Consider the following 72,089-nt stretch of genomic DNA (forward strand, 5'->3'; position numbering starts at 1 on the left):
GCCAAAAGTTCCCAGTGTTAAACACTGACGCATTTGATTTCTTTCTGAGATGCTGTGGCTTGTAGACTTAGAATAGGCTCTATGCACAGCAGCCATATTATCACTTTTTTCATAGGTGTTACCAATGATACTAATGAAGGCTCTGTTCCATTTAGTGTAGCACAGTGGTTTCCCACAACCCCCATAACTCTGAGAGTGTACAAATGTACATACATTTGTACACTCTCAGAGTTACACAACTGCAAGGGGCCATTTGGAAGCCCATGAGGGTCCCTGGACCCCAACTGTAGACCCACTGGTGTAACAGAGTACCTTGAAAAGCTGTATATCAATTCTACATTTACACTGATCAAATTAGTGTAACAAACTTTGCAGGTTTGTCCGACTTAATACATGATTAGATTTTATGCTGAAACGCCATGCTTGGCTTGCATTATACGTCCTACATTTGAAGCAAATGGTGTCTCAAATGAAGGAATAGTAACCCCCTTCCTCTCCAACCAGACATACAAGGAGCACCTGGAGGGCCAGAAGCACAAGAAGAAGGAAGCGGCTCTCAAGGTGTCTCAGAGCAGCAGTAGCAGCAGCAGCAGTGGAGGAACCAGCAGCTCTGCCCGCGGCGTCCAGACCCAGCTCCGCTGTGAGCTGTGTGACGTCTCCTGCACCGGAGCCGACGCTTACGCCGCTCATATCCGTGGGGCCAAGCATCAGAAGGTAATGTATTTATTTTATGCTACCATGTATTACCATCATGTGTCACTTGCTCGCATAGATCAGTTCTTTTTGACCAGCGACACCATTTTACCGATGGATTAGGCTTAACCACGTAAGCACTAATTTGTACTTTGGGATACAAGCTCACAGCTTGTCTTATGAAGTTTTATACATTGACTATTTTTCAAAATTTGAGAACTTTGATAAACATGTTTTTTAAGTCTTTAAACCTTTGCCTATAATGGCATGCCAAAAATGGGTAAGCCAGGATTAATGTGGTTAACTACATTAATCTACAATCTTTCAACGTGTCGCACTGAGATTGTAGATATTTGTAAAGGGGTAAAAAAGGAGTGGGCGTGTGTATTCAATATACACACGCCCACATACAGGCAGGCTTACTGGACGTTGTGTACTTGTCTCTATACTGTGTATATTTGGCACAGATGTATGCATATATGACCGGTACGCAAGTTCTATGCTTGGTTCAGGTGTTTGGAAGGACAAAAAAAACAGAACATATTTGCATATCTGGTTTAATAAAGACATAAGCCAATCCTTTTACAGCTTCATAAGTCACTAGAGTTTCGGGGGGCTACGCCCCCCTCAACCCCAGCCGCGCACGGGGCCCAGCGTGGGTGCGTGTATATTGGGGTACCCAAATCGCCGGAGTAAAAGTGTCCAAAAGGAAAAAAAAAAAAAAAAAAAAAATTGGAAAAAATGTTAATAGTGATTGTTACTTTGGTGGTCCGTGGACCCCCTGGTCGTCCGCCGACCCCTGTGAGTGTTGGGACCCCCGGGGACCCCCCTGGAACATGGCGGACCCCTTCGGCAGTTTTTTTTTTTTTCATGCACGGTTTGCTTGTTTCTGTCGCTTGTTTTTTAAAACCTGGCAGCAAACTTGGCAACCCGACTGACATCACTGACCTATCCTTGGTATTTGTACTTCCGGGTTGCATAATGATGACATCACTGTCGAGTCCTGTGGTGTCATGAACCTAGGCAGGTTTGTTTACCACATTACCCTGGGCAGCGTGCTGTGCTGTGGCCGACTGGCCGTGGCTGTTTGTTTTTGTGTTTGGGATGAACATGGCACGTGAAGGACGGACATATTGTGATCGAGACATGAGTGAAGTGAAAGTAACGGCCTGGGTGGAACAAAGGAGGTACGTAAGAAGGGGGGGGGGGTTGAAGCAAAGGAGCTGTGTGTGTGGTGTTGTGGAGGACATGGGCAGAGTGCAATGGCGGCCGCTCGTGTTGTTTCGGCGAAACCCGTCGCCGTGCGGTGTCGGTGGTGTGCACGGTAAACGGTACGAAGCTGCCTCCCCTTCCGTTTTGTCCGACATTTGGTGAGTAGAAGTAATTATGTTGCGCGGTGGAAAAGGTGTAGTGAGCAATGAGATGTCCCCTACGCGACGCGTAAATTCAGCGCGGCCGCCGTGGCGAGTCAGTTGGCGACATGTGGTCTGGCGGTGCGTTGTTTATTCGATAACAGAGCTGTGGGGTGTCGCACCGAGGGTGCGGAAGTCGCTCGCCATTTATATAGTTAGATAAGGGGAACTTTAGCTTTGACGTGTTTTGGCAATTAAAGCAAAGATGTCAACATGTGTGTTCCCAAATATGATATTTATGATGAGAGCATTGGCCGTACTGACGCACGCTGGAATGATTACCAACGTTTGTCTGTGACTGTGTTGTGGTATTAAATCATGCTGCAGTGTTTTTAGATCTTACCACAATACTGATATTCAGCATGATGTACAATTTATTTTTTTAAATTTCAATTGAAAAGAAAAGGGGCAATCCTTCTTGAAGGTAAAGCCTTTATTGAATAGCTATAATTTCATTTTAGAAAAAAAAACATGTGTCCACCTACAGAACTCGGCCTTTATGAATTGAATACGCAGGACCACAATGGAAACAAGCCCTCAGGGATTTTTGTGTTATCCTTTTAGCATTATTGTGTAGGCCTTACTGTGCCTCTGTACTTTTTGCAAACTGCTGATAAAGAATTCAATCAATCAAAGCCACACAGCAATTTGCATGATGCTCAAGCAATGGCTGAACATGGCTTTGCTATCATGCTGCCTAGGATGGCAAATAAACAGTGATATGTTGGATGGATGGATAGGCTTTTAGTTTAGTGGTGTTAGTTAACAAAATTCAGTGGCGTAAACATACATGTCGTTACAATACACAATGTCATTTAGAACATTGGTTCTCAAAGTGGGGTCCGGGGACCCCCAGGGGTACTTGAGGGGGTTCCAGGGGGTCCCCAGCTAAATGATGGACAGGAACCAAATGGGCCCTTATGGGTCTGTAACTCTGAGAGTGTACAAATGGAACCAAATGGACCCTAACGGGTCCATTTGGTTCCATTTGTACATTACATTAACATTGATTTTACAATATGAATTGGGGTCCCAGAGACATACATGCTATTAAATGGGGGTCCGTAGCCTAATGCATGTCACACTGGGGGTCCTTGAAATTAAAATGGTTGAAAATCACTGCTAGAGAGCCGTAAAAATCTTCTATTATGGGGGTCCCTGGCTTATCTTTTCAAATGGGGGTCCGCGGGCTAATAAGAGTCTATTTGGGGGTCCTTGGCACGAAAAAGTTTGAGAACCACTGATTTAGAAAAGGCTTTGGACAGCTGCTTTTTACAACAAACCCTCAAACGTGTTGCTCTGCTCCGTTCCCCAGGTGGTGAAGCTTCACACCAAGCTGGGGAAACCCATCCCTTCCACGGAGCCCAGCGTGGTCACCCAGACCTCCTCCTCCACCACGGCCGCCCCCAGTAAGACCCCCTCCTCTGGCCTGGGCAGCTCCAGCACCACCTCTTCGTCCCTGTCCATGGGCACCTCCTCCTTCAATGCTTCTGCCTCCCACCCACAACTCCTCCTACCTGAAGCCGGTCAACATAGTGAGCGGTGGCGGGGGGGGCGCTCGCCAACAGTCTGTCGTCTGCAAACTCCACCGCCCCCGTCAAGAAGGCCTCCGCCCCCAAGATCAACTCTGTCGGTCAGAAGGTCCCCTTTGAATTTTGACGTCTCCTGGCGGTATTTGACAATGACTTCATTCTTCACCTTGTTGCCATTAGGCTCTGTACTGTGTTTTTGCTGTATTCCTGTTTGATTAGTATAGCTCTGCATTTAACCAGTTCAACCACATGAATCCGAGCGTCCCTATTCGGGGCTTGTCGTAATAGGCAAACATTCAGTGAAAACAAAAAATCGTCTCACTACACGTCACGAGGCATTGTGTGAGCTTGTAGATCGGCAGAGATTGATGAGTGATAGAAAAGGACGGGGCCAATTACAGACCCCTTGCACACCCATCTAAGTATATAGGGTTTAAGTCATTGAACCCCTATATGTACTTATCACACAATGAATAAAGAAAACGACTTCCATTTTCACTTTAAAAATGATGAAAATATTTTTTTTTTTTTACAATTTGCACCTATAATGACGTGCCCAAAATAGGGACACCAGGTTGAAAGTGGTTCAAACACTCATCACTAATAAAGAGTGAAGCTGGTTTCACAGAGCGTGCTTTGCACTCAAAGGCTACATGCCAATGTCTGGATAAGTCTCTGCCAACTTGTGTAGTGATGGACGGCGACCAGGCGTGCGTTTCCAAACCTAACATTTCTTGAAGTTCTGTGCCTTGTAGAATAACAAGTGTATAACCTAGTTTAACCATGCAGTCAAATGGCCAATAGTTCACTCCTGGCCCTTGCAAATGGAAACGGTCATTGTTTTCCTTTTTTTTTAAATTATTATTATTGTGATTTATTGCATTTGTATGCTGTCCATTAGTCAAAGCATCTGTGGACTAGTGACTCCTCAGTAAAATGTAAAATGGAACGTCACAGTTTTAAGTAAACCAATACTAAGAATCTTTGAATGGGATTGTGTGTTAATAGTGATGTTTTGTTTGTTTTTGCATGATCAAAATTTTGATTTGCAAATTCTTATCGGTTAATCAATTCATATTTTGTGTGTATTTACGATTAGAGGTTGGGTGTTCACTAATGTCTATGGTAAGTTTACGGTAACTTTTGATTGAAAAATAAGGCCCTGCTACAAATAATAACTTCTCTAGCTGTGGTCTTTTGGAGCAGTAAGGATGAAGTCATTAGTAGACACAATTTCGGGTTTTATCGTATTTGTTGGCTGTTCACTTCATCCAATGCCATCTGCAAACTCACAACACCTTGCATCGCCTATTTTCGCCACTAAATAGGCAATTTATGAAATATTTGCAGATATTAGTGAATGGGATTGGGTGAAGTGACATTTAAATGGATATGGATAATTGTACCTGACTTTCAAACCATGTGCCTCTTGTAATGATTGTGTGTGTGTGTGTGTGTCACAGGTGGATGCTGCGCTGGGGTCAGAGGAGATGGTGGAGACCCTGACGGAGAGGAAACTGGACCTGGAGGAGAAAGTCTGGGAGCTGAGAGAGACGGTCACTGACCTGGTCAGTGCACCTGTGTTCTTCACCCCGACTTGCATGCAATCAGTGTTTCATAGCCCATTAAGACCTGACGCCCATTTTACAGACGCCCTCTCAGTGGTTCTCAAACCTTTTCATGTCAAGGACCCCCAAATTGTTGTACAAGCTTGCAGCGTGGCACGAAGTGACACGTTGTGAGCTTGTAGATCTGCTATTTACAAAAGATTTGTACCGGTATACATTTTTAAAACTTAAAATGGGACATTCTACATAAGGAATACTTTTACTTTTGGTATTTTAAAGGAATAGTTTAGCCAATAATTTGATGACCGGCAGCGGTTCCGTATGGAGACACAAAGGAGATTCTTTGTATCTCCATACAGAACCGCTGCTGGTGAGTAATCGATAGAAAACGTCATTTTGGGCGTGAACTATCCCTTAAGTACATTTTGATGCCACTACTTTTGTAGTTTTACCCAAGTACATTTTGAATACCAGACTTTAGCTTGTAACAGTTTTCCTACATTGTAGTATTGATAATTTTACTTAAGTAAAAAGATTTGAGTACTCCTTCCACCACTGCATTTGGCTTTGTTCTACGCCTTACAATGTATATACTACCACACATGACGGTCGGTCCCCTCTTCTGTCCTCCCAACAGGAGGCCATTAATGACATGAACGACGAGCTCCAGGAGAACGGCAGGGAGACTGAGATGGAGCTGAGAGAGCAGCTGGACATGAGCGGGGGAAAGGTCCGCGAGGCCCACAAGAGAGAGTTGAGGCTGCCCAGGAGACCATGGCCGATTACCAGCAGACCATCAACAAGTACAGAGAGCTCACTGCCAGCCTGCAGGTGCATAGATCACTACACACATACACGTTGTACTACTATACTTACTTACCGCAACATTTTAGGATGGATTTTCGTTTTAAATGCATTTTTTCCCCCATGAGTTTTTTTGCCGTTTGTAACCCTGAACCTAACTCTAAATCCTAATTCTGACCCCAACCTGAATCTTTTCCTAATTGTAACCTTGGCTCTAAAAGTCTTTGTTAAGAAATTCTCTTGTGGTGTCCAGGAAAATGGCCTTCACAAGGTCAATTTCTACTATACTTATGGGGACACGTGGCCCTCAAGTATATTCATAAACACACACACACAGACACACACACACACACACACACACACACACACACACACACACACACACACACAGGAATGAGAAGTGAGCTGCTATGATTATCAGTAGGTCGTCAGTAAATGCACATTGCTCACTGCTGTCTGTGTGTGCTTTTCCCTGTGCACCAGGAGACCAACAGAGAGCTGACCAACCAGCAGAATGCCAACGCTGAGCAGGTCCTGCTGCATCCTCCTGCAGAGATGTTTGATTTCAAGATAAAGTTTGCAGAGACCAAAGCTTATGCCAAGGTACGGCTGAGACGAATGTCAGAATGCTAGGAATCTGATTGGGAGTTGATGGGGATTTGAATCAATCCAATGACAATAAAATGTCTAAAGTGACACTTTGGTACCACTACCACAAAACTCAAGCCAAGCCATACTGGAAAGAAATGGATTGGAAAAGGTTGTATCCAGTTTAACTGAGCACTAGGCTTACGTGATCATAATTCTTGTTAATGGCATCAATGGACATTTAGTTTAAAAGTTTTACATTAATAAAAGTTTAAGAAGAGTAATGAATAGTAACCGCTCATATCATAAAATTAGGATAATCATTTCTGCATCCTAAAATTATTACGATATTTATCAATTCCGATTCCTTCATTTTCATGGGTACCTGGCAGTTTGGATATGGTTCCTAACTTCTATACCCAACCTTGACTGTGTGTCTTCCAGGCCATCGAGATGGAACTGAGGAAGATGGAGGTGGGCCAGGCTAACCGCCAGGTGTCCCTCCTCACCGCCGTCATGCCTGAGTCCTTCCTCCGCCATGGAGGAGACCACGACTGTATTCTGGTGCTGCTGCTCATTCCAAGGCTCATCTGCAAGGTGTGTGTGATCTGCAAAAAAACGAAAAAAAATTGTCTGACCAATGCCACATGGGTTCGATCCTGATTTTGGAGAGTCCTAGACCACTAATGTTTGACCGATCTTTTGTAAAAAAAAAGTATTTTAATGTATTTAACAACATAAGCCCTGTTCATACATTTTCAGAAATAGCCTATCTACAAGCTCACAATGTGTCGTGAGCTTGTAGATCGACTATTTTTGTTATCGTTTTGAAAACGTTTGTTAATGTTCACTTAAAATGACATGCCCAAATAGGTAATAGGGATACTCTGTTGAAAGTGGTAAAACATTGGGACACATCGGCTGCATAATTACAATACTGATCGTCGACAAATAAGTAAAACAATGGCCATATATCAGCCAACCGATGTATCGCTCAGGCTCTGCTTACCACCTGTTCCCAACATGTCCGTGTGTCATTTCCCCTGCAGGCGGAGTTGATCAGCAAGCAGGCCCAGGAGAAGTTTGACCTGAACGGTGACCCCCTGCAGGGAACCGCGATGAGGGGATCCCGTGGAGAGCAGCTCAGCTTCGCCTCAGGATTGGTCTACTCCCTGGGCCTGCTGCAGGCCACTCTGCACAAATATGAACAGTGAGTGACTATCGCACATGAGAGACTAAATTGGGAATGTTGTCATTGGAGAATACCCACCATGCTAAAACTTTATAACAAGATTCCAAATAAATTAAAAGATTCTGGTAATGCTCCATGTTGCTATCCAGAACTGAACACCTTTATTCCCAATGTATTGAACATCTTCAATAAAAATTCAGTCCAATGAGAGACAACCTTTCTCGCTCGTATTTCGTTTATAAGTTTTGTCCTCTGTTAACTACTTAAGCCCTACATACTTACCGTCATACCGTATGACGAATAGTGAAACTAGCAATTCTACAAGCTCACAACAATCTGCTATTTTTGCTGCAAGGGAAAGTGCGACATTGTATCATATTGGTCCCTGAATCTGAACAAAGCAAACGCACTACTGGTTTGAAAACACACTTAATGCATTACTTTTGAGCGTCCTGTGTATCACAAAAACCTTAACGTTATCGGTCTCTCCACTCTCGCCACTTCTAACATTATCTGTCCTTCCATTGTCATGTCCTCCTCTCATCCAGGGCTATGAGTGGCTGCAGTGTGGAGGTGTTTAAGAGGATGGGCACTCTGTACTCTGAAATGAGCGTCCACGAGCGCTCTCTGGACTACTTCATCGACCTGCTGCACAAAGACCAGCTGGATGAGACCATTCAAGTGGAGCCACTCACCAAGGCCATCAAATACTACCAGGTAACAACAATACAGGACCTCTAGGCTGCCATCTAGCATTTAAAACATGCACACATTTGTGTGTGTGTGTGTGTGTGTGTGTCTCTCTCCATGGAAAAACTGTGCATGTGCCCGATCTGCATTAATACGCATTCAACGTATTCATGCTTGTTACTTGTCTGTAAGTAACTCACTACTGTTGTGTCCTCCAGCATCTGTACAGCATCCACCTGGCGGAGCTCACAGAGGACTGCACCGTGCAGCTGGCTGACCACATCAAGGTATTTCAACGCCTTGTGATTTTGTCTTTATTTATTTTTTTGTTGGTGTTTGCTGGGTTACATGTCGCCTTTCCGACGTTAACGAACCCTATACCTAACCCTAACCCTAACCGCACGCGGAAGCCACTAGTCGGAGTGGCGAGATGTCGGAATGGAAGGCGGTTACCGTTTGCTGCTGTCTGCTGCACCTTTAATGCGGTCACACCCTTGCCCGTTAAAGCCGAAAGCAAGCTACGTACACTGCAACTGTGAAGACAAACGGATCTAACAAAATAAGACTAAGGAAGTTTATTTTGTAATTTGGTGTTTTTTTTTTTAATTCTGTTGTGATTTGGCACTATAGTCAAATTTAACAAATTGTCTCAAGACAGTTTACATATAGAGCAGGGACCCAACGTTTCCCCCCCAGATAGCATTTGGCAACAGTGGCAAGGAAAAAACCCTCCTTTTGACCACTTAAACCCTATACTTAGTTGACTGGATTCCCAAGAACTCTATTCTAGATCCACTCCTGTTTTCGCTCTACACTGAAATACATTGTCATCAAATGTTTGCCCCAGAATAGGGTTCATGTGGTTATTGGGAAGAAACCTTGGGCAGAACCAGGCTCTAGAGGGTGGGCGCCCCTGAGATACAGGGGAATGGAGAGAGAGAATAAGTGCCTGGTGTGCATGGATTCAAGTTCTCGCCACGACTGATTTCAGTCATTTGTATTCCATAGAAGCCAGCATGTCTTCTATGGCATCATGTTGCGCACCTACGCTCTCAATGCGCCTGCGACTGTTTCACAAATCACACATTACGACTTGGTCATACAAACCTTTTTCAGTCGTGAGATTGTATTTTGCTTTAATCCATGGGTGTGTCTCAGTTCATCCAGAGTGGCCTGGACTGTGTGGCAGTGGCGTCGGCTCGCCTGCGGGCCTTCCTGACCGCCGGTCAGGAGAGCTCCAGCCTCTGCATCCTGCTGAAGGACCTGGACACCTCCTGCTCCGACATCAGACAGTTCTGCAAGAAGATCCGTCGCCGCATGCCCGGAACGGACGTGATGGGAGCACCCGCCGCTGTCATGTTTGGACCACAGGTACACATACACCCATTCTACTGTCTGTACGGGTCAGTGATTCTCAAACCTTTGAATTTCAAGGACCCCCCCCCCTAATTTTTATGTGCACTAGGCCACAGACCCCCATTTGATGCAATTCATCTCTGGGGTCAATTCTTCATCTCTGGGAACCCCAATCCACCCTGTAAAATATGTTTTCAATTAAAAAAAAAGCTACTTTTTGATATAATCTTTCACTGATATATTTTTCACAATGACCATTCCACATACAGGTAAATGTTGTTTGACAACTTCTCTTAGAGTGTTTGCCCCTGACAACCGGGAATGTATTTCTTTATGTACTTTTACAGTTAATAACAGGATTCCCACGGTCATGAATTTCCTGGATATATTTTGAAATGAGAAAAACTGTCTGCCAGGCCTGGAAAATGTTTGGAATTCATCAAATGTTTTGGAAGATGTTTGGATATACATAGTTTTTGGCTATTGATTTTGTTCATAAAAAACATGTCTAACATTTCATGAAATATGTAACATGGTAAAATGCAGTGCTGCGTGAGAGCTGCCTATTATACAGAACATCACGTAACAAAAATAATACATCTACAAGCTAAGAACAAACGTTGTTAGCTTGTAGATCTGTTCTGTCATGTGACGCCTTTGCTCGAGGTCTGTCTTGGGGCATTGATGGAGTAAGAGCCTCATTATTGCCACCATACGATTGATATAGGCCTGGAAATAGGGTGAAAAAGTTATGGAAAAGTTTTGAAAATGACCAGGTAAAAATGTGTGGGAACCCTGACCATTGCTTTAAAATATTACTGTCTATCCCTGTGTTTCCCCTCCTTTTTTTTACTTCCACTTAGATGGTTGAAAAAATTCTGAAGGACAGACCTGGCGGAGAGAGGATCCTTACCGAGTATGCTCGGACAAAAAGCCTAACGGATACCAGAAGACGCGACATGGTGAAGATATTGGTTGCACACATGGCAAGTGAACATGGGTATGTTGTCATCTAAAAAATATGCACCCAATACACAATTTTGGTTGTACTTGGTGCAGGCCAAAATCCTCCTTTTTGCAGAAGGCAGCGTCACAGCAATACTTTTGTTTGGATCTCATACGTGTGTGTGTGTGTGTGTGTGTACTGTAGGACGAGTCCTTCAAGGCGTGTTAAAGAGGACTATGCACAGGGCATCACTGCCTTATTCCCATACCTGGCCGATCCCCAGGGAAATTTGGGCTATGTAAGTACATAAAACACCAGTCTAACGCACATTTACACATGCTCATTAAAACCAAATGACACTTTCCCCCCCTCTTTTCTTCTTGTGTTTTAGGAACAGTATTACAATCCAGTAGATGGGAGTGGGTTTCTGGCATGGCGAGTGAAATCACTTCAAAAAGAAGCATCAGAGGGACAAGAAAAGAGCAGAAATGTTCAGCCACTGACGGGTGTGTGATTTTGATTGTAGCTAGAATTTAAGGCTGAAGTCACATGTTCACACACACACACACACACACACACACACACACACACACACACACACACACACACACACACACACACACACACACACACACACACACACACACACACACACACACACACACACACACACACACACACACACACACACACACACACACACACACACACACACACACAGGAAGAACCAGTGCAACATGTCATGTTTCCCCCAGTCCACTGTCTAGCAACTGTGAAGATGGATCCTTATAGTAAATGCATATCACTGGAAAGTATTGCAGCAGTATATGTGGTTTCTACACTGTTACAGGTGGTCCAAATGCTGGCGACAGAGCTCCCGTCTGTGAGGAAAACCAGCTAACCACAGAAACCCAGTGTCGTGAGGCCATTGTATATGTGGCTGTATGTATGTATGTATGTATGTATGTGGCTCTTCAACTGCCTTGCATTAACCCACTAAGACCTGAGGAAGCGTCTGTGTCACTTTTTCATTTGAGCTAAAAAGCATTATTTTACACTTTGACTATTCAAAAATAGCAGATATATATCCCCTCCCCTCCTCTCCTCTCCCCTTCTCTCCTTCTCTCCATATCTACAAGCTCACTGTGAGTTTAATGTTTGGAAAATAGCAGATCTACAAGCTCACTGTAAACTTGTTGCCTTATTTTAAATAGCCGATCGACAAGCTCACTTGTCAGCTTGTAGATAACTTGTGAGCTTGTAGATCTGCTATTGTCACTATATTTATATAGTGACAAATATATATTTGTGTCTAAAATACAGTATTTTTGCTTGACATTTTCAGCAAATATTGTATTTCTTTTTTTTTACAGCTCCTGCTGCGGACCCAGGTGACAGACACACCATCCCAGGCCTACTGCAAGGTGTGTAACTATCTAATGTTGGCTTATTGACATTGTCTTGGGGTCAAATACTAGGTTGTGGGGGTCTGTGGTTTAATGCATAGGCAAAAAAATGGAAGCTCTTTGACATTACAATAGTTTGAGAACCACTGGTATTCAGGTGACAAGTATATGTTGCTTACATTTTCTATAGTTGTCAGCTAATAATAATAATAATAATACATTTTATTTATAACGCACTTTACATTCTCACGGATGTCAGAGTGCTACAGATTAAAAACAGAGCATAAAAACAGCATAGGCAACAAAACAATTACAATAGACCCAACCAGGCTAAACTAAAGGGCCAACTTTTAGAAATTATAACTCAATACGAAAAACAAACAAAGTCCATGAAAAATTAGAAAAATGCTTTTTTTAAAAGGTAGGTTTTTAGTCAATTTTTAAAAGCATCAGTGGACTGTGGCGCTCTCAGGTGGTCTGGGAGGGCATTCCACAGACATGGGGCTGTGTGGCAGAAGGCCCGGTCGCCCATGGTGCGGAGGTTGGTGTCAGGCACGACAAGAAGGTTGGTGTTGTTGGAGCGGAGGCTTCGGGTGGCAGGTTTTGGGGTGAGGAGTTCTTTGAGGTAGGGGGGGGGGGGGGGGGGGGGGGCGTTGCCGTAAATGCACTGATGGGTGAGAAGGGAAATCTTGTATTCGGTCCTGAAGGAGATGGGGAGCCAGTGAAGTGAGCGGAGGGTGGGTGTGATATGGTCATATTTTCGCACTCTCATCAGGACCCTATCAGCCCGGTTTTGGATGTATTGGAGCCTTTGGAGGCTCTTGTTAGGGATCCCGATGAGTAGTGCATTGCAGTAATCCAGCCTGGAGGAGATAAAGGCGTGGACGAGTCAGCTGACTGAAAGGTGATAATAGGGGGGTGATTAGAGGTGTGGTTATCCATATGTGGCCAATATTTCAGCACAATATGACAGTTTTCAAGATGGATCTTGGCACTGTTTCTTTGCTATTGTCCAGTTTATAGAAAGCTATATGCTGATAGCCATCATTGCTTTGTGTTTGTTTAGTAACAGGGAACAGCCTGTCTCTGCAGGTCCTTTTTAAACAGAAAATTAAGGGTGTGTTGGCAATTTCATCCAACCATAATCAACAACTTGATTGTATAGGATGTGTCCTGTATGAGTTCTCTCTCCTGATTGGATGAAATTGGTCTCTCAAAATCACAATTTAGTTTTAAAGGCAGTTACTGTATTCACCCAGAAGCAGTATAATAGCAGTCGCACCCCTACTTAAGTAAGACTGTGTTTGCATACTGGTACAGTGGTGTAGTTAACTGGTATAGTTGCTGTGTTTTCACGTCGTGGATGCAATGTATTATTTAGTATATTCGTTTCCATTTGAAAGTATGCTTTAATAAGTACCTGGCATACAAACATGCTCACTTCTGTGTGCCTACGTGTCTTTGGGTCATTCCAGGGCCAGTGTTTAAAGGAGGAGTTCACCCAAAAAATTACTTATTTTCTATCAATTGCACACCCTATGAAGCCTTGAATCCATGGATTATTTTTTGTTTTTGTCGCATTCCTAAGCCAATAATTTGATTCCCGTCTCCTACCAGCTAATGTATCCGGTAGGAGACACAAAGTAGATTATTTGTGTCTCCTACCGGAAATACACACGGTCATCAAATTATTGTCTTAGGAATGCCACAAAAACAAAAATAAATCCATGAAATCAAGGCATAAATCACAGTATTATTCATATTGTAGCATTGTTTTGTCTTTTTTCATAACTATTGATTGTGAAGCATTTGTTTGAAAAGAACACTAACACTTGTTTCCCTGTTTTTCAGAAGCCGTCCAGCACTGACATGTTTTTTTGCCTTTAACCTTTTTCTACTTTTCAGGAATGTTCTTTGTGAATAATTGTCATATTTCTAAGATAATTGCATTCCATTTATGTTGTGGCTCGTGAACCGGTAGTACCCAATTTCTATAACACAATATTGGCCATCCCTGAATTTAATAACAACTCACACATGAAATAATCAATTCTAACAAATGCATAACAAACTATTTTGGATTGTATACTGCCTTTTCATGACCCACTACCTTATATTTACATGTGCATGTTGTAAATGTTTAACTCACCATTTGTTTTTAGGGCTGTAAGACTGTAACACTTATTAGGACTAAATTATTTTTTAATTCATTTTGACAAAAAATGTAATTTTATTCAAACAGCCAATATACACTTATTAAAATAGGACTTAATTTCCTAATTAAACTAATAAATGTAATCCCAAAATAATTATGGAAAATGTTACACATTGATTCATTGATAAATACAAAATTAGATATCTACAAAATACACTTTGAGATAATTAACTTAATCAATATAGTTGCAGCCCTACAATTTGTACCTATTTTTTCAGAATGTTACATGTTGTTTAATAATATATTAATATATTTACCAGGAGCTTGCTTGATCCCCTTTTTTAACAAATGGGTCGGTGCAAGAATTTTTTTCCCCGTGCACTCCTAAATTGGCTGAAATAGGAGGCGGGTTTTTTGCTTCACCCTGGAAAATATTGAATTTACTTAAAAGTTAGAATATCATTTTGGATAATAACAGTAATAGTAGTAATAATAATCATTATAGCATCAACAATATATCTGTCAATAATAAACTGTTTACAGGCATTGTAATAGTTACCATACTATATAATTGTATAATTATCAATAATAACTATAATTAACCTATATATAGAATCATAAAATATAACCATACTATTATTACATATATAATCATAATAACAACAACTATAATAACAATAATTGATAGGACATTATACCAAATATATTGATGGTGTTGCTTACAGTAAAGGTACCAATAATACAATTGTGTTAATAAATACTTTAAACTATATCTGCTCTGCTTTGTCTCTACTTATTATTCTTTTTACCATGTGGTTGAAAAGTGAATCTATATGTTTGGTAATGTATTTAGTCGCATGTATTTAACATTTACAATGAATACAGATGTGTTGTTTTTTTTCTTTTGGAATTACTATTCATAATCAGAAGGGTTCTTCACTACTAAAGCTGAACAAAAAGTGAAACTTTGGAATGTAACATCTCTTAATACCTAAGCCCATACACATATGAACATAATACACAAAAGTTTTTTGTTTAACTGACAAAAAAATGTATTTGACCAACTTATCCACTTAACGGTTTGATCCATGCAAGAGTCAAAGCTTGTAATTGAAAGTGTTGTCAGACTATAATCTCTGCCTGCTGGACAAAATGGACTTCAATCCCTCTACTGTGTGTAAAACTGTGAAGCAATCTACATGGACATTAGAGCTTAACCAAAACTCCTGCCTGGTGATGACAAGTCTGTCACAATGTAGGCTAAACAATAGTTTTTCATTGTGGTATTGACGCCATTCAGTAACATTGATGTGCCTGATATGCTGGGGAGTATCTATTTTACAATATACAAAATGGTATGGCTTCAACCCAGCTACTAGCCAGGTCGACATGTATCGTAATGGTTCCACATGTATTATATGGTGAGACATTCCCAAGTACATTACAAGGTATTTAATATCTATTATCAGGCTGGGGGAAAATAGGTGCTGAATCTTATACTCACAAAACATGACATCATAATATAAGGAAAACGTGAAATGTCTTCTGAGTATTTACAACTTGTTTGCAAATAGCAGATATGCCATTTACTCTATATACACAGGGTATTGTCTCCTCTCAATATCTCAGATCAGAACAATAAGGTAAAAAAAAAGGCAAGTTTGCTTTAACAATAATTTATTTTGAGATCTTCAACACCACTGGAGACTGGACTGTGAACTATGTGACGATGGATTCCTTGGACCCCCATGGCCGCAACCCAGAACTCTGCGTCGGCGCAACCACACTTTGCAATTGCCCTGAATTGTGAAAATTCTAGTTCAGTCTTATGCTAGATGTGCTCCTGTTTCTGCTCAACATTGTAACAGGGCCTTTTATTTATATGGTATATATTTTACCACGAATGTTCGTATTTTACCACGAATGTTCCATTTTCGTATGAAAATCTTGTACATATTGTGTGTCTTGTGACGATTGGGTCCAATATTTAGTTCAGTAACCATGGAGCTAAGGAATGGTTCAGAAGCTGTGTTCACGTTCACAAAATGAATATTGGAATTGGTCTATTTGTTCTATTTGATGCCTCTTTGTTATGCATCTTTTGGGAGGCCAAATACAGGCTTATATTTTTGTAACTGTCATTATTCGACTGTTCTCTTGGGATAAAAAAAACTAAAACAAAACAAAACAATTAAACGTCAACGGTATAGTTTGAATTAACGGCTTGCTCCTCCGGATGCGAAACGTAACGTCTGGGGGGTGACAGACCTTTACACCCACCCTTTGTTATTGTGGTCCAAGTGAAGACGATGATTACTTTTAATTGAAAGTCATGTGTAATAATTAAAAGTAACTTCCCCTACACTGTCTATGAATTGACCTTCCTTCTCTCCGTGTCTTCCGGGTTGCAGTTGGAGGTTCTTCACCTGCTGTCTCCAGAACAGAAGGCTGAGCTGCTACTGAGGCCTGAGATTGCAGGCCTGGACAACGGGACCCTCAGCCTGATCTTTCACAGCTTGATGACCGGTGGTCCTGGGCCCACCCCCACCTCCACCCCCGGATACACATACACCTCACATAGCCCCTACTCACCACCACCACCACCACCACCACAGAATAGCTTCAGAGAGGTTGCATAGCTTTAAATATTATACATTTCTTTCATCCAATTAAACTTTTACCAGATTGTTGATGGTAATCTTCATAACCTTAAACAATATTATTTTGTTCTTTTTGAAACACTTGCAGGTGGTGAATGGGTTGATGGGAGCTTTCAGACCTGTTGGGAGCCTCGTCAGTGAGTTTGTGTCTCTCACACGTGAGGTACATACAGCGTACATACATATACTATATGCATATATGAGAAGCCAATTACTTGTTTTTATATGACTAGTTTATTATGGTTATGCATATTACATCTGCTAACCTGACATGACCCTGACATTCCTATCTATCTGTTGCTCTCCAGAGAAATGTATCCGAGATCGGAAGCATGACTCTGACCCAGACCCTGCTGAACTGGACCCTAGCTGAGCTGGCTGGCATGTACACGCCACATAATACGTCCATAGCCCAACCAATGGAAGAGTTTGATGTGACAAATGTGGAGGATTGGTTCAACCATGTTGTACCGCCACTATTACAGAGATTCTTACCCCATGGGCAACTCCCTGACCAAATCAAGTATGCCTTCCACCAAGTGTTGTAAGTACAATTCATATTCTTTCATACAGTGAGTAGATGCATGTACAGTCCAGCGTCCATGTCTTTCCAATTATGTTGTGCAGGCTAGTCTTGACCAAAGTCACAGATTTTCCTGGATGAGCCGAACTAGTTTAATTAAGAGTGCCGGTGGTGTTAGTGGACTTCTGTTTCCTTTCACATTCAACACAACACAACACAAAATAATGGAAATCAACAAAAGGGCAACGTTTATTTATGGATTAACTCAAAACGTTTCTTTGAATATTACATGCGAGATAGCAAATATTGAGTGAGTAATAACTGGAATTGTTGATTGTAACCTTAAACAAGTGACCTAAGCAAGGCAGGACACAAAGATTACAAAAGGAAAGACAAACACAAGCCCTTTACTAAGATGTGAACACAGGGTAGGTGGCTGAACAAAGTTAAAATTATTAAAGGGAACTTAAATACAAACCGACACAAGGAATTTGTCACTTTGTGATAGTGAACCTAACAAGACAAAGGTCAACAATGTCCTGCTTTTGGAGTGATAACAAAGGTCAGCCTCTGGGCACCCTCTGGTGGCCATCCAGAAATATTGCAGGTTATGTCCTTTGTAAGTCCCTTGTTTCGTCCACTGTCCATTATCTATGAATATGATGCTGATTATTGTGCTTGCTTGTTGAACAGCTATTTGGACATGGGCAATGACACCACTGAGGTCCAGGACACTTGCAGCATCACCCTTGAAGAAAGATCATGTGGCGTGAGAAGGCTTTATTAATTGTTTCTGAATTTCTTTAATTTAAATGTATTACACAAAGGATTCCAAATTCTATTCTAGATGTCGTCGGATAGGAAAGTCATGCCTGTACATCCATTATCCTTCTCCCCATCTCTTCTACCAGCTTACCAACGCAGTGGAAAATGTGGCCCGTTTCATGCACTGTGCTGCCCGTAGCAACCTCACTATGTCAGAGTCGATGATACCCAGGAGAACCTGGAGGACCCAGACTTCATCAGGATGTGGTTCCAGATCAAACTGCTGCCTCTGCTGCCTACAGTTCCCATAAGCCTCCTCGACTGCCTCAGCTTTAAGAACTTCACCTGTCCTGTTTACCAAGCCCTGTGAGTTGTCCCGTTTATAAAGGGAATGCTATCTTCTCTAGAACATAACTGTTTCCCAAACATTTTCAGCTTGAGACCTTAAAGACCTGAGTCATCATATGCGTCTCATGGATCCTGATCACAACCACAGCCCAGTGATGTACGAACACTTCATCCATTCCTTCTTGCTACATCACAACACGTCCGGTAAGTGAACCAAGTAGCCATAGCTAGAGACAAGCTCAGAGGACCATTTGTCTGCAGATGTACAGGAATTTCTGTTGCTTTCAGGGTACATTTTTGAGTAAAACATTACTCTATTCTAATACTATACTATTATAGCCTACACTGACTTGTGTATTTATCTTCAGATCCTCAGTGTGTCTCCTCATCCAGCCATAGTGCAGAATGGCTGGAGGAGAACTTTGGATTCTTCTCCATGTTCGCCCCCATCACAGACTTCTATCACCTCAACCGTGACTTCTCTGGAGTGAGTGTGGATAATCTGAAAATTTTTACTGAAAACATTGATTTGATTGTTTGTACTTGACACTACAATTTCAGTAACTTAATAACCTTTCAACCTGGCGTATATTTTGGGCATGTCATCACAGGATTGCAAGATTTTCAAAAACGTAATAGCTGATTTGCGAGTGTGACATTATAATTCGATTACGTATAAAATAGGGCTTCAGTGGTTAAATCTCATATCCTGCCCTCTCCCATTATGTCCTGTCTGTCTGTCTCTTGTCTTAAACGTGTCCAGATTCTACACCTCCTGACTCCGAAGCAGACTGCAGAGATGCTGCTGGTGCCTACTCCTCCAGAGAAAGATCCATGCAGTGTTTGACCATCTGACACAGTCTCAAGGAGACTTTCCTGAGTTCCTGCACCACCTGGTTCTGCTCGCTAGAGAGGTAACCTCATCTGTAGAGCGTCTTATGACAGCTTAAAAAACGTACAGCAAAATATAATAGTAATTATAATTATTATTATTATTATTATAATGCATGGACATTTATCCACCCTGTGATGTCTACCAAGTCATGTGAGTGTGTTGTGATGATGTTAAATGGCTTACATTTTAAAGGGGCTACACCATGAATGTAAAAAAATATATATTATATATATATATTGCCCGCCAACAACCCCGTGGTCAACAATTGGTATTTTCTTGTGCGCCTGGCGTATTTCATCCAATTAAATGATAACTTCATGAAGACATTTGGAAAGTCTGTTTCCAATGTATTTTGCATTGTATTCTTGCATGTGAGGCTGTTGTCCTTTTACCATAATATTTAATATTGTCTGACCACATTACCACCAAGATAAAAGTCTTGTAAATGTATTGCATGAATGAACAGGTATCGCAAATAAAGTGATTCCAGTTGAATTTCTGATCTGGTGTCCCGTCTAATATGTCTCTATCCACAACGTCAGGCCTATGTCAGTGAGTCGTTCATCCCAGAAGAGAAAGTCCAGGAGCTGGGGCCTGCGTCACGCAACGCCACTACTGATGACATCAGCATGTGGAACATCACACAGATTGACACACTGTGTTCTTTAATGGACTCTTCAGATGGGGAGTGGGATTCAGCTCTGGTAAGTATACAAATGATCTTTCATTGATTGATGGTGTTATTGACAAAAATGCATGGGGCGGCAGTGGCTCAGGAGGTAGAGCGTCTGTCTGTTTGTCTGTCTGTCTGTCTGTCTGGCTGGCTGGCAGGCAGTGTAATCAGTGTAGAAGTGAGAAAACATAATGCGTTGTGATTATATTTACACGTTTTTGCATGTGTGTTCGTAAATGTGTGCAGTACATATGGCACTAACACATTTTTTGTCACCATCAAGGCCAAGGCCATCATTTCCAAGTATCTGACTAAGGCGGGCAACAGTCTTGGCAGTGCAGAGCTCAGTTGTGTCAAGGGACCCAACCTGTGTTCCCTGGATACCACTGTCCTACAGACCATCTCAGAGGACACCCTCAGGTGAGGGGTGTTGGGGAGGGAGCCAGTAGTATCGTAAATCATGTTTACTTTAGTATTTCTTCACTACTTGCACACACTTGAACATCGACATTAATGCAAAAAACTATTATTATAAAAAATGAATTGGGAATATTTGTGGGCTTTATTGACAGTGTATAGTAGAGCGAGACAGGAAACAGGGAGAGAGAGATGGGGAATGACATGCAGCAAAGGTTGTCGGGACTGGGATTCAAACTCGCGACACTCTGTCAGACTGTATTAGAGCCTATATATGGTATGCGCCTGGACCGCTAGGCCAACGGGCGCCCCACCCAAAACTATTTTTAACCTAATTAACCCTGGCATCCGTATTTTGGGCTGGCAAAAATAAGAATCAGTTATTATTTTATAGAAATAAAAGTCCTAATAATAATAATTCACGCATTTTCACAAATAAAAAAGAAAGTAGTAAAATTAGCATACATTTCTACAAGCAACATCGTACAACAAATTATAAAAGAGTGATGTGTGTGATTCCATGACATATTAGCCAAAAGGTAAATAAGATATGTAAGGGACTGAATTTTAGAGACTGAATAAATTACATTTGTGGTTGAAAATGTGGTAGCACTCTTTTGAGATGTGTGCTGTGTGTCTCCTGGTGTTTCCAGTAATTCCAGTTTGCTGGTAGTGTCCAGCTGTACGCTGGAGAAGAAGAAAGTGCTCTTTAACATCGCAGAAAAAGCCTTCTCTGGACTCAGCCGCACTACAGCTATCAGCACTACCAGCTTCCAGAATACAGAGCCATTTTTGGGTAAGCAAGCATTCATTCACATGTACATGCGTACAAACACATACTGTATATTGCAGTGGTTCTCAAACATTTCCATGTCAAGGACCCCAAGTTCATACACAACTGTCTCTACTGTACTGTATACCAGTGGTAATAGCCTAACTCAAACATCCTCACAATGTCTCAAATTTCTCACGCACGCACACACACGCACGCACGCACGCACGCACGCACGCACGCACGCACGCACGCACGCACGCACGCACGCACGCACGCACGCACGCACGCACACACACACACACACACACACACACACACACACACACACACACACACACACACACACACACACACACACACACACACACACACACACACACACACACATACATACACACACACACTTTAGAGATGGATAAATTCAGTATTTTCTTTATGACCTGTAGGTGGTGCATCCCTTTCCTATGTGAGAAGTGCTGCTGCCTCCAATGTCAACATGGACCTGGATACCTGCGTCAATCTAGACCCGAGTGTTGTACAGGTTAGTGGCGTGTGCGTGCGTACGTGCGTGCGGCCTTGTGGTTGTACATTTGGGAAAGGCAAGTGGTTAATGTATGTTTTTATAATATAATAATTTATATCTACAATAACTAGTAACTAAAGTTTTCAAATAATTGTAGTGGAGTAACAGTACAATATTTGCTTCTGAGATGTAAGTAAAAGTATAGACAATTGGAAATACTCCAGTAAAGTAAAAGTACCTTCTAATTGTACTTACAATGCTGCGAAGTCCAGAGCTCGATGAATGTTAGGGACCAAAAAAAAAGTCACTACCAATCAACTTTAAATTGCCTGAAACGTACTCCTAACAGGTTTTTGGGGGATTTTTTTTTTTTTTTGACACAATGGTGTCACTACCGAAACGAAAAAAAAATTACTAAGTCCAGATATCGATGAATGTTAGGGACCAAAAAAAAAGTCTCTACCAATCAACTTTAAATTGCCTGAAACGTACTCCTAACAGGTTTTTGGGGGAACAATTTTTTTTTGACACAATGGTGTCACTACCGAAACGAAAAAAAAATTACTAAGTCCAGAGCTCGATGAATGTTAGGGACCAAAAAAAAAGTCACTACCAATCAACTTTAAATCGCCTGAAACGTACTCCTAACAGGTTTTGGGGGGAATATTTTTTTTTTTTACACAATGGTGTCACTACCGAAACGAAAAAAAAATGACTAAGTCCAGAGCTCGATGAATGTTAGGGACCCAAAAAAAAGTCTCTACCAATCAACTTTAAATTGCCTGAAACGTACTCCTAACAGGTTTTTGGGGGAACAATGTTTTTTTTGACACAATGGTGTCACTACCGAAACGAAAAAAAAATTACTAAGTCCAGAGCTCGATGAATGTTAGGGACCAAAAAAAAAGTCTCTACCAATCAACTTTAAATTGCCTGAAACGTACTCCTAACAGGTTTTTGGGGGAACATTTTTTTTTTTGACACAATGGTGTCACTACCGAAACGAAAAAAAAATTACTAAGTCCAGAGCTCGATGAATGTTAGGGCAAAAAAAAAAAGTCACTACCAATCAACTTTAAATTGCCTGAAACGTACTCCTAACAGGTTTTTGGGGGAATATATATTTTTTTGACACAATGGTGTCACTACCGAAACGAAAAAAAAAATACTAAGTCCAGAGCTCGATGAATGTTAGGGACCAAAAAAAAAGTCTCTACCAATCAACTTTAAATTGCCTGAAACATACTCCTAACAGGTTTTTGGGGGAATATATATATTTTTTGGCCTCCACACTAAGTGATTTTTTCGGATTTAACTTCGTTTCGGTAGTGACACAATGGTGTCACAATGGTGTCACTACCGAAACAAAAAAAAAATTACTAAGTCCAGAGCTCGATGAATGTTAGGGACCAAAAAAAAAGTCTCTACCAATCAACTCTAAATTGTCTGAAACGTACTCCTAACAGGTTTTTGGGGGAACATTTTTTTTTTTGACACAATGGTGTCACTACCGAAACGAAAAAAAAATTACTAAGTCCAGAGCTCGATGAATGTTAGGGACCAAAAAAAAAGTCTCTACCAATCAACTTTAAATTGCCTGAAACGTACTCCTAACTGGTTTTTGGGGGAACATTTTTTTTTTTGACACAATGGTGTCACTACCGAAACGAAAAAAAAATTACTAAGTCCAGAGCTCGATGAATGTTAGGGCAAAAAAAAAAAGTCACTACCAATCAACTTTAAATTGCCTGAAACGTACTCCTAACAGGTTTTTGGGGGAATATATATTTTTTTGACACAATGGTGTCACTTCCGAAACGAAAAAAAAAATACTAAGTCCAGAGCTCGATGAATGTTATGGCAAAAAAAAAAAGTCACTACCAATCAACTTTAAATTGCCTGAAACATACTCCTAACAGGTTTTTGGGGGAATATATATTTTTTTGACACAATGGTGTCACTACCGAAACGAAAAAAAAAATACTAAGTCCAGAGCTCGATGAATGTTAGGGACCAAAAAAAAAGTCTCTACCAATCAACTTTAAATTGCCTGAAACATACTCCTAACAGGTTTTTGGGGGAATATATATATTTTTTGGCCTCCACACTAAGTGATTTTTTCGGATTTAACTTCGTTTCGGTAGTGACACAATGGTGTCACAATGGTGTCACTACCGAAACAAAAAAAAAATTACTAAGTCCAGAGCTCGATGAATGTTAGGGACCAAAAAAAAAGTCTCTACCAATCAACTCTAAATTGTCTGAAACGTACTCCTAACAGGTTTTTGGGGGAACATTTTTTTTTTTGACACAATGGTGTCACTACCGAAACGAAAAAAAAATTACTAAGTCCAGAGCTCGATGAATGTTAGGGACCAAAAAAAAAGTCTCTACCAATCAACTTTAAATTGCCTGAAACGTACTCCTAACTGGTTTTTGGGGGAACATTTTTTTTTTTGACACAATGGTGTCACTACCGAAACGAAAAAAAAATTACTAAGTCCAGAGCTCGATGAATGTTAGGGCAAAAAAAAAAAGTCACTACCAATCAACTTTAAATTGCCTGAAACGTACTCCTAACAGGTTTTTGGGGGAATATATATTTTTTTGACACAATGGTGTCACTTCCGAAACGAAAAAAAAAATACTAAGTCCAGAGCTCGATGAATGTTATGGCAAAAAAAAAAAGTCACTACCAATCAACTTTAAATTGCCTGAAACATACTCCTAACAGGTTTTTGGGGGAATATATATTTTTTTGACACAATGGTGTCACTACCGAAACGAAAAAAAAAATACTAAGTCCAGAGCTCGATGAATGTTAGGGACCAAAAAAAAAGTCTCTACCAATCAACTTTAAATTGCCTGAAACATACTCCTAACAGGTTTTTGGGGGAATATATATATTTTTTGGCCTCCACACTAAGTGATTTTTTCGGATTTAACTTCGTTTCGGTAGTGACACAATGGTGTCACAATGGTGTCACTACCGAAACGAAAAAAAAAATACTAAGTCCAGAGCTCGATGAATGTTAGGGACCAAAAAAAAAGTCTCTACCAATCAACTCTAAATTGTCTGAAACGTACTCCTAACAGGTTTTTGGGGGAACATTTTTTTTTTTGACACAATGGTGTCACTACCGAAACGAAAAAAAAAATACCAAGTCCAGAGCTCGATGAATGTTAGGGACCAAAAAGAAAGTCACTACCAATCAACTTTAAATTGCCTGAAACGTACTCCTAACAGGTTTTGGGGGGAATATTTTTTTTTTTTACACAATGGTGTCACTACCGAAACGAAAAAAAAATGACTAAGTCCAGAGCTCGATGAATGTTAGGGACCCAAAAAAAAGTCTCTACCAATCAACTTTAAATTGCCTGAAACGTACTCCTAACAGGTTTTTGGGGGAACAATGTTTTTTTTGACACAATGGTGTCACTACCGAAACGAAAAAAAAATTACTAAGTCCAGAGCTCGATGAATGTTAGGGACCAAAAAAAAAGTCTCTACCAATCAACTTTAAATTGCCTGAAACGTACTCCTAACAGGTTTTTGGGGGAACATTTTTTTTTTTGACACAATGGTGTCACTACCGAAACGAAAAAAAAATTACTAAGTCCAGAGCTCGATGAATGTTAGGGCAAAAAAAAAAAGTCACTACCAATCAACTTTAAATTGCCTGAAACGTACTCCTAACAGGTTTTTGGGGGAATATATATTTTTTTGACACAATGGTGTCACTTCCGAAACGAAAAAAAAAATACTAAGTCCAGAGCTCGATGAATGTTAGGGACCAAAAAAAAAGTCTCTACCAATCAACTTTAAATTGCCTGAAACATACTCCTAACAGGTTTTTGGGGGAATATATATATTTTTTGGCCTCCACACTAAGTGATTTTTTCGGATTTAACTTCGTTTCGGTAGTGACACAATGGTGTCACAATGGTGTCACTACCGAAACGAAAAAAAAATTACTAAGTCCAGAGCTCGATGAATGTTAGGGACCAAAAAAAAAGTCTCTACCAATCAACTCTAAATTGTCTGAAACGTACTCCTAACAGGTTTTTGGGGGAACATTTTTTTTTTTGACACAATGGTGTCACTACCGAAACGAAAAAAAAATTACTAAGTCCAGAGCTCGATGAATGTTAGGGACCAAACAAAAAGTCTCTACCAATCAACTTTAAATTGCCTGAAACGTACTCCTAACTGGTTTTTGGGGGAACATTTTTTTTTTTGACACAATGGTGTCACTACCGAAACGAAAAAAAAATTACTAAGTCCAGAGCTCGATGAATGTTAGGGCAAAAAAAAAAAGTCACTACCAATCAACTTTAAATTGCCTGAAACGTACTCCTAACAGGTTTTTGGGGGAATATATATTTTTTTGACACAATGGTGTCACTTCCGAAACGAAAAAAAAAATACTAAGTCCAGAGCTCGATGAATGTTATGGCAAAAAAAAAAAGTCACTACCAATCAACTTTAAATTGCCTGAAACATACTCCTAACAGGTTTTTGGGGGAATATATATTTTTTTGACACAATGGTGTCACTACCGAAACGAAAAAAAAAATACTAAGTCCAGAGCTCGATGAATGTTAGGGACCAAAAAAAAAGTCTCTACCAATCAACTTTAAATTGCCTGAAACATACTCCTAACAGGTTTTTGGGGGAATATATATATTTTTTGGCCTCCACACTAAGTGATTTTTTCGGATTTAACTTCGTTTCGGTAGTGACACAATGGTGTCACAATGGTGTCACTACCGAAACGAAAAAAAAAATACTAAGTCCAGAGCTCGATGAATGTTAGGGACCAAAAAAAAAGTCTCTACCAATCAACTCTAAATTGTCTGAAACGTACTCCTAACAGGTTTTTGGGGGAACATTTTTTTTTTTGACACAATGGTGTCACTACCGAAACGAAAAAAAAAATACCAAGTCCAGAGCTCGATGAATGTTAGGGACCAAAAAGAAAGTCACTACCAATCAACTTTAAATTGCCTGAAACGTACTCCTAACAGGTTTTGGGGGGAATATTTTTTTTTTTTACACAATGGTGTCACTACCGAAACGAAAAAAAAATGACTAAGTCCAGAGCTCGATGAATGTTAGGGACCCAAAAAAAAGTCTCTACCAATCAACTTTAAATTGCCTGAAACGTACTCCTAACAGGTTTTTGGGGGAACAATGTTTTTTTTGACACAATGGTGTCACTACCGAAACGAAAAAAAAATTACTAAGTCCAGAGCTCGATGAATGTTAGGGACCAAAAAAAAAGTCTCTACCAATCAACTTTAAATTGCCTGAAACGTACTCCTAACAGGTTTTTGGGGGAACATTTTTTTTTTTTGACACAATGGTGTCACTACCGAAACGAAAAAAAAATTACTAAGTCCAGAGCTCGATGAATGTTAGGGCAAAAAAAAAAAGTCACTACCAATCAACTTTAAATTGCCTGAAACGTACTCCTAACAGGTTTTTGGGGGAATATATATTTTTTTGACACAATGGTGTCACTTCCGAAACGAAAAAAAAAATACTAAGTCCAGAGCTCGATGAATGTTAGGGACCAAAAAAAAAGTCTCTACCAATCAACTTTAAATTGCCTGAAACATACTCCTAACAGGTTTTTGGGGGAATATATATATTTTTTGGCCTCCACACTAAGTGATTTTTTCGGATTTAACTTCGTTTCGGTAGTGACACAATGGTGTCACAATGGTGTCACTACCGAAACGAAAAAAAAATTACTAAGTCCAGAGCTCGATGAATGTTAGGGACCAAAAAAAAAGTCTCTACCAATCAACTTTAAATTGCCTGAAACGTACTCCTAACAGGTTTTTGGGGGAACAATTTTTTTTTGACACAATGGTGTCACTACCGAAACGAAAAAAAAAATTACTAAGTCCAGAGCTCGATGAATGTTAGGGACCAAAAAAAAAGTCACTACCAATCAACTTTAAATCGCCTGAAACGTACTCCTAACAGGTTTTGGGGGGAATATTTTTTTTTTTTACACAATGGTGTCACTACCGAAACGAAAAAAAAATGACTAAGTCCAGAGCTCGATGAATGTTAGGGACCAAAAAAAAAGTCTCTACCAATCAACTTTAAATTGCCTGAAACGTACTCCTAACAGGTTTTTGGGGGAACATTTTTTTTTTTGACACAATGGTGTCACTACCGAAACGAAAAAAAAAATACCAAGTCCAGAGCTCGATGAATGTTAGGGACCAAAAAGAAAGTCACTACCAATCAACTTTAAATTGCCTGAAACGTACTCCTAACAGGTTTTGGGGGGAATATTTTTTTTTTTTACACAATGGTGTCACTACCGAAACGAAAAAAAAATGACTAAGTCCAGAGCTCGATGAATGTTAGGGACCCAAAAAAAAGTCTCTACCAATCAACTTTAAATTGCCTGAAACGTACTCCTAACAGGTTTTTGGGGGAACAATGTTTTTTTTGACACAATGGTGTCACTACCGAAACGAAAAAAAAAATTACTAAGTCCAGAGCTCGATGAATGTTAGGGACCAAAAAAAAAGTCACTACCAATCAACTTTAAATCGCCTGAAACGTACTCCTAACAGGTTTTGGGGGGAATATTTTTTTTTTTTACACAATGGTGTCACTACCGAAACGAAAAAAAAATGACTAAGTCCAGAGCTCGATGAATGTTAGGGACCCAAAAAAAAGTCTCTACCAATCAACTTTAAATTGCCTGAAACGTACTCCTAACAGGTTTTTGGGGGAACAATGTTTTTTTTGACACAATGGTGTCACTACCGAAACGAAAAAAAAATGACTAAGTCCAGAGCTCGATGAATGTTAGGGACCAAAAAAAAAGTCTCTACCAATCAACTTTAAATTGCCTGAAACGTACTCCTAACAGGTTTTTGGGGGAACATTTTTTTTTTTGACACAATGGTGTCACTACCGAAACGAAAAAAAAATTACTAAGTCCAGAGCTCGATGAATGTTAGGGCAAAAAAAAAAAGTCACTACCAATCAACTTTAAATTGCCTGAAACGTACTCCTAACAGGTTTTTGGGGGAATATATATTTTTTTGACACAATGGTGTCACTACCGAAACGAAAAAAAAAATACTAAGTCCAGAGCTCGATGAATGTTAGGGACCAAAAAAAAAGTCTCTACCAATCAACTTTAAATTGCCTGAAACATACTCCTAACAGGTTTTTGGGGGAATATATATATTTTTTGGCCTCCACACTAAGTGATTTTTTCGGATTTAACTTCGTTTCGGTAGTGACACAATGGTGTCACAATGGTGTCACTACCGAAACGAAAAAAAAATTACTAAGTCCAGAGCTCGATGAATGTTAGGGACCAAAAAAAAAGTCTCTACCAATCAACTCTAAATTGTCTGAAACGTACTCCTAACAGGTTTTGGGGGGAATATTTTTTTTTTGACACAATGGTGTCACTACCGAAACGAAAAAAAAAATACCAAGTCCAGAGCTCGATGAATGTTAGGGACCCAAAAAAAAGTCTCTACCAATCAACTTTAAATTGCCTGAAACGTACTCCTAACAGGTTTTTGGGGGAACAATGTTTTTTTTGACACAATGGTGTCACTACCGAAACGAAAAAAAAATTACTAAGTCCAGAGCTCGATGAATGTTAGGGACCAAAAAAAAAGTCTCTACCAATCAACTTTAAATTGCCTGAAACGTACTCCTAACAGGTTTTTGGGGGAACATTTTTTTTTTTGACACAATGGTGTCACTACCGAAACGAAAAAAAAATTACTAAGTCCAGAGCTCGATGAATGTTAGGGCAAAAAAAAAAAGTCACTACCAATCAACTTTAAATTGCCTGAAACGTACTCCTAACAGGTTTTTGGGGGAATATATATTTTTTTGACACAATGGTGTCACTTCCGAAACGAAAAAAAAAATACTAAGTCCAGAGCTCGATGAATGTTAGGGACCAAAAAAAAAGTCTCTACCAATCAACTTTAAATTGCCTGAAACATACTCCTAACAGGTTTTTGGGGGAATATATATATTTTTTGGCCTCCACACTAAGTGATTTTTTCGGATTTAACTTCGTTTCGGTAGTGACACAATGGTGTCACAATGGTGTCACTACCGAAACGAAAAAAAAATTACTAAGTCCAGAGCTCGATGAATGTTAGGGACCAAAAAAAAAGTCTCTACCAATCAACTCTAAATTGTCTGAAACGTACTCCTAACAGGTTTTTGGGGGAACATTTTTTTTTTTGACACAATGGTGTCACTACCGAAACGAAAAAAAAATTACAAAGTCCAGAGCTCGATGAATGTTAGGGACCAAAAAAAAAGTCTCTACCAATCAACTTTAAATTGCCTGAAACGTACTCCTAACTGGTTTTTGGGGGAACATTTTTTTTTTTGACACAATGCTGTCACTACCGAAACGAAAAAAAAATTACTAAGTCCAGAGCTCGATGAATGTTAGGGCAAAAAAAAAAAGTCACTACCAATCAACTTTAAATTGCCTGAAACGTACTCCTAACAGGTTTTTGGGGGAATATATATTTTTTTGACACAATGGTGTCACTTCCGAAACGAAAAAAAAAATACTAAGTCCAGAGCTCGATGAATGTTATGGCAAAAAAAAAAAGTCACTACCAATCAACTTTAAATTGCCTGAAACATACTCCTAACAGGTTTTTGGGGGAATATATATTTTTTTGACACAATGGTGTCACTACCGAAACGAAAAAAAAAATACTAAGTCCAGAGCTCGATGAATGTTAGGGACCAAAAAAAAAGTCTCTACCAATCAACTTTAAATTGCCTGAAACATACTCCTAACAGGTTTTTGGGGGAATATATATATTTTTTGGCCTCCACACTAAGTGATTTTTTCGGATTTAACTTCGTTTCGGTAGTGACACAATGGTGTCACAATGGTGTCACTACCGAAACGAAAAAAAAAATACTAAGTCCAGAGCTCGATGAATGTTAGGGACCAAAAAAAAAGTCTCTACCAATCAACTCTAAATTGTCTGAAACGTACTCCTAACAGGTTTTTGGGGGAACATTTTTTTTTTTGACACAATGGTGTCACTACCGAAACGAAAAAAAAAATACCAAGTCCAGAGCTCGATGAATGTTAGGGACCAAAAAGAAAGTCACTACCAATCAACTTTAAATTGCCTGAAACGTACTCCTAACAGGTTTTGGGGGGAATATTTTTTTTTTTTACACAATGGTGTCACTACCGAAACGAAAAAAAAATGACTAAGTCCAGAGCTCGATGAATGTTAGGGACCCAAAAAAAAGTCTCTACCAATCAACTTTAAATTGCCTGAAACGTACTCCTAACAGGTTTTTGGGGGAACAATGTTTTTTTTGACACAATGGTGTCACTACCGAAACGAAAAAAAAATTACTAAGTCCAGAGCTCGATGAATGTTAGGGACCAAAAAAAAAGTCTCTACCAATCAACTTTAAATTGCCTGAAACGTACTCCTAACAGGTTTTTGGGGGAACATTTTTTTTTTTGACACAATGGTGTCACTACCGAAACGAAAAAAAAATTACTAAGTCCAGAGCTCGATGAATGTTAGGGCAAAAAAAAAAAGTCACTACCAATCAACTTTAAATTGCCTGAAACGTACTCCTAACAGGTTTTTGGGGGAATATATATTTTTTTGACACAATGGTGTCACTTCCGAAACGAAAAAAAAAATACTAAGTCCAGAGCTCGATGAATGTTAGGGACCAAAAAAAAAGTCTCTACCAATCAACTTTAAATTGCCTGAAACATACTCCTAACAGGTTTTTGGGGGAATATATATATTTTTTGGCCTCCACACTAAGTGATTTTTTCGGATTTAACTTCGTTTCGGTAGTGACACAATGGTGTCACAATGGTGTCACTACCGAAACGAAAAAAAAATTACTAAGTCCAGAGCTCGATGAATGTTAGGGACCAAAAAAAAAGTCTCTACCAATCAACTTTAAATTGCCTGAAACGTACTCCTAACAGGTTTTTGGGGGAACAATTTTTTTTTGACACAATGGTGTCACTACCGAAACGAAAAAAAAAATTACTAAGTCCAGAGCTCGATGAATGTTAGGGACCAAAAAAAAAGTCACTACCAATCAACTTTAAATCGCCTGAAACGTACTCCTAACAGGTTTTGGGGGGAATATTTTTTTTTTTTACACAATGGTGTCACTACCGAAACGAAAAAAAAATGACTAAGTCCAGAGCTCGATGAATGTTAGGGACCCAAAAAAAAGTCTCTACCAATCAACTTTAAATTGCCTGAAACGTACTCCTAACAGGTTTTTGGGGGAACAATGTTTTTTTTGACACAATGGTGTCACTACCGAAACGAAAAAAAAATGACTAAGTCCAGAGCTCGATGAATGTTAGGGACCAAAAAAAAAGTCTCTACCAATCAACTTTAAATTGCCTGAAACGTACTCCTAACAGGTTTTTGGGGGAACATTTTTTTTTTTGACACAATGGTGTCACTACCGAAACGAAAAAAAAATTACTAAGTCCAGAGCTCGATGAATGTTAGGGCAAAAAAAAAAAGTCACTACCAATCAACTTTAAATTGCCTGAAACGTACTCCTAACAGGTTTTTGGGGGAATATATATTTTTTTGACACAATGGTGTCACTACCGAAACGAAAAAAAAAATACTAAGTCCAGAGCTCGATGAATGTTAGGGACCAAAAAAAAAGTCTCTACCAATCAACTTTAAATTGCCTGAAACATACTCCTAACAGGTTTTTGGGGGAATATATATATTTTTTGGCCTCCACACTAAGTGATTTTTTCGGATTTAACTTCGTTTCGGTAGTGACACAATGGTGTCACAATGGTGTCACTACCGAAACGAAAAAAAAATTACTAAGTCCAGAGCTCGATGAATGTTAGGGACCAAAAAAAAAGTCTCTACCAATCAACTCTAAATTGTCTGAAACGTACTCCTAACAGGTTTTTGGGGGAACATTTTTTTTTTGACACAATGGTGTCACTACCGAAACGAAAAAAAAAATACCAAGTCCAGAGCTCGATGAATGTTAGGGACCCAAAAAAAAGTCTCTACCAATCAACTTTAAATTGCCTGAAACGTACTCCTAACAGGTTTTTGGGGGAACAATGTTTTTTTTGACACAATGGTGTCACTACCGAAACGAAAAAAAAATTACTAAGTCCAGAGCTCGATGAATGTTAGGGACCAAAAAAAAAGTCTCTACCAATCAACTTTAAATTGCCTGAAACGTACTCCTAACAGGTTTTTGGGGGAACATTTTTTTTTTTGACACAATGGTGTCACTACCGAAACGAAAAAAAAATTACTAAGTCCAGAGCTCGATGAATGTTAGGGCAAAAAAAAAAAGTCACTACCAATCAACTTTAAATTGCCTGAAACGTACTCCTAACAGGTTTTTGGGGGAATATATATTTTTTTGACACAATGGTGTCACTTCCGAAACGAAAAAAAAAATACTAAGTCCAGAGCTCGATGAATGTTAGGGCAAAAAAAAAAAGTCACTACCAATCAACTTTAAATTGCCTGAAACATACTCCTAACAGGTTTTTGGGGGAATATATATTTTTTTGACACAATGGTGTCACTACCGAAACGAAAAAAAAAATACTAAGTCCAGAGCTCGATGAATGTTAGGGACCAAAAAAAAAGTCTCTACCAATCAACTTTAAATTGCCTGAAACATACTCCTAACAGGTTTTTGGGGGAATATATATATTTTTTGGCCTCCACACTAAGTGATTTTTTCGGATTTAACTTCGTTTCGGTAGTGACACAATGGTGTCACAATGGTGTCACTACCGAAACGAAAAAAAAATTACTAAGTCCAGAGCTCGATGAATGTTAGGGACCAAAAAAAAAGTCTCTACCAATCAACTCTAAATTGTCTGAAACGTACTCCTAACAGGTTTTTGGGGGAACATTTTTTTTTTTGACACAATGGTGTCACTACCGAAACGAAAAAAAAAATACCAAGTCCAGAGCTCGATGAATGTTAGGGACCAAAAAGAAAGTCACTACCAATCAACTTTAAATTGCCTGAAACGTACTCCTAACAGGTTTTGGGGGGAATATATTTTTTTTTTACACAATGGTGTCACTACCGAAACGAAAAAAAAATGACTAAGTCCAGAGCTCGATGAATGTTAGGGACCCAAAAAAAAGTCTCTACCAATCAACTTTAAATTGCCTGAAACGTACTCCTAACAGGTTTTTGGGGGAACAATGTTTTTTTTGACACAATGGTGTCACTACCGAAACGAAAAAAAAATTACTAAGTCCAGAGCTCGATGAATGTTAGGGACCAATAAAAAGTCTCTACCAATCAACTTTAAATTGCCTGAAACGTACTCCTAACAGGTTTTTGGGGGAACATTTTTTTTTTTGACACAATGGTGTCACTACCGAAACGAAAAAAAAATTACTAAGTCCAGAGCTCGATGAATGTTAGGGCAAAAAAAAAAAGTCACTACCAATCAACTTTAAATTGCCTGAAACGTACTCCTAACAGGTTTTTGGGGGAATATATATTTTTTTGACACAATGGTGTCACTTCCGAAACGAAAAAAAAAATACTAAGTCCAGAGCTCGATGAATGTTAGGGACCAAAAAAAAAGTCTCTACCAATCAACTTTAAATTGCCTGAAACATACTCCTAACAGGTTTTTGGGGGAATATATATATTTTTTGGCCTCCACACTAAGTGATTTTTTCGGATTTAACTTCGTTTCGGTAGTGACACAATGGTGTCACAATGGTGTCACTACCGAAACGAAAAAAAAATACCAAGTCCAGAGCTCGATGAATGTTAGGGACCAAAAAAAAAGTCTCTACCAATCAACTCTAAATTGTCTGAAACGTACTCCTAACAGGTTTTTGGGGGAACATTTTTTTTTTTGACACAATGGTGTCACTACCGAAACGAAAAAAAAAAAAACAAGTCCAGAGCTCGATGAATGTTAGGGACCAAAAAAAAAGTCTCTACCAATCAACTCTAAATTGTCTGAAACGTACTCCTAACAGGTTTTTGGGGGAACATTTTTTTTTTTGACACAATGGTGTCACTACCGAAACGAAAAAAAAAATACCAAGTCCAGAGCTCGATGAATGTTAGGGACCAAAAAGAAAGTCACTACCAATCAACTTTAAATTGCCTGAAACGTACTCCTAACAGGTTTTGGGGGGAATATTTTTTTTTTTTACACAATGGTGTCACTACCGAAACGAAAAAAAAATGACTAAGTCCAGAGCTCGATGAATGTTAGGGACCCAAAAAAAAGTCTCTACCAATCAACTTTAAATTGCCTGAAACGTACTCCTAACAGGTTTTTGGGGGAACAATGTTTTTTTTGACACAATGGTGTCACTACCGAAACGAAAAAAAAATTACTAAGTCCAGAGCTCGATGAATGTTAGGGACCAATAAAAAGTCTCTACCAATCAACTTTAAATTGCCTGAAACGTACTCCTAACAGGTTTTTGGGGGAACATTTTTTTTTTTGACACAATGGTGTCACTACCGAAACGAAAAAAAAATTACTAAGTCCAGAGCTCGATGAATGTTAGGGCAAAAAAAAAAAGTCACTACCAATCAACTTTAAATTGCCTGAAACGTACTCCTAACAGGTTTTTGGGGGAATATATATTTTTTTGACACAATGGTGTCACTTCCGAAACGAAAAAAAAAATACTAAGTCCAGAGCTCGATGAATGTTAGGGACCAAAAAAAAAGTCTCTACCAATCAACTTTAAATTGCCTGAAACATACTCCTAACAGGTTTTTGGGGGAATATATATATTTTTTGGCCTCCACACTAAGTGATTTTTTCGGATTTAACTTCGTTTCGGTAGTGACACAATGGTGTCACAATGGTGTCACTACCGAAACGAAAAAAAAATACCAAGTCCAGAGCTCGATGAATGTTAGGGACCAAAAAAAAAGTCTCTACCAATCAACTCTAAATTGTCTGAAACGTACTCCTAACAGGTTTTTGGGGGAACATTTTTTTTTTTGACACAATGGTGTCACTACCGAAACGAAAAAAAAAAAAACAAGTCCAGAGCTCGATGAATGTTAGGGACCAAAAAGAAAGTCACTACCAATCAACTTTAAATTGCCTGAAACGTACTCCTAACAGGTTTTTGGGGGAACATTTTTTTTTTTGACACAATGGTGTCACTACCGAAACGAAAACAAAATTACTAAGTCCAGAGCTCGATGAATGTTAGGGCCAAAAAAAAAAGTCACTACCAATCAACTTTAAATTGCCTGAAACGTACTCCTAACAGGTTTTTGGGGGAATATATATTTTTTTGACACAATGGTGTCACTACCGAAACGAAAAAAAAATTACTAAGTCCAGAGCTCGATGAATGTTAGGGACCAAAAAAAAAGTCTCTACCAATCAACTTTAAATTGCCTGAAACGTACTCCTAACAGGTTTTTGGGGGAATATATATATTTTTTGGCCTCCACACTAAGTGATTTTTTCGGATTTAACTTCGTTTCGGTAGTGACACAATGGTGTCACAATGGTGTCACTACCGAAACGAAAAAAAAAAACCAAGTCCAGAGCTCGATGAATGTTAGGGACCAAAAAGAAAGTCACTACCAATCAACTTTAAATTGCCTGAAACGTACTCCTAACAGGTTTTGGGGGAACAATTTATTTTTTTTGACACAATGGTGTCACTACCGAAACGAAAAAAACATTACTAAGTCCAGAGCTCGATGAATGTTAGGGACCAAAAAAAAAGTCACTACCAATCAACTTTAAATTGCCTGAAACGTACTCCTAACAGGTTTTTGGGGGAACTTTTTTTTTTTTGACAGAATGGTGTCACTACCGAAACGAAAAAAAAATGACTAAGTCCAGAGCTCGATGAATGTTAGGGACCAAAAAAAAAGTCTCTACCAATCAACTTTAAATTGCCTGAAACGTACTCCTAACAGGTTTTTGGGGGAACAATTTTTTTTTTGGCCTCCACACTTAGTGATTTTTTCGGATTTAACTTCGTATGGTGTCACTACCGAAACGAAAAAAAAATGACTAAGTCCAGAGCTCGATGAATGTTAGGGACCAAAAAAAAAGTCACTACCAATCAACTTTAAATTGCCTGAAACGTACTCCTAACAGGTTTTTGGGGATTTTTTTTTTTTTGACACAATGGTGTCACTACCGAAACAAAAAATGTTCTCTCTCTTTAACATCGCAGAAAAAGCCTTCTCTGGACTCAGCCGCACTACAGCTATCAGCACTACCAGCTTCCAGAATACAGAGCCATTTTTGGGTAAGCAAGCATTCATTCACATGTACATGCGTACAAACACATACTGTATATTGCAGTGGTTCTCAAACATTTCCATGTCAAGGACCTCAAGTTCATACACAACTGTCGGTAGCACTTTACAATAATGACCCGTTATAAAGCATTTATAAACGTTTATAAGTAGTTTGTAAACTATTAACAAATCACTAACAACCTGTTTGTTGACATTCGTAAATGATTACTAAAACCTTTATAACTACAGTTACAAATCATTTGAAAAGTATTAGTAAGTAGTGAACTATTCATGAATAAGCCATTTATATACATCTGTAAAAGATTATTAAATCATTTGTAACGACCCATTCTAAAGCATTTATAAATGTTTATAAGCAGTTTGTAGACTATTAACAAATCATTAACAACCTGTTTATTGACATTTGTAAATGATTACTAAAACCTTTATAACTACGGTTACAAATCATCTATAAAGGTATTAGTAACTATTCATGAATAAGCCATGTATAATACATCTGTAAATGATTATTAAATCATTTGTAACTGATGTTACATAATATATACAAGCTATTGGTAGCTTGTTCATGTTTAACATATGCTTTGTTAAACATTCCTAAAGTATCTATAAATCCTTAGTACATGTTATTATGTGCCCTATAGTAAAGTGAAGACAGTTCATCATTTACAACTGTCTGTTAATGTGTTTGTTCATGTTTAACATGCTTTGTAAAACATTCCTAAAATATCTATAAATCCTTTGTACATGTTATTATGTGCCCTACAGTAAAGTGAAGACAGTTCATCATTTATGACTGTCTGTTAATGTGGACTTTCTCCTTACCTGTTGTAAACTACCTGGCTTTCATGAATGCAGACACCAAACAATTACTAGAATTATCATTCATGTTAAGCAAATGATGCGTAAGACATTCGTAAAGAGTATGTAAACCATTTGCAGACGTTATCATGAGCCTGAGCCTAGTTGCTTCTTTTGGGCTTGTTTTCATAGACCTGTCCGCTTGTTTCTTTTGCAAAATCTGGCAACACACTGATTACCTGCATTACACCTGCAGTAGCCTACTAGGGAGGAAGTGAACAGTGATGCAGTTGCAGACTGGACAGAAATATGTCTAATTCATGTTTTATGTGTTTTAACTGTCTTGTTGCAGGTGATCAAGGTAACATAAAATGGCTAATCTTACACACATGAAGTAGCATTATGACTAGGGGGTATTTTGATGGTGGCTGTTTGTATCCACAATGTTTGTTTTGATGTGTAGGCTAGTAATGTCCTCCATGCTTAGCAGTTTAGCTTAGCAGCTAAAGCTAACTTGCACTGGGAGGTGGTGACTGCAGAGGCTCCAAGCTGCTACTCTGTGATTCTGTTGTGATTCATTTCTTTGTTTAAATGTCAGTGTGTGTGCTGTGGCCAAGAGTTGCTACATTTTATATCTTAATAAATTGTTGTATACTTGTATACTATATAACGTTACTTTTGCCACTTTTTGCCATGAGCCAGAGAGGAAGGGGTGGAGCTAGAGAGAGGAAGGGGCGGAGCTAGAGAGGCGGAGCTAGAGGGGGAAAGGGCGGAGCTAGAGAGAGGAAGGGGTGGAGCTAGAGGGGAAGGGGCGGTGCTAGAGGGGAAGGGGCGGTGCTAGAGAGACACTATAATATAGACACTATATTATAGTGACACTAACACTATAATATTGACACACTAACACTATAATCTATAATATAGACACTATTAGTAAGTATATTAGTTAGTTATATATTAGTATTAGTAAGTATATTAGTTATGCGATAGGAGTTAGTTATATATTAGTATTAGTAAGTATATTAGTTAGTTATATATTAGTATTAGTAAGAATATTAGTTATGCAATAGTAGTTAGTTATATATTAGTATTAGTAAGTATATTAGTTAGTTATATATTAGTATTAGTAAGTATATTAGTTAGTTATATATTAGTAAGTATATTAGTTAGTTATATATTAGTAAGTATGTTAGTTAGTTATATATTAGTATTAGTAAGTATATAGAAAAACAAGTTAAAACCGTTTCGGTGAAATAAATTTTACCGAAACGAAAATTACCAATCGACTTTAAATTGCCTGAAACGTACTCCTAACAGTTTTTTGGGGGGACGATTTTGGCCTCCACACTTAGTGATTTTTTCGGATTTAACTTTCGTTTCTGTAAAATAAATTTTACCGAAACGAAAATAACCAATCAACTCTATATTGCCTGAAACGTACTCCTAACAGGTTTTTGGAGGGAGTATTTTGGCCTCCACACTTAGTGATTTTTTCGGATTTAACTTTCGTTTCGGTAGTGACAAACTTTCGTTTCGGTAGTGACACAATGGTAAAAAAAGAAATTTACTAAGTCCAGAGCTCGATGAATGTTAGGGACCAAAAAAGTCACTACAAAGTACTACCAATCAACTCTAAATTGCCTGAAACGTACTCCTAACAGGTTTTTGGGGGGACGATTTTGGCCTCCACACTTAATGATTTTTTCGGATTTAACTTTCGTTTCGGTAGTTTGATTACAAAATGCAAGTTGTGTAAAAAATAATCTGACTATACTAAGTTGTTATTTGTTTGTTTAAGTCAGGCTATACTCTACTCAGAGTCATAAGTTTACAAAATGTACTAAAGTACAGTGAACGTCTGTGCGGTTTGTCTTCATCACTGAAAATAACGTACATGTAAACTGATATAAAACTGCTGTCATGTGCAGTTGGGGTGAAGAAACACAACCATTTCACTCCTAATAATATCTATTTGATTTGACATCCTGACTTGCTGCTGTAGCTGAGGCTTGAACCTGTTACCTGCGGCTCACTAGTCAGTGACTCTATCCATTCACCTACAGCTGTTTCCTTGGAATCTGTGGTTCTGAAACGTTTTGTTGTCAACCCCCCAAATTGACATGTATTTGGGCAGTGGACCCCAATGTGAAAAGATGTAGTGTCAGGCTCCCCGATGAAAAAGATTTATATTTATGCTGTAACACATTTTTTTTAAAGTTATTTGTCTTGTTTGTTGTTCAAGTCAAAGCACCAGGAAGGCTGTACTTGTCAGCCATCTGTTAGCTCAATGGGTTGAGACGCAGTATTCATGATCCAGAGGCCATGAGTTCAAATCCCATTGATGTCTTTCCTATGATTCTTTCCTTTGCAGACTGGCTTCCAGAAGATCAAGTGAAAACTACCAGGAAGGCTATATTTGTCATCCAACTGTTAGCTCAATGGGTTGAGACGCAGTATACATGATCCAGAGGCCATGAGTTCAAATCCCATTGATGTCTTTCCTATGATTCTTTCCTTTGCAGACTGGCTTCCAGAAGATCAACTGAAAACTACCAGGAAGGCTGCACTTGTCAGCCATCTGTTAGCTCAATGGGTTGAGACGCAGTATTCATGATCCAGAGGCCATGAGTTCAAATCCCATTGATGTCTTTCCTATGATTCTTTCCTTTGCAGACTGGCTTCCAGAGGATCAACTGAAAACTACCAGGAAGGCTGTACTTGTCAGCCATCTGTTAGCTCAATGGATTGAGACGCAGTATACATGATCCAGAGGCCATGAGTTCAAATCCCACTGGTGTCTTTACTGTGATGCTTTCCTTTGCAGACTAACTTCTAGAAAAACAAGTTAAAACCACCAGGAAACCTGTAACTCTCAGCCAACAGCTTAGCTCAACTGGTAGAGCGTCTGTCCAATAACATGACTTGACCTGACTTGAGTGGGTTCGATTCCCACTCGAGTCAAGTGTCCCCGGTATCTTGGGGCAACGGATAAATTGACTGATATCCTTAGTGATGCTTCCCTTTACAGACTAACTTCTAGAAAACAAGTTAAAACCACCAGGAAACCTGTAACTCTCAACCAACAGCATAGCTCAACTGGTAGAGCGTCTGTCCAATAACATGACTTGACTTGAGTGGGTTCGATTCCCACTCGAGTCAAGTGTCCCCGGTAAACTGGGGCAATGGATAAATTGACTGATATCCTTAGTGATGCTTCCCTTTGCAGACTAACTTCTAGAAAAACAAGTTAAAACCACCAGGAAACCTGTAACTCTCAGCCTACAGCATAGCTCAACTGGTAGAGCCGTCTGTCCAATAACATGACTTGACTTGACTCGAGTGGGAATCGAACCCACTCAAGTCAAGTCTCTCCAATAACATGACTGGACTTGACTCGAGTGGGAATCGAACCCACTCAAGTCAAGTCTCTCTAATAACATGACTGGACTTGACTCGAGTGGGAATCGAACTCACTCAAGTCAAGTCTCTCCAATAACATGACTGGACTTGACTCGAGTGGGAATCGAACCCACTCAAGTCAAGTCTCTCCAATAACATGACTGGACTTGACTCGAGTGGGAATCGAACCTACTCAAGTCAAGTCTCTCCAATAACATGACTGGACTTGACTCGAGTGGGAATCGAACCCACTCAAGTCAAGTCAAGTCATGTTATTGGACAGACGCTCTACCAGTTGAGCTATGCTGTTGGCTGAGAGTTACAGGTTTCCTGGTGGTTTTAACTTGTTTTCTAGAAGTTAGTCTGCAAAGGGAAGCATCACTAAGGATACGAAACGTTTTGCCGAAACGAAAGTTTTGGAAAATCGTCCCCCCAAAAACCTGTTAGGAGTACGTTTCAGGCAATTTAGAGTTGATTGGTAGTACTTTTTAGTGACTTTTTTTTTCGTCCCTAACATTCATCGAGCTCTGGACTATAAATTTTCTTTTTACCGAAATGTTTTGCCGAAACGAAAGTTTTGGAAAATCGTCCCCCCAAAAACCTGTTAGGAGTACGTTTCAGGCAATTTAGAGTTGATTGGTAGTACTTTTTAGTGACATTTTTTTCCGTCCCTAACATTCATCGAGCTCTGGACTGGAAAAATGCTGGTGACGAAAAATGACGAAAAATGCTGGTGACGAAAAATGACGAAAAATGCTGGTGACGAAAAAATGCTGGTGACGAAAAATTACGAAAAATGCTGAAAAATGCTGGTGACAAAAAATGCTGGTGACGAAAAATGACGAAAAATGCTGGTGACGAAAAAATGCTGGTGACGAAAAATGACGAAAAATGCTGGTGACGAAAAAATGCTGGTGACGAAAAATGCTGGTGACGAAAAAATGCTGGTGACGAAAAATGACGAAAAATGCTGGTGACGAAAAAATGCTGGCGACGAAAAAATGCTGGTGACGAAAAATGACGAAAAATGCTGGTGACGAAAAATGACGAAAAATGCTGGTGACGAAAAAATGCTGGGTTTTTTTTCCGTTTCGGTAGTGACACTACCGAAACGAAAAAAAAATGTTCCCCCAAAAACCTGTTAGGAGTACGTTTCAGGCAATTTAAAGTTGATTGGTAGTGACTTTTTTTTTGGTCCCTAACATTCATCGAGCTCTGGACTTCGCAGCATTGTAAGTACAATTAGAAGGTACTTTTACTTTACTGGAGTATTTCCAATTGTCTATACTTTTACTTACATCTCAGAAGCAAATATTGTACTGTTACTCCACTACAATTATTTGAAAACTTTAGTTACTAGTTATTGTAGATATAAATTATTATATTATAAAAACATACATTAACCACTTGCCTTTCCCAAATGTACAACCACAAGGCCGCACGCACGTACGCACGCACACGCCACTAACCTGTACAACACTCGGGTCTAGATTGACGCAGGTATCCAGGTCCATGTTGACATTGGAGGCAGCGGCACTTCTCACATAGGAAAGGGATGCACCACCTACAGGTCATAAAGAAAATACTGAATTTATCCATCTCTAAAGTGTGTGTGTGTGTGTGTGTGTGTGTGTGTGTGTGTGTGTGTGTGTGTGTGTGTGTGTGTGTGTGTGTGTGTGTATGTGTGTGTGTGTGTGTGTGTGCGTGCGTGCGTGCGTGCGTGCGTGTGCGTGCGTGAGAAATTTGAGACATTGTGAGGATGTTTGAGTTAGGCTATTACCACTGGTATACAGTACAGTACAGACAGTTGTGTATGAACTTGGGGTCCTTGACATGGAAATGTTTGAGAACCACTGCAATATACAGTATGTGTTTGTACGCATGTACATGTGAATGAATGCTTGCTTACCCAAAAATGGCTCTGTATTCTGGTAGTGCTGATAGCTGTAGTGCGGCTGAGTCCAGAGAAGGCTTTTTCTGCGATGTTAAAGAGCACTTTCTTCTTCTCCAGCGTACAGCTGGACACTACCAGCAAACTGGAATTACTGGAAACACCAGGAGACACACAGTACACATCTCAAAAGAGTGCTACCACATTTTCAACCACAAATGTAATTTATTCAGTCTCTAAAATTCAGTCCCTTAAATATCTTATTTACCTTTTGGCTAATATGTCATGGAATCACACACATCACTCTTTTATAATTTGTTGTACGATGTTGCTTGTAGAAATGTATGCTAATTTTACTACTTTCTTTTTTATTTGTGAAAATGCGTGAATTATTATTATTAGGACTTTTATTTCTATAAAATAATAACTGATTCTTATTTTTGCCAGCCCAAAATACGGATGCCAGGGTTAATTAGGTTAAAAATAGTTTTGGGTGGGGCGCCCGTTGGCCTAGCGGTCCAGGCGCATACCATATATAGGCTCTAATACAGTCTGACAGAGTGTCGCGAGTTTGAATCCCAGTCCCGACAACCTTTGCTGCATGTCATTCCCCATCTCTCTCTCCCTGTTTCCTGTCTCGCTCTACTATACACTGTCAATAAAGCCCACAAATATTCCCAATTCATTTTTTATAATAATAGTTTTTTGCATTAATGTCGATGTTCAAGTGTGTGCAAGTAGTGAAGAAATACTAAAGTAAACATGATTTACGATACTACTGGCTCCCTCCCCAACACCCCTCACCTGAGGGTGTCCTCTGAGATGGTCTGTAGGACAGTGGTATCCAGGGAACACAGGTTGGGTCCCTTGACACAACTGAGCTCTGCACTGCCAAGACTGTTGCCCGCCTTAGTCAGATACTTGGAAATGATGGCCTTGGCCTTGATGGTGACAAAAAATGTGTTAGTGCCATATACATGTACTGCACACATTTACGAACACACATGCAAAAACGTGTAAATATAACCACAACGCATTATGTTTTCTCACTTCTACACTGATTACACTGCCTGCCAGCCAGCCAGACAGACAGACAGACAAACAGACAGACGCTCTACCTCCTGAGCCACTGCTGCCCCATGCATTTTTGTCAATAACACCATCAATCAATGAAAGATCATTTGTATACTTACCAGAGCTGAATCCCACTCCCCATCTGAAGAGTCCATTAAAGAACACAGTGTGTCAATCTGTGTGATGTTCCACATGCTGATGTCATCAGTAGTGGCGTTGCGTGACGCAGGCCCCAGCTCCTGGACTTTCTCTTCTGGGATGAACGACTCACTGACATAGGCCTGACGTTGTGGATAGAGACATATTAGACGGGACACCAGATCAGAAATGCAACTGGAATCACTTTATTTGCGATACCTGTTCATTCATGCAATACATTTACAAGACTTTTATCTTGGTGGTAATGTGGTCAGACAATATTAGATATTATGGTAAAAGGACAACAGCCTCACATGCAAGAATACAATGCAAAATACATTGGAAACAGACTTTCCAAATGTCTTCATGAAGTTATCATTTAATTGGATGAAATACGCCAGGCGCACAAGAAAATACAAATTGTTGACCACGGGGTTGTTGGCGGGCAATATTTATATATAATATTTTTTTTTTTACATTCATGGTGTAGCCCCTTTAAAATGTAAGCCATTTAACATCATCACAACACACTCACATGACTTGGTAGACATCACAGGGTGGATAAAAGTCCATGCATTATAATAATAATAATAATTATTATAAGTACTATTATATTTTGCTGTACGTTTTTTAAGCTGTCATAAGACGCTCTACAGATGAGGTTACCTCTCTAGCGAGCAGAACCAGGTGGTGCAGGAACTCAGGAAAGTCTCCTTGAGACTGTGTCAGATGGTCAAACACTGCATGGATGATGACGTCTTTCTCTGGAGGAGTAGGCACCAGCAGCATCTCTGCAGTCTGCTTCGGAGTCAGGAGGTGTAGAATCTGGACACGTTTAAGACAAGAGACAGACAGACAGGACATTATGGGAGAGGGCAGGATATGAGATTTAACCACTGAAGCCCTATTTTATACGTAATCGAATTATAATGTCACACTCGCAAATCAGCTATTACGTTTTTGAAAATCTTGCAATCCTGTGATGACATGCCCAAAATATACGCCAGGTTGAAAGGTTATTAAGTTACTGAAATTGTAGTGTCAAGTACAAACAATCAAATTAATGTTTTCAGTAAAATTTTTCAGATTATCCACACTCACTCCAGAGAAGTCACGGTTGAGGTCATAGAAGTCTGTGATGGGGGCGAACATGGAGAAGAATCCAAAGTTCTCCTCCAGCCATTCTGCACTATGGCTGGATGAGGAGACACACTGAGGATCTGAAGATAAATACACAAGTCAGTGTAGGCTATAATAGTATAGTATTAGAATAGAGTAATGTTTTACTCAAAAATGTACCCTGAAAGCAACAGAAATTCCTGTACATCTGCAGACAAATGGTCCTCTGAGCTTGTCTCTAGCTATGGCTACTTGGTTCACTTACCGGACGTGTTGTGATGTAGCAAGAAGGAATGGATGAAGTGTTCGTACATCACTGGGCTGTGGTTGTGATCAGGATCCATGAGACGCATATGATGACTCAGGTCTTTTACTCTGGACCCAGCAATGCAAAGAAATGTATCATTATTCCGGGACTATTTTGTGTATTTCGACTATAAGTGTTTTCCAAACGTAGGGTCTTACTCTTGACCCATTTTTGGGTCACAGACCAGGTTTTATGAATTAAAGTAAGGTAAAGTTTTTTAAATCAACAGATTTTCAGAAATTAAAGAAAAGGAAAAGGAATACAAAAGATTTTCAGAAGATTTTAAGAAATACATTTTTTAAATATGCATACTTTATAATTCATAATGATTTTTCTTAAAAGTTTAGGTCCCAGGAAGTCACCAAATGTATCTTTCAGGTCTCAAGCTGAAAATGTTTGGGAAACAGTTATGTTCTAGAGAAGATAGCATTCCCTTTATAAACGGGACAACTCACAGGGCTTGGTAAACAGGACAGGTGAAGTTCTTAAAGCTGAGGCAGTCGAGGAGGCTTATGGGAACTGTAGGCAGCAGAGGCAGCAGTTTGATCTGGAACCACATCCTGATGAAGTCTGGGTCCTCCAGGTTCTCCTGGGTATCATCGACTCTGACATAGTGAGGTTGCTACGGGCAGCACAGTGCATGAAACGGGCCACATTTTCCACTGCGTTGGTAAGCTGGTAGAAGAGATGGGGAGAAGGATAATGGATGTACAGGCATGACTTTCCTATCCGACGACATCTAGAATAGAATTTGGAATCCTTTGTGTAATACATTTAAATTAAAGAAATTCAGAAACAATTAATAAAGCCTTCTCACGCCACATGATCTTTCTTCAAGGGTGATGCTGCAAGTGTCCTGGACCTCAGTGGTGTCATTGCCCATGTCCAAATAGCTGTTCAACAAGCAAGCACAATAATCAGCATCATATTCATAGATAATGGACAGTGGACGAAACAAGGGACTTACAAAGGACATAACCTGCAATATTTCTGGATGGCCACCAGAGGGTGCCCAGAGGCTGACCTTTGTTATCACTCCAAAAGCAGGACATTGTTGACCTTTGTCTTGTTAGGTTCACTATCACAAAGTGACAAATTACTTGTGTCGGTTTGTATTTAAGTTCCCTTTAATAATTTTAACTTTGTTCAGCCACCTACCCTGTGTTCACATCTTAGTAAAGGGCTTGTGTTTGTCTTTCCTTTTGTAATCTTTGTGTCCTGCCTTGCTTAGGTCACTTGTTTAAGGTTACAATCAACAATTCCAGTTATTACTCACTCAATATTTGCTATCTCGCATGTAATATTCAAAGAAACGTTTTGAGTTAATCCATAAATAAACGTTGCCCTTTTGTTGATTTCCATTATTTTGTGTTGTGTTGTGTTGAATGTGAAAGGAAACAGAAGTCCACTAACACCACTGGCACTCTTAATTAAACTAGTTCGGCTCATCCAGGAAAATCTGTGACTTTGGTCAAGACTAGCCTGCACAACATAATTGGAAAGACATGGACGCTGGACTGTACATGCATCTACTCACTGTATGAAAGAATATGAATTGTACTTACAACACTTGGTGGAAGGCATACTTGATTTGGTCAGGGAGTTGCCCATGGGGTAAGAATCTCTGTAATAGTGGCGGTACAACATGGTTGAACCAATCCTCCACCAATCCTCCACATTTGTCACATCAAACTCTTCCATTGGTTGGGCTATGGACGTATTATGTGGCGTGTACATGCCAGCCAGCTCAGCTAGGGTCCAGTTCAGCAGGGTCTGGGTCAGAGTCATGCTTCCGATCTCGGATACATTTCTCTGGAGAGCAACAGATAGATAGGAATGTCAGGGTCATGTCAGGTTAGCAGATGTAATATGCATAACCATAATAAACTAGTCATATAAAAACAAGTAATTGGCTTCTCATATATGCATATAGTATATGTATGTACGCTGTATGTACCTCACGTGTGAGAGACACAAACTCACTGACGAGGCTCCCAACAGGTCTGAAAGCTCCCATCAACCCATTCACCACCTGCAAGTGTTTCAAAAAGAACAAAATAATATTGTTTAAGGTTATGAAGATTACCATCAACAATCTGGTAAAAGTTTAATTGGATGAAAGAAATGTATAATATTTAAAGCTATGCAACCTCTCTGAAGCTATTCTGTGGTGGTGGTGGTGGTGGTGAGTAGGGGCTATGTGAGGTGTATGTGTATCCGGGGGTGGAGGTGGGGGTGGGCCCAGGACCACCGGTCATCAAGCTGTGGAAGATCAGGCTGAGGGTCCCGTTGTCCAGGCCTGCAACCTCAGGCCTCAGTAGCAGCTCAGCCTTCTGTTCTGGAGACAGCAGGTGAAGAACCTCCAACTGCAACCCGGAAGACACGGAGAGAAGGAAGGTCAATTCATAGACAGTGTAGGGGAAGTTACTTTTAATTATTACACATGACTTTCAATTAAAAGTAATCATCGTCTTCACTTGGACCACAATAACAAAGGGTGGGTGTAAAAAATGTATCTGTCACCCCCCAGACGTTACGTTTCGCGTCCGGAGGAGCAAGCCGTTAATTCAAACTATACCGTTGACGTTTAATTGTTTTGTTTTGTTTTAGTTTTTTTTATCCCAAGAGAACAGTCGAATAATGACAGTTACAAAAATATAAGCCTGTATTTGGCCTCCCAAAAGATGCATAACAAAGAGGCATCAAATAGAACAAATAGACCAATTCCAATATTCATTTTGTGAACGTGAACACAGCTTCTGAACCATTCCTTAGCTCCATGGTTACTGAACTAAATATTGGACCCAATCGTCACAAGACACACAATATGTACAAGATTTTCATACGAAAATGGAACATTCGTGGTAAAATACGAACATTCGTGGTAAAATATATACCATATAAATAAAAGGCCCTGTTACAATGTTGAGCAGAAACAGGAGCACATCTAGCATAAGACTGAACTAGAATTTTCACAATTCAGGGCAATTGCAAAGTGTGGTTGCGCCGACGCAGAGTTCTGGGTTGCGGCCATGGGGGTCCAAGGAATCCATCGTCACATAGTTCACAGTCCAGTCTCCAGTGGTGTTGAAGATCTCAAAATAAATTATTGTTAAAGCAAACTTGCCTTTTTTTTTACCTTATTGTTCTGATCTGAGATATTGAGAGGAGACAATACCCTGTGTATATAGAGTAAATGGCATATCTGCTATTTGCAAACAAGTTGTAAATACTCAGAAGACATTTCACGTTTTCCTTATATTATGATGTCATGTTTTGTGAGTATAAGATTCAGCACCTATTTTCCCCCAGCCTGATAATAGATATTAAATACCTTGTAATGTACTTGGCAATGTCTCACCATATAATACATGTGGAACCATTACGATACATGTCGACCTGGCTAGTAGCTGGGTTGAAGCCATACCATTTTGTATATTGTAAAATAGATACTCCCCAGCATATCAGGCACATCAATGTTACTGAATGGCGTCAATACCACAATGAAAAACTATTGTTTAGCCTACATTGTGACAGACTTGTCATCACCAGGCAGGAGTTTTGGTTAAGCTCTAATGTCCATGTAGATTGCTTCACAGTTTTACACACAGTAGAGGGATTGAAGTCCATTTTGTCCAGCAGGCAGAGATTATAGTCTGACAACACTTTCAATTACAAGCTTTGACTCTTGCATGGATCAAACCGTTAAGTGGATAAGTTGGTCAAATAAATTAAAACACCAGATTGTAGAAGGCAAAAATTATTGCAACAAAAAACGTTTGTGTATTATGTTCATATGTGTATGGGCTTAGGTATTAAGAGATGTTACATTCCAAAGTTTCACTTTTTGTTCAGCTTTAGTAGTGAAGAACCCTTCTGATTATGAATAGTAATTCCAAAAAAAAAAAACACACATCTGTATTCATTGTAAATGTTAAATACATGCGACTAAATACATTACCAAACATATAGATTCACTTTTCAACCACATGGTAAAAAGAATAATAAGTAGAGACAAAGCAGAGCAGATATAGTTTAAAGTATTTATTAACACAATTGTATTATTGGTACCTTTACTGTAAGCAACACCATCAATATATTTGGTATAATGTCCTATCAATTATTGTTATTATAGTTGTTGTTATTATGATTATATATGTAATAATAGTATGGTTATATTTTATGATTCTATATATAGGTTAATTATAGTTATTATTGATAATTATACAATTATATAGTATGGTAACTATTACAATGCCTGTAAACAGTTTATTATTGACAGATATATTGTTGATGCTATAATGATTATTATTACTACTATTACTGTTATTATCCAAAATGATATTCTAACTTTTAAGTAAATTCAATATTTTCCAGGGTGAAGCAAAAAACCCGCCTCCTATTTCAGCCAATTTAGGAGTGCACGGGGAAAAAAATTCTTGCACCGACCCATTTGTTAAAAAAGGGGATCAAGCAAGCTCCTGGTAAATATATTAATATATTATTAAACAACATGTAACATTCTGAAAAAATAGGTACAAATTGTAGGTCTGCAACTATATTGATTAAGTTAATTATCTGTGTGTATTTTGTAGATATCTAATTTTGTATTTATCAATGAATCAATGTGTAACATTTTCCATAATTATTTTGGGATTACATTTATTAGTTTAATTAGGAAATTAAGTCCTATTTTAATAAGTGTATATTGGCTGTTTGAATAAAATTACATTTTTTGTCAAAATGAATTAAAAAATAATTTAGTCCTAATAAGTGTTACAGTCTTACAGCCCTAAAAACAAATGGTGAGTTAAACATTTACAACATGCACATGTACATATAAGGTAGTGGGTAATGAAAAGGCAGTATAAAATCCAAAATAGTTTGTTATGCATTTGTTAGAATTGATTATTTCATGTGTGAGTTTGTTATTAAATTCAGGGATGGCCAATATTGTGTTATAGAAATTGGGTACTACCGGTTCACGAGCCACAACATAAATGGAATGCAATTATCTTAGAAATATGACAATTATTCACAAAGAACATTCCTGAAAAGTAGAAAAAGGTTAAAGGCAAAAAAACATGTCAGTGCTGGACGGCTTCTGAAAAACAGGGAAACAAGTGTTAGTGTTCTTTTCAAACAAATGCTTCACAATCAATAGTTATGAAAAAAGACAAAACAATGCTACAATATGAATAATACTGTGATTTATGCCTTGATTTCATGGATTTATTTTTGTTTTTGTGGCATTCCTAAGACAATAATTTGATGACCGTGTGTATTTCCGGTAGGAGACACAAATAATCTACTTTGTGTCTCCTACCGGATACATTAGCTGGTAGGAGACGGGAATCAAATTATTGGCTTAGGAATGCGACAAAAACAAAAAATAATCCATGGATTCAAGGCTTCATAGGGTGTGCAATTGATAGAAAATAAGTACTTTTTTGGGTGAACTCCTCCTTTAAACACTGGCCCTGGAATGACCCAAAGACACGTAGGCACACAGAAGTAAGCATGTTTGTATGCCAGGTACTTATTAAAGCATACTTTCAAATGGAAACGAATATACTAAATAATACATTGCATCCACGACGTGAAAACACAGCAACTATACCAGTTAACTACACCACTGTACCAGTATGCAAACACAGTCTTACTTAAGTAGGGGTGCGACTGCTATTATACTGCTTCTGGGTGAATACAGTAACTGCCTTTAAAACTAAATTGTGATTTTGAGAGACCAATTTCATCCAATCAGGAGAGAGAACTCATACAGGACACATCCTATACAATCAAGTTGTTGATTATGGTTGGATGAAATTGCCAACACACCCTTAATTTTCTGTTTAAAAAGGACCTGCAGAGACAGGCTGTTCCCTGTTACTAAACAAACACAAAGCAATGATGGCTATCAGCATATAGCTTTCTATAAACTGGACAATAGCAAAGAAACAGTGCCAAGATCCATCTTGAAAACTGTCATATTGTGCTGAAATATTGGCCACATATGGATAACCACACCTCTAATCACCCCCCTATTATCACCTTTCAGTCAGCTGACTCGTCCACGCCTTTATCTCCTCCAGGCTGGATTACTGCAATGCACTACTCATCGGGATCCCTAACAAGAGCCTCCAAAGGCTCCAATACATCCAAAAAAGCGCTGATAGGGTCCTGATGAGAGTGCGAAAATATGACCATATCACACCCACCCTCCGCTCACTTCACTGGCTCCCCATCTCCTTCAGGACCGAATACAAGATTTCCCTTCTCACCCATCAGTGCATTTACGGCAACGCCCCCCCCCCCCCCCCCCCCTACCTCAAAGAACTCCTCACCCCAAAACCTGCCACCCGAAGCCTCCGCTCCAACAACACCAACCTTCTTGTCGTGCCTGACACCAACCTCCGCACCATGGGCGACCGGGCCTTCTGCCACACAGCCCCATGTCTGTGGAATGCCCTCCCAGACCACCTGAGAGCGCCAAAGTCCACTGATGCTTTTAAAAATTGACTAAAAACCTACCTTTTAAAAAAAGCATTTTTCTAATTTTTCATGGACTTTGTTTGTTTTTTGTATTGAGTTATAATTTCTAAAAGTTGGCCCTTTAGTTTAGCCTGGTTGGGTCTATTGTAATTGTTTTGTTGCCTATGCTGTTTTTATGCTCTGTTTTTAATCTGTAGCACTCTGACATCCGTGAGAATGTAAAGTGCAAATAAAATGTATTATTATTATTATTATTAGCTGACAACTATAGAAAATGTAAGCAACATATACTTGTCACCTGAATACCAGTGGTTCTCAAACTATTGTAATGTCAAAGAGCTTCCATTTTTTAGCCTATGCATTAAACCACAAACCCCCACAACCTAGTATTTGACCCCAAGACAATGTCAATAAGCCAACATTAGATAGTTACACACCTTGCAGTAGGCCTGGGATGGTGTGTCTGTCACCTGGGTCCGCAGCAGGAGCTGTAAAAAAAAGAAATACAATATTTTAGACACAAAGCTATGAAAGTACATGCATATCAATAGACAATAGCAGATCTACAAGCTGACAAGTGTCCAACAAGCTGACAAGTGAGCTTGTAAGCCTACAAGCTCACAACATGTTGCATTGTGAGCTTGTAGATCTGCCATTTTCAAATAGCCAAAGTTTAAATGGGGCTGAAGTGGTTAATGTACCCTATGTTTTTTTAAACAATAACCAAAATCTACAAAGTAACTCAAGTTTTCTAACAATTGTAGTGGATTAAAAGTACAATATTTGCCTCTGAGCTGTAGTGGATAGAAGTACAAGTACAGTATTTTTCTATGCAAACTGATACAGTAAAAATCACTGTTTTTGCTGGCAGCAGTGGCACACTATTACACTGTTCATATGGCAGTCAAAGAGTTAAGCTACAGAGTATATATATTGGCAATGCCTCCTTAAAAACGGACAATGGACTGACCACAAGAAAATGTCCATATGCTAACATTAGATAGTTAGATCTAAAAGGTTTTGATTTGCACATGTGTCATGTTATGTTAAACAAACCTTGCAGTAGTGCAGTCTGGGACGGTCCCCTCAGTCCACAGCTGTGTTGGCCAAGATATCAGATCCGGTGTACAGCCACGCCACAGCTGAAAATGTCAAGCAAGAATACTGTATTTTAGACACAAATATATATTTGTCACTATATAAATATAGTGACAATAGCAGATCTACAAGCTCACAAGTTATCTACAAGCTGACGAGTGAGCTTGTCGATCGGCTATTTAAAATAAGGCAACAAGTTTACAGTGAGCTTGTAGATCTGCTATTTTCCAAACATTAAACTCACAGTGAGCTTGTAGATATGGAGAGAAGGAGAGAAGGGGAGAGGAGAGGAGGGGAGGGGATATATATCTGCTATTTTTGAATAGTCAAAGTGTAAAATAATGCTTTTTAGCTCAAATGAAAAAGTGACACAGACGCTTCCTCAGGTCTTAGTGGGTTAATGCAAGGCAGTTGAAGAGCCACATACATACATACATACATACATACAGCCACATATACAATGGCCTCACGACACTGGGTTTCTGTGGTTAGCTGGTTTTCCTCACAGACGGGAGCTCTGTCGCCAGCATTTGGACCACCTGTAACAGTGTAGAAACCACATATACTGCTGCAATACTTTCCAGTGATATGCATTTACTATAAGGATCCATCTTCACAGTTGCTAGACAGTGGACTGGGGGAAACATGACATGTTGCACTGGTTCTTCCCGTGTGTGTGTGTGTGTGTGTGTGTGTGTGTGTGTGTGTGTGTGTGTGTGTGTGTGTGTGTGTGTGTGTGTGTGAACATGTGACTTCAGCCTTAAATTCTAGCTACAATCAAAATCACACACCCGTCAGTGGCTGAACATTTCAGCTCTTTTTTTGTCCCTCTGATGCTTCTTTTTGAAGTGATTTCACTCGCCATGCCAGAAACCCACTCCCATCGACTGGACTGTAATACTGTTCCTAAAACACAAGAAGAAAAGAGGGGGGGAAAGTGTCATTTGGTTTTAATGAGCATGTGTAAATGTGCGTTAGACTGGTGTTTTATGTACTTACATAGCCCAAATTTCCCTGGGGATCGGCCAGGTATGGGAATAAGGCAGTGATGCCCTGTGCATAGTCCTCTTTAACACGCCTTGAAGGACTCGTCCTACAGTACACACACACACACACACACACACACACACACACACACACACACACACACACACACACACACACACACACACACACACACACACACACACGTATGAGATCCAAACAAAAGTATTGCTGTGCCGCTGCCTTCTGCAAAAAGGAGGATTTTGGCCTGCACCAACTACAACCAAAATTGTGTATTGGGTGCATAATTTTTAGATGACAACATACCCATGTTCACTTGCCATGTGTGCAACCAATATCTTCACCATGTCGCGTCTTCTGGTATCCGTTAGGCTTTTTGTCCGAGCATACTCGGTAAGGATCCTCTCTCCGCCAGGTCTGTCCTTCAGATTTTTTTCAACCATGTAAGTGGAAGTAAAAAAAAGGGAGGGGAAACACAGGGATAGACAGTAATATTTTAAAGCACTGGTCAGGGTTCCCACACATTTTTACCTGGTCATTTTCAAAACTTTTCCATAACTTTTTCACCCTATTTCCAGGCCTATATCAATCGTATGGTGGCAATAATGAGGCTCTTACTCCATCAATGCCCCAAGACAGACCTCGAGCAAAGGCGTCACGCGACAGAACAGATCTACAAGCTAACAACGTTTGTTCTTAGCTTGTAGATGTATTATTATTTTTGTTACGTGATGTTCTGTATAATAGGCAGCTCTCACGCAGCACTGCATTTTACCATGTTACATATTTCATGAAATGTCAGACATGTTTTTTATGAACAAAATCAATAGCCAAAAACTATGTATATCCAAACATCTTCCAAAACATTTGATGAATTCCAAACATTTTCCAGGCCTGGCAGACAGTTTTTCTCATTTCAAAATATATCCAGGAAATTCATGACCGTGGGAATCCTGTTATTAACTGTAAAAGTACATAAAGAAATACATTCCCGGTTGTCAGGGGCAAACACTCTAAGAGAAGTTGTCAAACAACATTTACCTGTATGTGGAATGGTCATTGTGAAAAATATATCAGTGAAAGATTATATCAAAAAGTAGCTTTTTTTTTTATTGAAAACATATTTTACAGGGTGGATTGGGGTTCCCAGAGATGAAGAATTGACCCCAGAGATGAATTGCACCAAATGGGGGTCTGTGCCCTAGTGCACATAAAAATTAGGGGGGGGCGGGTCCTTGAAATTCAAAGGTTTGAGAATCACTGACACACACACACACACACACACACACACACACACACACACACACAAATGTGTGCATGTTTTAAATGCTAGATGGCAGCCTAGAGGTCCTGTATTGTTGTTACCTGGTAGTATTTGATGGCCTTGGTGAGTGGCTCCACTTGAATGGTCTCATCCAGCTGGTCTTTGTGCAGCAGGTCGATGAAGTAGTCCAGAGAGCGCTCGTGGACGCTCATTTCAGAGTACAGCGTGCCCATCCTCTTAAACACCTCCACACTGCAGCCACTCATAGCCCTGGATGAGAGGAGGACATGACAATGGAAGGACAGATAATGTTAGAAGTGGCGAGAGTGGAGAGACCGATAACGTTAAGGTTTTTGTGATACACAGGACGCTCAAAAGTAATGCATTAAGTGTGTTTTCAAACCAGTAGTGCGTTTGCTTTGTTCAGATTCAGGGACCAATATGATACATACAATGTTGCACTTTCCCTTGCAGCAAAAATAGCAGATTGTTGTGAGCTTGTAGAATTGCTAGTTTCACTATTCGTCATACGGTATGACGGTAAGTATGTAGGGCTTAAGTAGTTAACAGAGGACAAAACGTATAAACGAAATACGAGCGAGAAAAGTTGTCTCTCATTGGACTGAATTTTTATTGAAGATGTTCAATACATTGGGAATAAAGGTGTTCAGTTCTGGATAGCAACATGGAGCATTACCAGAATCTTTTAATTTATTTGGAATCTTGTTATAACGTTTTAGCATGGTGGGTATTCTCCAATGACAACATTCCCAATTTAGTCTCTCATGTGCGATAGTCACTCACTGTTCATATTTGTGCAGAGTGGCCTGCAGCAGGCCCAGGGAGTAGACCAATCCTGAGGCGAAGCTGAGCTGCTCTCCACGGGATCCCCTCATCGCGGTTCCCTGCAGGGGGTCACCGTTCAGGTCAAACTTCTCCTGGGCCTGCTTGCTGATCAACTCCGCCTGCAGGGGAAATGACACACGGACATGTTGGGAACAGGTGGTAAGCAGAGCCTGAGCGATACATCGGTTGGCTGATATATGGCCATTGTTTTACTTATTTGTCGACGATCAGTATTGTAATTATGCAGCCGATGTGTCCCAATGTTTTACCACTTTCAACAGAGTATCCCTACTACCTATTTGGGCATGTCATTTTAAGTGAACATTAACAAACGTTTTCAAAACAATAACAAAAATAGTCGATCTACAAGCTCACGACACATTGTGAGCTTGTAGATAGGCTATTTCTGAAAATGTATGAACAGCGCTTATGTTGTTAAACACATTAAAATACTTTTTTTTTACAAAAGATCGGTCAAACATTAGTGGTCTAGGACTCTCCAAAATCAAGATCGACCCATGTGGCATTGGTCAGACTATTTTTTTCGTTTTTTTGCAGATCACACACACCTTGCAGATGAGCCTTGGAATGAGCAGCAGCACCAGAATACAGTCGTGGTCTCCTCCATGGCGGAGGAAGGACTCAGGCATGAAGGCGGTGAGGAGGGACACCTGGCGGTTAGCCTGGCCCACCTCCATCTTCCTCAGTTCCATCTCGATGGCCTGGAAGACACACAGTCAAGGTTGGGTATAGAAGTTAGGAACCATATCCAAACTGCCAGGTACCCATGAAAATGAAGGAATCGGAATTGATAAATATCGTAATAATTTTAGGATCCAGAAATGATTATCCTAATTTTATGATATGAGCGGTTACTATTCATTACTCTTCTTAAACTTTTATTAATGTAAAACATTTAAACTAAATGTCCATTGATGCCATTAACAAGAATTATGATCACGTAAGCCTAGTGCTCAGTTAAACTGGATACAAACTTTTCCAATCCATTTCTTTCCAGTATGGCTTGGCTTGAGTTTTGTGGTAGTGGTACCAAAGTGTCACTTTAGACATTTTATTGTCATTGGATTAATTAAAATCCCCATCAACTCCCAATCAGATTCCTAGCATTCTGACATTCGTCTCAGCCGTACCTTGGCATAAGCTTTGGTCTCTGCAAACTTTATCTTGAAATCAAACATCTCTGCAGGAGGATGCAGCAGGACCTGCTCAGCGTTGGCATTCTGCTGGTTGGTCAGCTCTCTGTTGGTCTCCTGGTGCACAGGGAAAAGCACACACAGACAGCAGTGAGCAATGTGCATTTACTGACGACCTACTGATAATCATAGCAGCTCACTTCTCATTCCTGTGTGTGTGTGTGTGTGTGTGTGTGTGTGTGTGTGTGTGTGTGTGTGTGTGTGTGTGTGTGTGTGTGTGTGTGTGTGTGTGTGTGTGTGTGTGTGTGTGTGTGTGTGTGTGTGTGTGTGTGTGTGTGTGTGTGTTTATGAATATACTTGAGGGCCACGTGTCCCCATAAGTATAGTAGAAATTGACCTTGTGAAGGCCATTTTCCTGGACACCACAAGAGAATTTGTTAACAAAGACTTTTAGAGCCAAGGTTACAATTAGGAAAAGATTCAGGTTGGGGTCAGAATTAGGATTTAGAGTTAGGTTCAGGGTTACAAACGGCAAAAAAAACTCATGGGGGAAAAAATGCATTTAAAACGAAAATCCATCCTAAAATGTTGCGGTAAGTAAGTATAGTAGTACAACGTGTATGTGTGTAGTGATCTATGCACCTGCAGGCTGGCAGTGAGCTCTCTGTACTTGTTGATGGTCTGCTGGTAATCGGCCATGGTCTCCTGGGCAGCCTCAACTCTCTTGTGGGCCTCGCGGACCTTTCCCCCCGCTCATGTCCAGCTGCTCTCTCAGCTCCATCTCAGTCTCCCTGCCGTTCTCCTGGAACTCGTCGTTCATGTCATTAATGGCCTCCTGTTGGGAGGACAGAAGAGGGGACCGACCGTCATGTGTGGTAGTATATACATTGTAAGGCGTAGAACAAAGCCAAATGCAGTGGTGGAAGGAGTACTCAAATCTTTTTACTTAAGTAAAATTATCAATACTACAATGTAGGAAAACTGTTACAAGCTAAAGTCTGGTATTCAAAATTTACTTGGGTAAAACTAAAAAAGTAGTGGCATCAAAATGTACTTAAGGGATAGTTCACGCCCAAAATGACGTTTTCTATCGATTACTCACTGGCAGCGGTTCTGTATGGAGACACAAAGAATCTCCTTTGTGTCTCCATACGGAACCGCTGCCGGTCATCAAATTATTGGCTTAGGAATGCGACGGAAAGTTATTTTCGGGGTAAACTATTCCTTTAAAATACCAAAAGTAAAAGTATTCCTTATGCAGAATGTCCCATTTTAAGTTTTCAAAATGTATACCGGTACAAATCTTTTGAAAATAGCAGATCTACAAGCTCACAACGTGTCACTTCGTGCCACGCTGCAAGCTTGTACAACAATTTGGGGGTCCTTGACATGAAAAGGTTTGAGAACCACTGAGAGGGCGTTTGTAAAATGGGCCTCAGGTCTTAATGGGCTATGAAACAAAACACTGATTGCATGCAAGTCGGGGTGAAGAACACAGGTGCACTGACCAGGTCAGTGACCGTCTCTCTGAGCTCCCGGACTTTCTCCTCCAGGTCCAGGTTCCTCTCCGTCAGGGTCTCCACCATCTCCACTGACCCCAGCGCAGCATCCACCTGTGACACACACACACAATCATTACAAGAGGCACATGGTCTGAAAGTCAGGTACAATTATCCATATCCATTTAAATGTCACTTCACCCAATCCCATTCACTAATATCTGCAAATTTGACAGAATGACATTCATATCTGCAAAGGAAACCTGTTTGACCCAAATGGTTTGCCTCTTACAATTTTTCATCACTTTGTATTGTGTTTCTTTTGCTGTGCTTTTGTTCTTTTAAACATTCTATTTTTTTGACAATATCAGCATCAGCAAATACAATATTTAACCACTTTCATTCAACGTCCCGTCCCAATTTTGGGCATGTAAGTGAGAATTTTAGGGCTTAAGTGGGGTTAAATAAAATTAAGTTCATGTGTATTGCATACTTAGCTGTTTGATTGTTCATTGTATAATTAAAGTGTGTAAAATGTATTATTAAAGTAGTTTAGATATGGTGAAATAGTAAACTAGAACATGTTACCCCTTAAAAACGGGAAAGGATCTGTGTCATTTTAGATTTTATCTGCCATTTTTTAACATTTTTGAAAGATCTTGGAAAAACTACTGGTTTAGAAGGCATTTGCAGAATCGGCCTCAGGTCTTAACGATAAAGAGCATTAGCAGTCATTTTTTTAAAGAAAAAGATGAAATCATCTTCATTTTAAGCATGTGGTTCATATCCTATACAGGGGAAGACAACCCCCTCTTCAAAATGATAGTGATTCGCTCTAACTGTCCGTACCTGTTCTTTCAGCTCATCGATAGTTGCCTCGGCTAGTGTCATGTCCTCTTGGAGTTTCTCCTTCTGGCTCCTCACAGTGTCCAGCTCCACGTTCTTCTTCTCCGTCTGCTTCTGCAGCTTCACGTGCTCCTGCTTCTCTGACGAGGACAGGTCACGCGTCCTGTGAACATAACAGGGGGGTTAACAACTTACAATTAGAGATGTAACCGATACCATTTTTTCCCTTACCGATCCCCATAACTTGCGCATCTCATTTAAACAAATCTAGGACAGTGGTTCTCAAAGTGGGGTTCAGGGACCATCTGGGTTCCTTGAGGGGGTTCCAAATAGACCCTTACAGGTCGTATAGTATATCATTTGTACACTCTCAGGTATATAGTACAAGTAAGAGTATAAAACAGTCGTGCAACATCAATTGAAGAAATCAAAATATGAATGAAATATCATGTAATTTATGTGGTATCGGAATGGCATCCTCGCCAATACAGATACCAGCATTTTAGGCAGTATCGGCAGCTTTTCCGATACAAGTATCGGTACAACTCTGCTTACAATTTGACAGGGAGGCAATGCCATAACCAGACTATGTCTTGTTATTGTAAAAGTACAATGTGCGTGTGTCCGAGGCAGCAGAGGACACCTACATATCATTTAAGTCAAGTGGTTTATTTTTAAACCACTTGCTTTTGTGGATAATGGTTATTATGACTATCATGCTGTTGTCAAGTCATTCCTGATTGGAAACCATTTGGGTCAACTGCTGTTGTTTTTAAACAGATGTACACATTTTGACTGACCTGACCAAGGCCTCCTTCAGCCTGCCCTTCTGCTCCTCCAACTGTTTGACATGGTAGCTGGAGGCCGCGCCGTCTGTACCTGGAGGGACAGCATGATGAGAGGAACCCGGTAGAGGTGGGAGAGAAAGATACACACAGGGAGATAGGGTTGATAGAGAGAGTGGCGTAGAGAGAGGAGTCAGAGAGAGAGAAAGAATGAGAGAGACAGCAAGGAACCATTGGACAGAGAGACAGGGGTGGATGGGAGAGAAAGAGAGACAGATACAAACCATTAAGAAACACGTGTACATAGATTTTTGAGCAGTGATTATCAACCTTTATCATTTTGAGGACCCCCAGTTTGTTTTGCATGAGGTCGCGGACCCCCATTTCATACGATTCTCATCTCTGGGAGCCCAATCTACATGGCAAGGCATCAGTCTGAGTGTGTAAATGGAACCAAATGGACCACTACGGGTCCATTTGGTTCCCGCTATAGACTCTGAGTTAAAGATCCCCCCCCAAGGACCCCTTCAAGTTCCTCAGTCTGGTCCTACAGGCCACTACATTTGGTGGCCAAGTATATTTAAGGGAATTGGAATGGAATTGCTTTAAACACAGAAACACGAGGAGACAAAGAGATGTTGAGCTCTCTCAGATGCCTCACCTGTCTTTAGCGACTTCTTTCTTCTCCTTCTCCTTTTCCTCTTCCTTGCCCTTGTCTTTGTCCTGGTCAGTGATGATGTCCGACACCAGTTTGAGGGCACGTTCTGTGATGGACACAATCTTCTGGATAGCTTGGAGTTCATCCTCTGAGGGATAAATGGCTGCATGCTTGGTCATTACGCAGCGATCGTCTGAAGAGTCGGGGCGACGAGGCGGCTAAAAGAGAAATGGTGGAAAGAAAACTATTCATTCACAGGACAAGAAAGGAATCGCAATGAGGTTTCAATTTAGTTCATGTAAGAGTATTCCAAAGAGTTACTATTCTCAGTAGGCAATTCTGTAACCAATTACTTTTTAATGACAAAGACATAGTTCTGCAAAAAGGACAATTTAACAATATAATGTATACTCACAAAAATAACTGATCTACAAGCTAACAATGTGTCGTGATGCGACGTGTTAGCATGTAGATCAGTTATTTTTGGCAAGCAACACCCAAGTGAACTGTCAGAATACCTCTTCAACGTAGTCGTGACCAACAGGCTGCACGTCGTTCTGCAGTGCAGCTAGCGCCGCCGCAGACAGCCAATCAGAGATATCATTCTTGGTCTCTGGGGCAGCCATCCGCGTTGGCTTGGATATCTCCGCCGCCTTCATCTCATCCGCTTTTGCCGTGGTCTGCAGTTTGTTTCCTCCTGCAAGGGGCAAAGGGGAAGGTAGGGTTCTTTAGTCTCAGACCATTGCTATTGGGCACAAACCCTCTTCCAATATTTCATAAATTGCCTATTTAGTGGCGAAAATAGGCGATGCAAGGTGTTGTGAGTTTGCAGATGGCATTGGATGAAGTGAACAGCCAACAAATACGATAAAACCCGAAATTGTGTCTACTAATGACTTCATCCTTACTGCTCCAAAAGACCACAGCTAGAGAAGTTATTATTTGTAGCAGGGCCTTATTTTTCAATCAAAAGTTACCGTAAACATTAGTGAACACCCAACCTCTAATCGTAAATACACACAAAAAATGAATTGATTAACCGATAAGAATTTGCAAATCAAAATTTTGATCATGCAAAAACAAACAAAACATCATTATTAACACACAATCCCATTCAAAGATTCTTAGTATTGGTTTACTTAAAACTGTGACATTCCATTTTACATTTTACTGAGGAGTCACTAGTCCACAGATGCTTTGACTAATGGACAGCATACAAATGCAATAAATCACAATAATAAAAAAAAAAAAAGGAAAACAATGACCGAAAACAATGAAGACGACAGCAGCACTGGGTTACAGTTCATTTTCAAATGTATCTACTTTAATTACCCACAGTATCTCAAACAGTATATGAATCATTTTACTTCTAGACACCAATTGAGACATTGTGCACAAGTTTACTTTGATGTTCCAAGTGCATTTAATTCGGTTTCCAAAAAATCCTTTAGGTTTAAAGCTCCTTCTGACTGGAACAACGTACCTGTTCATATTCGGTCAATATCATCTCCTCAATTGTTTAAAACGGCGCTGTCCTCTCACCTGGAGACTACCTGCTCATGTTTTCACTAATTATCAGTAACAGATCTATGACACAATAATTCATGTACTGTATGTGCTTTGTGTATTGTTGTTATGTTATTGTTGTATGTTTTGTCTTGTTTTCCCCCCTTGATTGTTGTTATTGTCCTGTTTATTTATGTTTTGTTCTGTTTCTTAAATGTATTATTATGTATTCTGTAACTGCGGAGCCCCTTGAAAACGAGATGGTTCATCTCAAGGGGTTATTCCGAATAAAGAATTTCAATATATAATGACCGTTTCCATTTGCAAGGGCCAGGAGTGAACTATTGGCCATTTCACTGCATGGTTAAACTAGGTTATACACTTGTTATTCTACAAGGCACAGAACTTCAAGAAATGTTAGGTTTGGAAACGCACGCCTGGTCGCCGTCCATCACTACACAAGTTGGCAGAGACTTATCCAGACATTGGCATGTAGCCTTTGAGTGCAAAGCACGCTCTGTGAAACCAGCTTCACTCTTTATTAGTGATGAGTGTTTGAACCACTTTCAACCTGGTGTCCCTATTTTGGGCACGTCATTATAGGTGCAAATTGTCCAAAAAAAAATGTTTTATCATTTTTAAAGTGAAAATGGAAGTCGTTTTCTTTATTCATTGTGTGATAAGTACATATAGGGGTTCAATGACTTAAACCCTATATACTTAGATGGGTGTGCAAGGGGTCTGTAATTGGCCCCGTCCTTTTCTATCACTCATCAATCTCTGCCGATCTACAAGCTCACACAATGCCTCGTGACGTGTAGTGAGACGATTTTTGTTTTCACTGAATGTTTGCCTATTACGACAAGCCTCGAATAGGGACGCTAGGATTCATGTGGTTGAACTGGTTAAATAAAGAGCTATACTAATCAAACAGGAATACAGCAAAAACACAGTACAGAGCATAATGGCAACAAGGTGAAGAATGAACCGACTGACCGACAGAGTTGATCTTGGGGGGCGGAGGCCTTCTTGACGGGGGCGGTGGAGTTGGCAGACGACAGACTGTTGCCGAGCGCGTTCTTGCCGAGCGCCCCCCCCCCGCCACCGCTCACTATGTTGACCGGCTTAAGGTAGGAGGAGTTGTGGGAGGAGGCAGAGGCATTGGACGAAGAGGTGGTGCTGGAGCTGCCCAGGCCAGAGGAGGGGGTCTTACTGGTGGAGGCCGTGGTGGAGGAGGAGGGTCTGGGTGACCACGCTGGGCTCCGTGGAAGGGATGGGTTTCCCCAGCTTGGTGTGAAGCTTCACCACCTGGGGAACGGAGCAGAGCAACACGTTTGAGGGTTTGTTGTAAAAAGCAGCTGTCCAAAGCCTTTTCTAAATTAAATTGTGTATTGTAACGCAGTGGTTCTCAAACTTTTTCATGCCAGGGACCCCCAAATTGACACTTATTAGCCCACGGAACCCCCATTTGAAAATATAAGCCAGGGACCCCCATAAGAGACGATTTTTACGGCTCTAGCAGTGATTCTCAACCATTTTAATTTCAAGGACCGCCAGTTTGACATGCATTAGGGCAGGGGTTCCCAAAGTAGGGGTCGCGACGGGAGACTGACGTGGGGTCGCGAAATTATTTTGGGTCATTCAATTTTTTTTTTTAAATATTTTTTGTAACTTTTTATTCAACAGAATGCATGAAATACCATCTAAAATGATCACAAATGGTACATTTTACCATTTTAACACATTACAAATGCGCACCGAACGTGCAAGTTTATGTGCATAAATGACCTCCAGGTTTAGGTGGGGTCGCGAGTCAATTTCCGCCTTATTTTGGGGTCGCGGGCTAAAAAGTTTGGGAACCCATGCATTAGGGCTACGGACCCCCATGTAATGGCATTTATATCGCTGGGACCCCAATTCATAAGGGTCCATTTGGTTCCTATCCATCATTTAGCTGGGGACCTCCTGGAACCCCCTCAAGTACCCCTGGGGGTCCCCGGACCCCACTTTGAGAACCAATGTTGTAACGACATGTATATTTACGACACTGAATTTTGTTAACTAACACCACTAAACTAAAAGCCTATCCATCCATCCAACATATCACTGTTTATTTGCCATCCTAGGCAGCATGATAGCAAAGCCATGTTCAGCCATTGCTTGAGCATCATGCAAATTGCTGTGTGGCTTTGATTGATTGAATTCTTTATCAGCAGTTTGCAAAAAGTACAGAGGCACAGTAAGGCCTACACAATAATGCTAAAAGGATAACACAAAAATCCCTGAGGGCTTGTTTCCATTGTGGTCCTGCGTATTCAATTCATAAAGGCCGAGTTCTGTAGGTGGACACGTTTTTTTTTCTAAAATGAAATTATAGCTATTCAATAAAGGCTTTACCTTCAAGAAGGATTGCCCCTTTTCTTTTCAATTGAAATTAAAAAAAAAAAATTGTACATCATGCTGAATATCAGAACACTGCAGCATGATTTAATACCACAACACAGTCACAGACAAACGTTGGTAATCATTCCAGCGTGCGTCAGTACGGCCAATGCTCTCATATCATAAATCTCATATTTGGGAACACACATGTTGACATCTTTGCTTTAATTGCCAAAACACGTCAAAGCTAAAGTTCCCCTTATGACTGATGAAGCTGTAAAAGGATTGGCTTATGTCTTTATTAAACCAGATATGCAAATACGTTCTGTTTTTGTTGTCCTTCCAAACACCTGAACCAAGCATAGAACTTGCGTACCGGTCATATATGCATACATCTGTGCCAAATATACACAGTATAGAGACAAGTACACAACGTCCAGTAAGCCTGCCTGTGTGTGGGCGTGTGTATATTGAATGAGGGTTAATATATTTTGTGACCGTTTACAATCCATTATGTTCCTAAATAATGTGTTTATCGGTGTCAGCCAGGGTTCTATAATGGGCCCCTCCTTTTTTACCCCTTTACAAATATCTACAATCTCACAGTGCGACACGTTGAAAGATTGTAGATTAATGTAGTAGTTAACCACATTAATCCTGGCTTACCCATTTTGGGCATGCCATTATAGGCAAAGGTTTAAAGACTTAAAAAATATGTTTATCAAAGTTCTCAAATTTTGAAAAATAGTAAATGTATAAAACTTCATAAGACAAGCTGTGAGCTTGTATCCCAAAGTACAAATTAGTGCTTACGTGGCTAAGTCAGGTCAGTGTTCTAGTTAACCAAAGTTATTCATGAATATACATGTGAATATTAATTCCTATTCATGAACATTTTATAAAACCTATTTGCCTACAATTTTGAGGTATTTCTACTTTACTTGAGTATTTCCAATTTCCAATACTTTTACTTCTACTCCACTACATCTCAGAGGCAAATATTGTACTTTTACTCCACTACAATTATTTGAAAACTTTAGTTACTAGTTACTTTTAAGATATAAATTATTACATTATAAAACATACCTTAACCACTTTAGCCTTATTTTATACATAGTCTATTTGAAAATAGCCGATCTACAAGCTCACAACGCGTCGCAGCGCGACGCGTTGTGAGCTTGTAGATCGGCTATTTTCGACATGTGCGACAGTGAAACGTGTCTGGGCGGAAACAATTGCTTGACAGTTTGGTTCCGCATCGACAGTTTCTCCACAATTTAGAGGCAAATGTGGGCACATAATCATAAATATGATGATCCTAATATACAATTGAGAGTGGCGCGCGTGCGCAACCGACACGGTACGACCGACCGTGTACCGTCTACTCTCATACGGTCCTTTTCAACCCCAAAACAAGCCCCAAAAGAAGCGCGACCATCCGCTTACAATAAGCGGACATGGCAAGTTGCCAGGTTCAGCGAGAGAAACAACAACAAACAACAAAGCCACGGCATCCTCTAACATTAGTCAACCCAGTACAATGCTCGGTGCAGATAAACACTTGTTGAACCAAACAGTGCGTCAAATGAATGTCTATTTACTGCTAGTAAAACAGTCAAATTACAACAGCATCTCCTTCTAGAGTTAAACTCATGTTACTCTATACTGAGTCAAAGACACGTTGTTTGCCATTGTCTCAGTAAAGTCCACCAACACATAAAATATAATTGTTCTGTCTCCTGTACTATGTCTACTGGTCTTGTATGGTATTAATACAACCGTTTATGTATGGATAGTTATATCACCACTTTTAACAGTCTGCTCAGGGACTACAGATGAAAGCTAGCTTCTGGCTAACTCTGGTTCATTACACGGATGTGAAAACCAACATGTTGATTAATGTGCACTGTGTCCCTGGTAAATACATAAACATGATAGCAATACTGTTGATAATGTAATCATTTACGTCACTGCCATGCAGAAGTTGTAGGCATACGTTTATAGCCGTTAGCACTGGTTAGCCTAGGTTGTTTTTAACCCGTTTCAGAGGCTGCTTAAAGTTAGTTTTAGCAGATCTACAAGCTCAATTTTAACAGACAAGATATAACAAATGCCATGTTGATTAAAAGCTGCATTCTGCGTTGTATAATGAATTGTTATGGACAGGTCGATTGTGACATAAGTTTATGAAAACAAACCAACAGAGTCCTGGGGCCTGAAACAAACGTGACCTGGCGTTTGTACTTAATTCATTTAAGGCCCGTACATGTACATAAACGTTCAAATTTCAAATATAAAGTTCTGACCTCACGGCCACGGATGTGACAATTCTGTTCGAGCCCTCAGAAGTAACAGTATCTTCAGTAATGTTCAATAAAAAGCATTTTAATCCGATCGGTGGCCATTTTCTCAGCATGTCCGCCCTATGCTTTCAACTGCATTACCCATCGGTTGGTAGGTGTACTGCACTCTGATAGAGTGTGCCAGCTATCAGCAAATGGCCACCGATCGGATTAAGATGCGTTTTTATTGAACAATATGGAAGATACAGCTACTTCTGAGGGCCCGTACATAATTATAACATCCGTGGCCATGGGGCAAAAACTGTGTTTGAAATCTGAACGTTCATGTAGTCCAAAAAAGGCGGGACAAAATAAAAATAAAGTAATAAAGGCGGGAAAAAAGTATATATCAAGTAATATTACTCACCTCAGACAAAACACGACGAAATTAAAGTAGATCAGTGATATATGAACCGAAATCAAGTAGAACAGTTTCCAATAGTAATCTATCATCGACCGGAGAGACCTAGTATCGAGCGACCTAGCATCTGCTGTGAACCTTGAGAAGTGAGCCGATCACTGCAAGAATGGTGAACTTAAGGGGCGGGACAAAACAACAAGGGCTGTGATTGGTCTGACAAGCAGACATGCGTACATGCGAGAGGGCATCCCCGGGAATGCCCTCTCGCGTGTACGCAAGCACAGCCCCCCCCCGCCCACACACACACGCTGTTACACGCACGCACATGCGCACGCACCCAAACAACTCTATGACGTGCACACACAAACACGACACGAACACGACACAAGCCCCGCCCCCCTTCCCCCCCCACACACACACACACACACACACACACACACACACACACACACACACACACACACACACACACACACTATTACAAGCACGCACATGCGCACGAACCAAAAATAGATACATTTGTTTTCAATGCAAACGTCATTTCACTAATTTAAAAGTTAACAAGAAGAAGTTAGCGAAATATATAACAGCAATAATAATAATAATAATAATAGACATACATTGTAATATTTATTTAACAATGAATATCAATGAATCAATTATATCAATACTGCAATTGTAGAAACACTCTGTTACAAGTACAAGTCTGGTAATGAAAATGTACTTGAGTAAAAGTACAAAAGTATCGGCATCAAAATATACTTAAAGTGTGGTAGATTGTTGATAGTATTACATTCTTCTCAGTTAGTAAAGTATGTTTACTAATGGCAGTGGATATGAATGAATATATTAATCTATTATTTGAATAGCTTGAATGCACAACATGGTACGTATGTCTATACATATGAAACACAATGTTATACATTATACCAGGGATCTTCAACAGGGGGTCCGGGACCCCTAGGGGGTCCTCAGAGTTACTACAGGGGTCCGCCAAATCTTTGTGTGATATGATTTTTCTTTTTTTATATTAACCACTTGAACCCTAGCATCCCTTTTCTGAGGAGAACTTTAGCCAAAAATAGCCGATCTACAAGCTCACAACGCCTCGCAGTGCGAGGCGTTGTGAGCTTGTAGATCGGCTATTTTTGGCAAAGAGTTATAGGTGTAGAGGGAGAAAAGAGCAGCAAAAGTATATCTGAAAACGCCTGAAAACGTTGAAGACCCCTGCATTATACAATATATGCTGTACCACCCCCCAACGGGGGTCCCTGGCCTGAAAACGTTTAAGACCCCTATGACTGCCCAGCCTGATCGCCAGAGAATTAGTATACATTGGACGGATTTGTGCACGTCATTCCGTGCATAGTCGCCTAGAAACCCCCAAATTCCGTGCATATGTACGGGGAGTCCCACGGTGGGCGTAACCAGTTTTTTTTTCGTTTCGGTAGTGTCACTACCGAAACGGAGAAACATTTTCTAAGTCCAGAGCTCGATGAATGTTAGGGACCAAAAAAAAAGTCACAAAAAAGTCACTACCAATCAACTTTAAATTGCCTGAAACGTACTCCTAACAGGTTTTTGGGGGAACAAATTTGTTTTCGTTTCGGTAGTGTCACTACCGAAACGGAAAAAAAAATTCTAAGTCCAGAGCTCGATGAATGTTAGGGACCAAAAAAAAAGTCACTACCAATCAACTTTAAATTGCCTGAAACGTACTCCTAACAGGTTTTTGGGGGAACAATTTTTTTTTCGTTTCGGTAGTGTCACTACCGAAACGGGAAAAAAATGTCTAAGTCCAGAGCTCGATGAATGTTAGGGACCAAAAAAAAGTCACAAAAAAGTCACTACCAATCAACTTGAAATTGCCTGAAACGTACTCCTAACAGGTTTTTGGGGGACCAAAAAAAAAGTTTAAAGGAAGTTTTTCGGGGTAAAGGGCAAGTGGGGTTTGAACCCACAATCTCTGGAACATGTTGGCAGCATTGGCACTGACTTTACCCACTGTGCTACCAGCTGCCGTACTATGAAAGGTCTTCATTCCTATTTGTAGAACAACACACAACAGTACTTTAAAAAAAGGAAAAGAAAAAAGAACTTTACAGCATATTACTTTGTCTATGGTTTGCTGTGCTGTTACTTGTCTAGATGTTTCAATGTTAATGAACCCCAATGGAAACAAGCCTTTGGCTTTTCTGTCATTATTTATTTGGCCTTCAAATTTAGGCATGGCACAGTGGCCCACTGGATTAAAAGCCTGCTTGAGAAACAGAAGGTTATGAGTTTGATTCTTAATCCTGACATTGTGTGAAAATAAAGACACATCAAAATATGCAGTTAAAATTATTTAGTTTAGCTTAGATGTTTCAATGTTTATGGAAAAAATCCTCTGTCTTTTTTGTGATCAATGTATTCTATTTGGCTGTTCTAGCAGTCACCACAATAGCTCACTGTGAAAAGACTCTTTCTGCCCACCCCATTAATATGTCTGAGTGTCATTTCCTCTGAGAAGGTGTGGGCAAAGGGACTTTAGATGCACTGTTGCAGATGGTTTTGAACTATACAGTACATTAAAACACAAACATATTGATGTAGTAGAAAGTAAATGTTTACACCTAGAAGCCTTAGTTAAAGGAGCTACACCATGACTTTAAAAAATAATAATAATATTTGATATCATATTGTTTATGTCCCTCAAACGTTTTTCAAAAGGTTTGAGCCTAAATCAAGCCTCAGATATACTCATTCCAACTAACTTCTCTCTGGCTTATAAAGCACTTTCACCTGCAATACCACATTGTCCTGTTTGGCACGGGGCGCTATTGAGCCAGTTTGTATGCATGTTATGTCCTGGTTCTGTGTGGAAAAAGTAAAAAAAAAAAAAATAAGATTTTTTTTTTTTAAATGAAAAATGAAAAGAAAAAATCTTTTTTTTTTTTTTGATTTTTTTTTTGGGGTTAGAACTGAAAAACGGGAGGAATTGTTCCCAGACGTGACGTAGGGTGGGGGAACAAATCTGACGGACTGTTTTCAGACCAATTTACATAAAAACCACAGATAGCCTATGAAAGCCTGCATGCTCGAAGTCGGGTATTTGTTGAGAAGAGAGGTGGGGGAGACCAAAAACACACAAAAATGAAGAAAAAGTTAAAATTCATGGTGTAGACCCTTTAACTTAGTTACTATGTACTAGACCATACCCGGTCGGCGCAGCGCATCCGTGGGGGGATATGCGCACATGATCTGGCAACCCGGGAGGCAGTTTGTCCCATAGCTGGGCAGCCGCAGCTATGGGACGACATTCTTTGACACAAAAACGCTAATAAGAAGCTGGGATTTGATTAAATTGAAAAACGGGCTTCACAGTTGCGTTCAGATTGTAATGGTCAATGGCTGTGTGCAAAATCAGAGCAATTGGTCCAGCCAGTGAGGAGAACCGGGTATCTTCACTCACGTACCACTACACTCACGTACCACTACAGAGGTTACTAGAATTATAGTAGGATTATAGTAGGATTATAGTAGGATAAAGTAAGTTTGAATCAGGCAAAAATCCATTTAAATAAAATGAATTTCACTGGTGGAAAAAGTACTCAAATGTTTGACTTAAGTCAATACTGCAATGTAGAAGTTTACTTGAGTAAAAATGCAAAAGTATTGGTATCAAAATGTGCTTAAAGTACCAAAAGTTAAAGTACTAAAATGTTTGAAAATAGCAGATCTAAAAGCTCACAACGCGTCGCGTCGGCACTCCCCTCTAACCTAGTGTTACTAGCATAACATTACTGCATGTGGAAAGGACCCCATCATTGCATGTAAAAAAAAACTGAACATTCTGAACACAGAACAGACTGTAGGTCTGAACAA

At 39.8% G+C, this 72,089-nt stretch overlaps 3 protein-coding genes, 3 long non-coding RNA genes and 1 pseudogene across 7 annotated transcripts; 3 read left to right on the forward strand and 4 right to left on the reverse strand.

Annotated features, from left to right (window-relative positions):
- The first annotated feature begins 3,589 nt into the window (after positions 1-3,589).
- On the forward strand, positions 3,590-16,981 carry LOC311063053 (dynactin subunit 1-like; annotated as a pseudogene). Its single transcript has 12 exons — positions 3,590-3,640; positions 5,101-5,205; positions 5,843-6,036; positions 6,493-6,612; positions 7,042-7,194; positions 7,647-7,807; positions 8,338-8,506; positions 8,698-8,766; positions 9,638-9,850; positions 10,699-10,797; positions 12,155-12,205; positions 16,754-16,981. The product of its transcript is annotated as a dynactin subunit 1-like (transcript).
- Positions 16,982-17,486: 505 nt separating this feature from the next.
- On the forward strand, positions 17,487-18,506 carry LOC311063295. Its single transcript, XR_014602569.1, has 3 exons — positions 17,487-17,546; positions 18,219-18,294; positions 18,437-18,506. It is a non-coding gene; the product is annotated as an uncharacterized lncRNA (long non-coding RNA).
- Positions 18,507-19,437: 931 nt separating this feature from the next.
- LOC311063054 (mesothelin-like protein) lies at positions 19,438-44,101 on the forward strand (the record flags this gene model as incomplete). The annotated part of the gene is made up of 6 exons (XM_084082267.1): positions 19,438-19,479; positions 20,076-20,237; positions 20,490-20,626; positions 21,277-21,419; positions 21,845-21,939; positions 44,075-44,101. 6 exons carry the CDS (start codon positions 19,438-19,440, stop codon positions 44,099-44,101), a joined length of 606 nt encoding a protein of 201 aa, XP_083938393.1.
- A 45-nt stretch (positions 44,102-44,146) lies between these two features.
- Positions 44,147-46,547, reverse strand: LOC311063056 (uncharacterized protein; the record flags this gene model as incomplete). Its single annotated transcript, XM_084082268.1, has 5 exons — positions 46,440-46,547; positions 45,943-46,052; positions 45,660-45,778; positions 45,225-45,356; positions 44,147-44,287 (listed from the first exon to the last, which is right to left on the reverse strand). The coding sequence occupies exons 1-5, from the start codon at positions 46,541-46,543 to the stop codon at positions 44,147-44,149; spliced, it is 606 nt and encodes a 201-aa protein (XP_083938394.1). The 5' UTR covers positions 46,544-46,547.
- Positions 46,548-46,581: 34 nt separating this feature from the next.
- Positions 46,582-47,609, reverse strand: LOC311063296. Its single transcript, XR_014602570.1, has 3 exons — positions 47,550-47,609; positions 46,802-46,877; positions 46,582-46,659 (listed from the first exon to the last, which is right to left on the reverse strand). It is a non-coding gene; the product is annotated as an uncharacterized lncRNA (long non-coding RNA).
- Positions 47,610-52,913: 5,304 nt separating this feature from the next.
- Positions 52,914-54,932, reverse strand: LOC311063294. The gene is made up of 6 exons (XR_014602568.1): positions 54,886-54,932; positions 54,574-54,667; positions 54,366-54,480; positions 54,014-54,113; positions 53,533-53,618; positions 52,914-52,964 (listed from the first exon to the last, which is right to left on the reverse strand). It is a non-coding gene; the product is annotated as an uncharacterized lncRNA (long non-coding RNA).
- A 645-nt stretch (positions 54,933-55,577) lies between these two features.
- Positions 55,578-58,587, reverse strand: LOC311063057 (dynactin subunit 1-like; the record flags this gene model as incomplete). The annotated part of the gene is made up of 5 exons (XM_084082269.1): positions 58,486-58,587; positions 57,841-57,960; positions 57,259-57,411; positions 56,743-56,808; positions 55,578-55,592 (listed from the first exon to the last, which is right to left on the reverse strand). The coding sequence occupies exons 1-5, from the start codon at positions 58,540-58,542 to the stop codon at positions 55,578-55,580; spliced, it is 411 nt and encodes a 136-aa protein (XP_083938395.1). The 5' UTR covers positions 58,543-58,587.
- Positions 58,588-72,089: the final 13,502 nt, after the last annotated feature.

This window comes from Gymnoscopelus microlampas (genome assembly GCF_963454915.1).
Source record: "Gymnoscopelus microlampas genome assembly, chromosome: 16".
Lineage (NCBI taxonomy): Eukaryota > Metazoa > Chordata > Actinopteri > Myctophiformes > Myctophidae > Gymnoscopelus > Gymnoscopelus microlampas.